Source organism: Talpa occidentalis, unplaced genomic scaffold (assembly GCF_014898055.3).
Source record: "Talpa occidentalis isolate TD23 unplaced genomic scaffold, MPIMG_talOcc4v2.1, whole genome shotgun sequence".
Classification (NCBI taxonomy): domain Eukaryota; kingdom Metazoa; phylum Chordata; class Mammalia; order Eulipotyphla; family Talpidae; genus Talpa; species Talpa occidentalis.
In genome coordinates, this window is record NW_026555331.1 from 14,553,604 (window position 1) to 14,622,288 (window position 68,685).

A 68,685-nucleotide genomic window follows, 5' to 3' on the forward strand; every position below is an offset into this window, starting at 1 on the left:
CCTCCTGGCCTCTCAACCTCGGCCCGCAGGGAGTGGGGACGTGAGAAGTGCTGGCGACAATGGCTTGGCATCTCCTGAGTGGCACGTAAATGATATCAACCCCAGCCAGTCACTCCGGTCCGCAGCATTGCTGAAGACATGATAAATAGAAGTTGAGCGCTGTGGCAACCACAAGGGCAGTGAAAGTGGAGGCTGGGACGAGCCAACTGGTAGGGCCAGCGGAACAGAAGCCAGCTCAGGGTGCCAGCAGCCAGCCCCTAAATAACGCTTGGTCAGAATGACATGCCAGGCTTGGCTGAACTGGCCCACCCCATGGAGCATGTGTGTGTCTCCTTCCAAACAGGTCGTCAAATATAGGCGTGTGCCCAGGAACTCAGCTGGCTGCCCTTCACACCGGCAGGGTGTCGGCGAGGAGGACCAGAGGACAGGCAGCTAAGCATGTCCACAAGACACAACAGGGTACCCAGCAAGGAGGTTCCCACACCTTGACTCACAGAATGCTGACACCTGGGTGCCGGCCCTGGAGATGGGGATTTTATGTGACTGAGGCCAGGTACAGCCGGGGGACTGGTGCAGTAGGGTGAGATCAGCTGCCCAAACAGTGTCTGGTGGGGAGGAGGGTCCAGCTGTCACCCAAGGGCATGCCCAGGAACTCCTACCAACTGTGGCACATTGTGAGCAAAGAGCAGAGAGAAGGAGCACTTGGACCCTGGTCACAAAAAGTCCTTCCGGGAACATGCAGTTGACCTCTGTATGGGTTTTCCTAAAGCCCTCATCATTTTCCATAAAATCCCCAGTCTCTAGGTAGCCCTCGGCGCCTCTGTCTCCCTCCAACAGACGCATGTGGAGCCCCTGCAGAGGATCCAGTGTCGTTGTGAGGCTCTCATTCTATTCAAAAAGACAGAATGAACAACGAAACATTACAAATAGAATAATCCATAAAAGAATAATCCATAAAATAAAAGTGTAATAAAAACTAAAAGAGCGTGATGTAGCCTAGAGGGACGGGGCGGGGGGGCGGGGTGCGTGATCTACCTTAGGTGGTGAAGAAACGCAGGATGGGTGAAGTAATATTTGAGCTGAGTCCTGACACTGAGGAGCCAGCGTATGGACATCTGAAGGAAAAGCTTTGCAGCCGAGGAAACAGCAAGTGCAAATGTTGAAGGTTCAGTGCCCTTGGAGCCCCACTTCTGCCCTCTGCTGTCCCAGTGGGACCCAGATCTCCCCTGCCTTTGCACTTTGGATTTGTCCCAACACAAGCACCATCTTTTCATCCAAATCTATTGCTTCTCCAAGAACCTCCTAGTTGGAACTGACTAGTTGGAACTGCCCATGGCCAGCCCCTCCTGATTCTGACCCCTGTTCATCTCAAGTGTCTGTGAATAGCCTTGGTAAGCTGCAAAGGGGGTAGCAGCATAAGGGTTGATTGTGACTCTTCAAACCTCCCCAGCACCGTGACTGAACTTGCATTAAATTGTCACACCCAGGCCTCCCTGGTGGCACAAGGGGTTAAGCACCGCACTATGAAGCTCTCCCCAGCCACTGCAGCACGAGTTTGATCCCTGGCCAAGGAGCAACCCACATGGCCAGCAGACCTCTCCTGTCTCGCCCGCTGCTCCCCTCAGCAGTATATTTCGTTAGTCTGCCTGTTCTGTTCCCCACTCTGTCTCTGGTGAATCCTCTCACCCTTCCTCCACACCTCTGGCCTGTACCCCAGTTCTTGTATGCATAAATAAATAAATCTTTTTAAAAAATGGTCACACTCTTGCTTCTGTTGCCTTGTGTGTCACCTGTGTACAACCCATCTCCACCTATGAATCATGGTCCTTCAGGGCACAGGTGAGGTTTTCTTCTTCTTTGGTATCACTAGCTGCTTCTAGAACAGAGGCGACATTCATTCACATCCCTGACCAGAGCTGTTTATAGGGGGAACGGATGAGGCTATCAGCCAAGTGCTTGTTTGAATAAAAGAGTTCACTAGTAACTCTTGCCTCCAAACACACTGCCTTCATTCTATTCTGCACTAACATCTTCTCCATTTTACAGATGAGGAAACCAAGGTGCTGAGAGATTATGTAACTTGCCCCAGGTCACACAGCTGGTCAGTGACAGAATGGGGATTTGAACCAAGGTCTGTGTGGTACGAGAAGCTGTGCCACAGCGCAGGCCACGGCCCGGGGAAGGATGAGCATCACTAACCCCATTCTAAATTTTCCGATAAAGAAACTAAAGATCCCAGAGAATTAATAGAGGAGACCTAGTTCAGAGATTGAGTCGGTGCCAAAGCGGGGGTGGGTATTTGTGGCTATAGATGCCAAGCCCTCTGGCCTCTCTGCTTTGCCATGTCCCTTCCAGAAAGGTCAAAATTCTAGTTGGGATTCAGTTAAAGTATCAAATCATCCCTGTGCCCTCTACTGAATTTAAGTGTTGCCAGGGAGCTCCAGACAGTAGATTAAAAATGTCTAAAGAAATGGCGAATGGGCAGAAGGCCAGAGCGTACTATAACGTCTCCTTCCTTTGATTTTTCCTTCTCTCTCTTTCTTTTCCACCTTCTACTCTTCCTCCTCCTGCATCTCTCTCTCTCCTCTCTCTCTCTCTCTCTCTCTCTCTCTCTCTCTCTCTCTCTCTCTCTCTCTCTCTCTCTCTCTCCTCCCACTACCCCCCTTCATCTTTCTCCACCATGAGACTGGTGGAGATGGGAGAGGACAGGAGGGGAGCTAACTCATCTTAACCACTCTGAGCAAGCCACAGTACCCATCTGTAGTATGCGTTTCATGGAGAGTTGCCAGATGGAGCACCTGAGAATACAGAGTGCATGCTGACATTTGAATTTCAGATGATGTGACAATATTTTAGCATGAGTCTGTCCTGTGCAATACTTGGGACATGCTTACACAGAAAATCCAAGCACGGGATTATCATGTGCAATAGGCAGCACAGGAATGTAAAGTGGCCACAAGTACCTGATTGGTCAGTGGCAGCGCTGCGTCTGCTCAAAGACTGCTTTTCTTCCATTATATAAATGGCTGGGAATGGGCAACCATGGAACCAGTGGAACCAATGGAAAAGTCTGCTTGTGTAGATCTTAAAAAAAAAAAAAAAAAAAAAACTGGCCATTGTGGTTATAGATTCATGGTTTAATGAAAACATTTGCCTGGAGAAAACAAGGCTCCCCTCAGTCTGTGAGGCTCTCTTGGCCCCCAAGGAGAGAAGGGAGAAAGGATGGAGTCTAGTGACCAACACAGTCAAGTCAGGAAAGTTCCTCATGAGGAATAAGAGATCACAGGATAGTGGTTGGGAAAACAGAAACAATTTGGCTGAGCGAGAGGAGAAAATAAGATGGAGAGATAGTGGTGGGGGTGGGGAATGTAGGAGGGAATGGGGCCTACAGAGAGATCCCAGGAAGAACGCTGTAGGAAAACATCCAGTGGAAAGATCTGTCCACCCAAGTCAGGGCATCTGGGCACCTGACTCAGCCGTGGGGAAGGGGAGGGGGTTGGGGGAGAGATGTTTTCCAAAGGTTCATGGACGACCTCAGGCACAGCTGGGAAGCAAACAACATGTTTTTCTTTGACACCTTTTCCTCTGTCCCTGCAGGGGTAACTCCACGCAGTCCTGCCTACCTAGCAATCCCCCAATGTCTCAAAGCCATTGTTGTAAAAAAAAAAAAAACAAAGACCTCACCACCTACCAGGAAGGTGCTACTCTGTTTACCTGTCCAGTGTGCCTTCAGACAAACTCATCATAGGACTGTTTGCCTCAGACAAACTCATCATAGGACTGGAACATTCTTTTTAAGGATAATTCACATGTGGTTAACACCTTCTGGAACAAACTTTTTTCCCTTCTCCCCTGAACTTTCTTCCTCAGGTTGTCTGACTAGTTGGATGTTCTCACTGGGGAAGGGTGCTTTTCAGGTACAAGAGAGGGAAGAGTAAAGAGGAGATTTTGTGTGTCTCTCCACATCCATTCTGTGAGCAGGGCCTATAGCAAGTGTGTAGTCGATATTCTGGCATTTGTGTCAGAGTGAAATAATCATCATTCTGCTGTGCTCTTCCTATTTCAGACAAGGTCATCCTTATTACTGCTGCTACACAATTGTTTAGAAGAAACACCCACTGACATCTGAAATGGATGTCTCCAGAGAGCAAAACCCACAGGGAAGCTCAGACGCACTGCCACTTACCCCTCCCCCCAGCACCTCCATTGTATTGATATAATGTTCTGCTTTGGAGGGTGTCACAAACAGGACAGGTACCCCTCAGGCACTGTGTTAAAAAAAATCTGGAGCAGACAATAGGAATAATGTGTGTATCTCCCAGATGGAATGACAGATTTCTGGTTGCTATTATTCCTACCAAAATTGAGCAATGCCTTCAGGCAACTGACAATGCCCTGTGTGATAAGGAGTTTAAATAGCAGACTCCCCGACCTCAGTTCAGTCTGAAACTCGATGGCTTGCCCTGGCCTGTCCATTGGAATGGAAAACATAAGAAGATACTTCCTACTTCCTTACCCAAAGCCCTGGGGACCTGGGCAAGCTTTCTTAGCAATGAGGGTTACCAAATCTACCCTGTTTGTCTTTGCCCACTCTTTTTTCTACCTTTGCTTATTCAGGTGTAGGAGAAAGTAAAGAGGTGACAAGGGAAGCCTTTATCCAAGGGACTCCTGAATCCCTGGCAGGTTCTGAAGACTGAATCTCAAAAATAATGTGGAAAGCTTGTACCAAATAGTGTCTCTCTAACAGTATCTTTGTCCTACCAAAAGATGGTTGATGAGGAATGGTGAACTCTTACCACACCTCAGAAAAGTAGAATTAATTACCATCCAATATCAGAATCAATCTGTTATCAGAAACAGATGCAGTTGGCTTGAGAGAAATAGTGAGTAAACTATTCATATTTTGTCTCCTGGAAGAGGAGAGATCCAATTCTCTGAAAGGGAGTAAGAAGAGAGTTTATTTTTCCACACACTTGCTCCTTGACTGAGAGACCCAGAGAATAGGCCAATTTTCAAGCTGGCCAGCTAGCCTCTACTACACTGTGAGATACTTAGAGGCAGCAAGAGTACAGTTTGATACACAAACACACACACACACACACACACACACACACACCCCACAAAATCTCTCCATTTCCTTTCAGAGACCATGACTAGAAGCAAGCAATGGAACAAGACGTGGAAGATTATGGGGTGGGTACCTGCAAGGGACTCTTTGCATCCTGAAGGTGGAATGGGGCATAAATAAAAATTTCAAAGTTGTGGGGAGATGGGAAGAGCCTATTAGGGGTATTTGTTGAATAGTTGGGGGTAATAATTTCGCATGTGTTGGAGGTAGAAGAAAATCACTTCAATCCAGCAGGTGCAAACTACATGGGGGTCACTAAATCCCTGGGAACAGAGCTAGAAAGTGGGAGAACAATCAGCCATTCCTCCACCCGCAGATGTGAGAAGGAAATTCAACTAACGCCCAAGGGGACAGTTAGCGGTTCCAAGGGCAAGTGATATAGTCTGCTGGCTGGCCACCCTGGGAAAGAGAACAGCATTCTGAAGACTCAAGAGGATGTCCAGAAGACATTTTTTCCCAAAAACTTCAACATCATCCCTTCTGTAAAGTAGGCATAAATCCACAGAGATCAAGCTAAGCCAGAAAGTGAACTAGATGAACGACAGGGTTATTTCAGAAGAATAAAGATGGAATAACATATTTCAATCTACATTAGAAAAAAGCAGAGACAAATTAACTGTATGAAAAAGAACACCAGTATAGTCAAAGGTGAATTAAAGGTTAAAGTATATAAATCAGCAACCATGCTTTTAAGGCAAAGATTATAGATTTATTTATAAAAAAATACCCCTGAACACATTCTGCAAAGTTTCTGATTAAAAGAAGAAGTTTAATGCAAAATCGGTCAATTCCTAAACTTCTACTCTATAGTACTGCAACTTCAAGAATAAAATAAGCAGTTTCCAGAAACTTTTGATGAAAAATGATTTATTCATTTTTCATTAACATAAAATGTTATGTTACTTTCAGATATATAACATAATGACTCAATATTTGTGTATCTTGCTAAATAATCCCCACAGTCTAGATAATATCCATTCCCATACTTAGTTACATAATTTTTTTTGCCATGAGAATTTTTAAGATTTACTTTCTTAAAAGCTACGCATTATTATTGACTATAGTGCCAAGCTGTGTGTCACATTCCTATGACTTATTTATTTTCTAACTGGAAGTTTAAATGAAGAAAAAAAAAAACCTTAAATCACTATACCTAGTCAAGTTGTTTGGCAATGGTAGGGAATAAAATGGGAATCTTAGATAAGGAAAGATTTGGAAAAATCCACTTCTCCGATATTCTCCATAAAAAGTATTACAAGTTAATGTACTTCAATTACTCCAAAGATGAGAAAGAATTAAGCAATTTAGAATGAAAAATTTGTGGCATAAAAGAACTGATGGTGAGAACATACATCAAACACAGAGCAAATTATTACAATTATGATTCAAAAGCAGGTAGCCAAGTCATTCTTTAAAAGACAAGGAAGAGTATATAGAATGATTTGATGACAATAATCTGGCCCTTAAACGCCAGGTTACCTTTACAAAAAACAGAATATGGGGAGAAAGAAGAGAGTACTTTAGAATCTTTTTCTTACCTAGCAGCGAGTCAAAAAAAAAAAATCCTTTACTTTTATTTTTGATTATTAGAAAAACAAAACAAAATGTTTTGGAAAAACTTAAAAGAAAATCACTAGTAAAAATATAAACAGCCTGGAAAGGCAAAAATAAGAAGTCTTCAGTGTCAGTCTCCTTCAATAATTTCATTATACTTCCTCTCTGCCTTTCCTTATAAGGAGCTAGAGACTCAGATTTGTTCCTGCCCTCAAGGAAATACATGGTTAAAACTCAGCCCAATGTGAGAACTCTCAAAGATATGTGTATAAAATTCTCCTTTTATGGAGACCCTGAACTCATGGTAGGAGGAGGTTGGGAAAGACTTACCTTCAGAACACTTAAGACAATTATTTATTAGTCCCTCTTTCTTATCAGACTATAAGCAACACTTTGTCTATCTCCCTAGTATCTTACTGGATGGTTGGATGGATGGATACATGATGATGATGCATGGATTGATGATGGATTGATGATGGATGGATGGATGGATGGATGATGGATGGTGGATAGATGATGGATGGGTGGGTGGAGGATGAATGATGGACAGATAGATGATGAATGGGTGTGTGGGTGGATGGATGATGGGTGGAAGGATGATGAATGGGTTTGTGGGTGAATGGATGATGGGTAGGTGAATGGATGGATGGATGGATGAATGGACAGATGAATAGACTTTTAGTTAATTAGACCTCATTGCTTGATCTACACTTCCCAGTAGAGTACAGTTTGCCCTCCCAATCAGACCTCCCTCTACAGGTCACTCAGCTTCTATATGACAGCAGCAAATTGCCAAACCATTCCTGCGTGTTCTGCCACATGCATATCTCACCATCAGGGAGTGTGTGGCCCTGGAGAGCAGAGGCCACAACAGTGTGTTATTCTTTGTGACTCACAGTGCTAAAACAGGAGAGCAAGAATGCATCCTTGATCATATTATTTCTTTCTTCCCAGTTTGACTTAGAGCCCAGAAAGCTGATCTGTGGCATAAATGATGTATGAGGTCAGACTTTAGTTTGCAAAGAGAAGAGGGGGCAGACAACTGGGTTCCATACCAACAATCCACTAACAGTCCTGATGTCATCCCTGTCAGACTTTTTCTTTTTTTTCCTTGCCCTCCCAAAGGAGGAAAAATATGTAGATGTTTTCTGGTGGGAGGGTAGTGTGGAGAAAGAGTTGGGAATGCAGCCATTTGCACTACCGGTCTGGTAAAAGTAGCAGTAGGGTTTTAGCTTTCAGAGGATAGTAGCCATGGCAACTGAGAATCCAGGGGCAGGCTGCCTTTTGGCCATTGTGTGCAGTACAAAGTCCTTTTGCAGCTTTCCACAAGCTGGTTAAAAAACACACCCAGCCAGACAGCTGCAGACGCCACTGGACAGATACATAGAGAAGTTTGAGGATCACACAGAAGAGGTGGCTTGCTTCCTACAGTTTTGCATGATGCAGTTCACTGAAACCTTCTTTCTCTCATTTTTCTCTTCCACCTGCTCACTGTGGGAACAGGAGACATTCTGATGTCAGCAGAGAAGACGTGCTGTTATTGAAGAATTGCCACCAGCCTTTAAGTGCATGTTTGTCTATCTTAAGACACAGTTCCTCAAAACCGCCACAGCCATCATTCGCTGGCCAGCTGGAGAGTGACGCCTGGCCCCGGAGAGTGTTAAGAGTACTCGAGGTGTGACTGGTATGTTTGAGGCCTTCCTTGCCTGTAGTTGTCAGGCCAGCTGCAGGCACGAAACAGGGGATCCAAGGCCGCACACCGGCAAACAGGCAACCCAAGTCAAAGTGTTCAGTAGTATCAATGCAAAACTCCAGGAGGTAATGGGGGGCTTTCTGAGCTACCTAAACAGACAAACTAATAAAAAGTACTGGCTAGCAGCTCTACTGCCATCAAGAGCCTCTGGCTTCAAGCCAGGGATGTACCAAAGCTCTGAGCAGGCTCAGCTTCCAGCAGTCCCTTCTCTGCCACTTTAGGGCCCGAACCACACGGTGAGCTGGAAGGTGCATGGGTCAGAGGTCACGTGGCCCACATTTTCATGGCCAGGGAGAAAGGACAAAGAGGTTAAGGGACTTGTCCAAAGACACATAACCAATCTAGGGTAGAGTCTGGACCGAAAACCAAAACTTTTGTTGTCTGAGTAGATGAAGAATGCGGCACTGCTCACAATACAGGAATATCAGGAGGCCAATGCTGAAAATTGGGCACCAAGTTCGAAGGGAGTCTAATGAGATTACTTTTGGAATAATAATATAATACTAACCCAAATTTACCGTGAACCTATCCAGTGCGGGTACCTCGCTGACTGCTTCCCAGCCCTCTCTGGGATGAGGGTGGCCGCATGACTGTCTCTATTTAACAAACGGAGAAACTGAGATTTGAAAAAATAAGTAAACCTGTCCAAAACCATGTGGTCATTCAAAGGAAAAAGATTCTCCTGAGTTTTTCTGCCCCCAAATCCTGGATCTTAACTGGTTGCAATGCCAACTTTCATTGAAAGGGGAGTCAACACTCTCTAGCACCATACACAAAAATCAATTCAAAATCTTGATTGAAGGGCCTCCCTAGTGGCGCAGCTGTTGAGCGCTGGGTTGCTAAGCTGCCCGCAGCCTCTGCAGTGCTGGTTCGATCCCCGGCTGCTCCCCGGCCACCGGAGGAGGGTCCCACATGGTGCACAGACCTCTCCTGCCCCTCCACTGCTCCCCTCAGCAGTGTACTTCGGTCCTTCTGCCTGTTCTGCTCCCCGCTCTGGCTCTGGTGAATCCTCTCACCCTCCTGCGCTTCTGACTGTACCCAGTGCTTGCATAAATAAATAAATAAATAAATCTTAAAAAAAAAAAAAAAGTACTAAAAAAAAAAAAAATCTTGATAGAAGACGAATGTAAAACCTGAAACCATAAAGTCCATAGAAAAAAACAGGTGACACTCTTCTTGACAGCAGCAAGGGGAACAAAAGCAAAAATGAACAAATAAGATTATATCCAACTAAAAAACTTCTGCACATGAAAGAAATCTGCACCAAAATGAAATGACACCAAATCAAATGGGAAAAAATATTTGCACATCATACATCCAACAAGACATAATATCCAAAACATACAAAGAACGTGTAAAATTCAACAATACAAGGGAAAAAAAAAAAAAACTAGTCTGATTGAAAAGCAGGCAGAGGATCTAAATAGATACTTCTGCAATGAAGACAGACATAGACGGCCAAGCAGCACATGAAAAGATGGTCATCATTTTTTATTAGAAGGGAAATGCAAATCAAAACAACACTAAGATAGGGCCTCCCTGGTGGCACAGAGGTTGAGCTCTGGGTTGTGAAACTGCCCGCAGCCTCCGCAGCACCGGTTCGATCCCCGGCTGCCGGGCGAGGGTCCTACATGGCGCGCAGACTCCCCTACTGCCCGCTGCTCCCCTCAGCAGTGTATTTCGTCAGTCTGCCTGCTCTGCTCCCCGCTCTGGCTCTGGTGAATTCTCTCACCCTCCCACACTTCTGACTGTACCCAGTGCTTGTATAAATAAAAAATAAAAAATTTTAAAAAACACTAAGATAGTGTCACAGACATGTGAGAATGGCTATTATCCAAAGACAGGAAACAACACATTGGAGAGGATGTGGAGAGAAGGGCATCCTCGCACAGTGAGAATGTAAATTGGTACAGCCATTAGTGAAAAGCAATATGGGGATCTGTCAAAAAAGTAAAAATAGAAATTCCATAAAATCAAAGTATCCCTCTTCTGGGTATTTACCCAAAAAAATACCAAAACACTTATTTGAAGAAATATATGCACCTCCTGTTTATTGCAGCACTATTTACAATAGCCAAGAACTGGAAGCAACCTAAGTGTCCACCAACAAATGAAGGAATAAATAAGATGTGGTACATATCTATAATGGAATATCATTCGGCTATGAAAAAGATGAAATTTGCAGTAACATGGATGACACTAGAGGGAGTTTATGCGTAGCTAAATAAGCCAGACAGAGAAAGAAAAAAAAAAATCTGATTTCACACATCTGTGGTACATAGAAAAAAACAAAGAAACAGATTAACTAATGAAAACAAAAATAAACTTTTGGACTATGAGAACAATTAGTGATTATCAGAAGAGAAGGGGGGGAATTGTTAAATTGGGACAAAGGTAACAATGGCGCCATAAAGAACAGCATTGGTCTTTTAGTGGTATACTTAATGCAGTATAGACAACTTTTAGTGATATACTTAATGCAATGTGGACACATGTTGATTTTCAAAGGTGCACACCTGAAACTTATGTAATGGTATAATGCAGTGTTACTTCAATTTTTAAAAACTGTAAGACAGACCAATAAACTTTATCTAGCACAGAAGTTCACTAGTATGTTTCCAATTCCACATCATAAGAAACTCCATTTGTCACATTTCATATGGGGTTAAAGATCCACAGTTGTCTAAAAAATTTGGTAAAACCTTCTTCCCTTTTCCAACTATATATCCAGATTTTTGTCATATTCTTTAAACAAAACAGCATATCAAAACTGACTAAATGCAGAAGCAGATGTGGAAGTCCAGCTGTCTTCTATTAAGCCAGATATTATAGAGATTTGAAAAATGTAAAACAATACATTTTTCTAAATTTGGAAAAACAGTTATTATCATTAAACTATGTTACTTATGCTAAAATGTAATAGACATCACTGCTATTTTTAATGAGTTTATAAATACATGAGTTTATTTATTTTTAAAGGAGAGTCAAGGAGGTGAAGGTCTACCCTATCTTCAGACCCTAAACTAAGATATCTTCCTATGAAAGTTAGGCTATAGAGTTAAGGCAAAGTATAAAACTCTCTGAGAGGAACAGATTCATGAATTGATTGTAGGCTGTTTGGGGTTCCATGGAAGTAGGAGAGGTATTCTTTGGGCTGACCTTGGTGGTAGATGGGTGTGTTTGCTAAGAGGTAAATACCAAGAGCTCTGCCTCTTTTCCTGAATTGCATGGTGCCAGAGTCTTCCCAGTAGGCCAGGTCAATGGAATAACTTATTTTTTTTTTAAGAGGCACGTATTTTTATTTGTTTGTTTGTTTGTTTATTTGTTTATACATGCACTGGATACAGTCAGAAGTGCGGGAGGGTGAGAGAATTCACCAGAGCCAGAGCAGGGAGCAGAGCAGGCAGAAGGACCGAAGTACACTGCTGAGGGGAGCAGCGGGCGGCAGGAGAGGTCTGCGCGCCTTGTGGGACCCTCCTCCGGTGGCCGGGGAGCAGCTGGGGATCGAACTGGTGCCGCAGACGCCGCGGGGAGCTTCACAACCCAGCGCTCAACCACTGCGCCACTGGGGAGGCCCTGGAATAACTTATTTTTTCCCCAAAATTTAGAGTCCAAAGGATTTACTAACATTAGTCAGACATTGACACTGCAAACCAGGGCTCATTTGAACACTTGACAGGCTGGGTTCCAGAAGGTCTAATTAGTAATGTGGGGGAAGCGCCAGGTTTCCTATCAGTAGATGGCGCCATGTTGGTTCACGCCCAGAAATCCCTACTAGTTGCTTTTACAACAAACCCTTGGCTCACTCCCACATGAGCTGGAAGAGAAATAATACAAGTGTGTCAGAGCAATAAGGAAGTTATTTTTCCTTCTGCTGACTTCAATGCCAAGCATTAACACACTAATTATGACATCGGGGGGACCTCAGTTCAGTTCCCCATCTTGAATTTAATTCTATGGCATCAAAGAATTGTCTTACTATCCACGGCATTGTGTTATTGGATTTGGTTAAAATGGGAGACATCCAGGGTAGCACTTACATTGCCAGCTAATGGTGTGTACTGAGCTGTGTGCTGGAGCCTTGCTAAATCTACACAGCAGGCAGGGGAGCAAGGTCCCCCCAACAGAACTCCCACTCTCTGCGTCTCTCCACTCTGACAGTACAGTTCAGGAACAATACACAACTCACCCGTATGTGCCAGGTGCTCTGCTAAGCACTGAGATAGACACTAGTGAAAATGAGAGTCTCGCTGTGCAGACACTGCCTTTCTAACAGACACAGGTAAACATTCTTGCACTGAGGTACGAGTTGTACAATATCAAAAGTATGTGGAAGGAAGAGCAACAGCCCAGAGGTGTGAGAAACTGTCTGAGGGGGTCCAGGAAGACTTTCAGAGAAGCTGACATAGAAGCCAGGCTTTGCAGGATGAAGGGGCGTTCCAAAGGAAGCATGAAAGAGCCCTCCAAGAGACAAGCACCAGCCGAGGCACAGAAGCACAGAGCAAAGGGGCCCCGGGCCCTTGAAGGAGTGTGGCCACAAGCCTGTTGTATCCCCGAGGGACTCAGAGCATGGCAATGGCCACTAGCTCTGCCATCTGTGCAGCTTCCTGCATCTCTGGGCTCTCTGGTTTCGCCTTCTGACCCTAGTTCTGCCTCCAGACCCCTCATCTTGGCGACAGAGGGATAGACTTGCCTGATGTTGATCCTCTGGATTCCTGGGCCCAATCAGCTCTGTGACCTACAACTATGAATGAAAGACACTCCCTCTTCCCCCTGCTTGGTGGTACCCTAGAGGCCAGGCCTGCCCAGCCTTCCCCACAGGGACTAGACACCAGCAAGGATCTTCAAGTTGTCTGATGGGGCTAGAATCAAACTAGAAGTGGGAGAAGGGAAGTGGCAGGAGACCAGTCTCCCTCCTCTAGAGTCTGAGTTCTGTCCTGCAGACAAGCGGAGCCACGGAGGGGCCAAGCAGGGGACAGGAGCGTCTGGTTTGCCTTCCTGGAGTCATTCTCCTGGTGACAGGGGGGTGTACTGCACAGGATAAAATCAGCATGGGAGGTAGATGAGACAGTCCAAGAGGGACTTGAGAAGGAGAGAAAGCCAGGCTTTCACGCCACTTGCGGCTGGTACCCTTCATCAGGACCTCTGTGGAGGGAGGGGCAGGACAGAACTGGGGTCCCTTTTGCTCATCCCTGTGGTTTTATAGCCCCTTCATCAAGGCTTGGATTCTGACATTTCAAGGTTTCCTCCCACTCTGTCATCATCATCATTGTTCCTCTTCCCTCCCCCCACCCTCTTCTCCCGTTCCCCTTTGGCCCTCTCTGGGATACCCCAGAACATTATGCTTTGCCTCCTAATTCCAACTCAAACCTCCCTGATGGGAGAAAATGGAAAGGGAAAACAGGTCTAAACTATAAAAAAAAAGAACTGAAGAATAACCAGCACATGTCTGTAGGAAGGAGGCACAGCCCTGCAGGAAACTATCTGGGGGGACCAGCCAGCCAGAAGAGGACAGGCCTTGCCCCTTAAAACAGAACCCCTGGGGTAAGGAGACCCACCAAAGGATTGGTCTTTCCCCAGTCTGGAAATTCTGGGGTGCTCTACAAATATGAAAAACAGCTTTGTCAAGGATTCCTTCACCTCGGAGCCTGAAGCAGGAAACCACAGCCCTCCCCAAAGACCTGGCCAGATTTCCCCTGGGAAATTGAGACCCACCCCATGGTATAGCACCCCTGCACCCACATTCTGGCTTTCTTTGTGATCACCGGCCACCTTCCACTTGCCAGGATCTATCTGCAGTGACTCTTCCAGGTCACAGCGGCCTGTTTACAGACATCTAGAATTCCCAGGCACTTTTAGGACAAGGGACTCAGGATGTTTCCAAGTGGCAGCAAAGTCTCTCTAAGAGAAGCCATTCCCCAGATCTATTTATGTCAATGTAAACACTTGCCAGGGCAACAAGGCGTGTGCGCATGTGCCAGCCCTGCTGGGCCTCGGGTTGCTGCAAAAGGCAACTGGAAAGTCACATGTCATAACAGTGGAAAGTACATACGCAACTATTCTTAGCCCTGGAATGTATACACTGTCTCCCTGCCCAGCAGTTCTTTCACAAAGCTCTAGAAAACTGTGAAAGTGCCTTCAGCATAAACAAATCCAGAACTCTCCTAGGACAAATCTTTTGCCAACTGAAGGAAAGGACTGGGTTTATGGTTTCACTCAGAGCTAGAGGTGGAAACTCTCTGGGGGCACCAGCCGGACAGGCATCGGGGGATGTCACGGCAGCAAAACAAGGTAAATATCCCTAATGTTTCATTCCTCTGCAGGGAGACTGCCGGCTGTCCTCCAGTTAGCCATGTCCAGAGTATTGTTTGGTCTCTGCTTTCTATTTATCCCATTTTTAAAACAAAATCCAAAGGCTCCATGAAGTCATGTTAAAAAAGAAAACATTGCAAAGGTCCTTTTTCATCCCTTCTTTCTGTCTAGCTACCAGAGGGTCACGCCCCCAGAATGACATCTTTGGGGAGTGACAAACACCCAGAAAGATGCTTAGATGAGTTTTCTAAATAACACATAAGCCAAGAATCTGGAGAAAAATTTCACAGACTGGGGTTAATTAATGCATAGACTGTATTCTTGATTCAGGCTACGATGCCAGCCCTTGATAATCAATGAATTTCCAGCAACCTTGGCTTTTGTTTGTTTGTTTCTCAGTGTATGTGAAGATGCTATTTGTGTGTTACCTTTGAGAATAATCAAAGCCAAAAGTGACGTGTCAGCTTTGGTATCTGGGACCTAGGTGGCCACCCTTCCCTACCTTCACTAAGCCATATTCTTGGTGACACCCATCAGCATCTTGGTGAGTGGATAGTGAGACTCTTCGGTCTAGGGCCGCCATAGCTAAGCCCGGGGCCTCCCTCTGGCTAGTCCTCCCCCTTTTCATAGGATGGATGAGGACGCACCAGATGGGCTACTCTTCAAAGACCATGACTTCTCCTCTGACTTGCTGAAGCAGCTCAATGGTTTAAGACTAAATGGGGTCCTGACAGATGTGAGCATCTGTGTGGGAGCTTGGGAGATCCCCTGCCACCGAAATGTGCTGGCCTCCAGCAGCCCCTACTTCAGGGCCATGTTCTGCAGCAACTTCCGGGAGAGCAGTGAGGCCAAAGTGCAGTTGAAAGGCATCGACCCTGAGAGCCTGGACCAGGTGGTCCTATATGTGTACACTGGGGAGGCGCACATCACAGCCCAGAACGTTCTGCCCCTGATGGAGGCAGCCTCCATGCTCCAGTATCCCAAGCTTTTTGAGGCCTGCTCCTCATACCTCCAGGGACAACTGGCCCCCAGCAACTGCCTGGGCATGATCCGACTCTCTGAAATCTTAAGTTGTGAGACCCTCAAGAAAAAAGCCAGGCACATGGCCCTGACATACTTTCCAGAGGTGGCCGCGTCGGCCGACCTGAAGGAACTCTGCGCCTTGGAGTTGAGAGACTACCTCGGTGATGACGGGCTGTGTGGGGAGGAGGAGAAGGTGTTTGAGGCCCTCATGGTGTGGATCAAGCATGACCTCCAGGCCCGGAGACGACACGTGCAGGAACTGTTCAAGCAGGTTCGTCTTCAGTACATCCACCCGGCCTTCTTCCACCACTTCATTGCCAACGATGCCCTCCTCCAGTCCTCGCCCTCATGCCAGACCATCCTGGAGACAGCCAAGAGGCAGATGTTTTCCTTGTATGGCTCCACCAGTGCCCCAGACCTCCAGCCTCCATTGCACGCCCCCCCAAGGAATTCTTACCAAGATTTCCTCATCCTCTTGGGGGGCAGGAAGGACAACCAGCAGACCACCAGGGATGTTCTGATCTACAGTGGACAGACTGGGCGATGGCAGAGTCTCACCAAACTCCCCATGCGGCTGTACAAGGCCACAGCTGTGGCCCTGCACCGCAGCGTCTATGTGCTGGGGGGCATGGTTGTGGGCACGGGGAAGAGCATGCCAAGTCGCAATGTCTACATCTTCTCCCTGAAACTCAATCAGTGGAGTCCGGTGCAGCCCATGCTGGTGGCCCGCTACTCCCACAGAAGCATTGCCCATAAGAACTACATCTTCTCCATCGGGGGCATTGGAGAAGGGCAGGAGGTCATGGACTCCATGGAGAGGTACGACAGCGTCTGCAACGTCTGGGAGAGTATGGCCAGCATGCCAGTGGGCGTGCTCCACCCTGCAGTGGCTGTGAAAGACCAAAGACTCTACCTCTTTGGGGGAGAGGACATCATGCAGAACCCTGTACGCCTTATTCAGGTAAACAGCTGGTCTTCCCCATCATGTAACTCTATGCACACGCACACACATATGCAGGTATATGCCCACAGGTGCACATTTGCATATGTACACGTACATGCACATATGCACACAGACACATTATGCACATGTGTGTACACAGGTAAACACACATATATGCAGATACAGGTGAGCCCATGTGCCTACATACAGACACATCCTTGTAATGCATGTACACATACTTAGACATACACACATATACAGATGCAAATATGCCTACACAGATATACACAATATATAATATATGCACATGATAGCACATTTGTGTGCATATGCATGTGAAATATATACACATATACATGCATACACATGTATGCATTTGTGCACATAGGTGCACATGTGTGTATATAAACATTCAAACACATACCTGTAAGCATGCACTGCATTACACATGCACACATACAAACATGAATTGTGCCTATACACAAAAACCCATACATGTATGTATTCACACTCCCATACACATTCCCACACACATGTGTTTATGTGTGTGCACATGTACACATGGGCACATATGTGTAAACACATACATGCATGGATACATACATATAATATACATACATATTTTTAGTTTGCAGGAGAAAAAGGAGAGAAGGAAGAAAAAAACAAAGGAGAGAGGGAGGGATCTTTTTAGCTAGACATTTTATCCATTTATGAGTACTTTTTTGAGTAATTCTAATACATACAAAGGTACATGAGATACAATCCTGTCCACAAAGACTTTCTCTTTCTTTAAGGAAAAAAAATAGTAGATCTAAAAGTTTAAGCCAATACACATGGAATGTCAGACAGTGACATACTGTAGGAATTTGGCAGATGCTTCTATCTACTTCACTAAGGCCTTAAAAGAGGATTGTCCAACATTGGTCCACAGTCTCACCAAAACCCCTGGAATCCACCTTCAAAGCTATTGAATCAAATCTCTTTGTATGGGGTCCTGACATCACAATTCACAAAGTCACCCAGTAATTCTAAGGCACAGCCAAGCTGGGGAACCCCTGCCTTAAAAGATAAATATATGCCAATTTTGCTAAGAAGCGCTCTGATAAATGTAATTAATAAAGACCAAAATTTCAGACTGTTAAGTGTTTTCCAACCTTACTCGAGTTCTAATCTCTACAGTTTACCTAATGACACAAAAACTTGACAACAAGCCTATCTTTAAAATAACCTAGGAAACCCCTGAGGTGTTCTTTGTTCAGCAATTGGCTTATAAGCTCCCTCAAGGAGCTTACAAAACCATTGCAATTCAGATAATGAAGAGAAGGGTGTTTGGATAGCATGGGGTGCTCAAAAACCTGCCTAGGGAACTTTGGAAGGAACTAGGTGAAGTTGATTGGAACTGACTTGAGCAGAGAGGCAGGAGAAGAGCAGGCTGGTGATGACGGAGACCAAAAGGGGAGGGAGAGTCATTGGGTGGACAGAAAGGTCTGACGTGGTCAGAGAAGGACAGAGATGGATGAGAAGCTTCTCTGAGTCTGCAGGTCTGCCGCCTGAAGCAGGAGCCAGAGTCATCAGTGAGGAAGGAGTTATGTTCCTGGTTAAGGTACCAGTAGCACAAAGGCCCTGCAAGCAGAAAGGGGCCCAGGCCGCGGCCTGGAGGAAATGAAAGCATGAAAGCGCATGTATTTGCAACACAGAGCAAGCAGGGAGCAGGGGCGGAGGTGGGGGAGGAACATGCCAAGGAAATGCCAAGGAAGCTCAGGCATAGGGGAGGGCTAGTCCCCACGTAATCACCATCAGTCCCTTTTCAAGCTACCCCGAGCAACCCCCTCCACCTGCACTGCTGCCCCTGAGCCCCTGCTATAGAAATTCTGGAACATGCATGTGAGATGGGTGTTTTTAGAGATGAGGCTGATCTGGCAGTGCTTTGGGGGCTTTATAAAGGAATTAGCCTAAAAGTAACAGGATGTCATTAAAAGTTTTTGATCAGGATGGCTGAAGTATTCAAATGAGCATTTTTAGGAGTTCCATCCAGGCACCTTGTAGAGAAGGGACAGGAGAAGGCCTTTATGAAGGAAGATGGAGGCTGAGGGTGGGTGGTAGTGGGGGCTAAGTTGGTGCCAGTGGATGTGGGGAGAGGGATGAACTCTGATGTAATGCTTTTCTTATGTTTTTCTACTTGCCGTCACTTCTCCAGCCCATATTTTCAGCTCTTCCCTGGCCTTCCAGACAGATTCTGAGTCTGTTCCAAATCCCACTCATTCACCTGGGTCCATAAAGGCCTGTTCGGCTCCCCTCCAAGCTCTGGCCATACAGTACAGATGTGAGGTAGCACTTCCATGGGAAGCTGGAGCCCCTCCCTCTTTTTAAACTAATTTTCAAAATCAACAGACGTGCAGATGATTTCACAGTGCAAAATGGTTAGTGTCATCTTAAGAATAAATAAAAAGCTCAAGACAGCTTTTCAGCTACGCTATCAAGAAATGCACAGTACAATCCAACAAGACCCTGACAAAACCAAAAAATACATAAATAGTAACATGTGAGTGAGTCTTTTCCACTGCAGTGGTGAGAAGGAGAAAATACTCGCTTGGAAGCTTTTCTTGCCCACCTAGCATAAGCTTCAAAATGCAGATTTTACTCCCTCAGATACAGTTTATGAGGAACACTTGGGGTCACTGGAGGGGGTAGTTTGGATTTTCAGACCTAGGCTCAGATTTTCTTCATCTTCCTGCGTGCGTTGTTTCAAGAACTGTATTGCAATGGGATTACGGTACAAAGTGTGTATGTCACAGTCTGATTGTTTCTGGAAGGCATTGAGCAAAGGTTTACCATCACAGAGAAACACTTCCTCCACTGGTCAGGGACCATCCCTCGTTATCTTTGCTTCAGCCTCTCTGTGGGGGTGTCAGGGATGTTGAGGAATGATGAATCTGTTTGTGAATCCAAAGCCAAAGCTGATAGAAAACAGAAGGCAGGAGGCAGTTACTCACTCAGGGGAAATGCAGCCAGTGTTTGCTTTTCCTCCAAAGATCCCACTTTCCCCACTGGGTGCTTTCAGGTGGAGTCAGGAAGCTTGAAGGCCATGTGAGTGTCCCCATCTCCAGAACTTGGCCGCCTCTGTGCTTCAGTGTTAGAGGACTAAGACCTCAAGAGGCCTCCAGTCTCAAAGCCTCCACAAGAAAAACTAGAGTCAGGCCTCCCGTGGTGGCGCAGAAGTTGAGCGCTGAGCTGTGAAGCTGCCCGCAGCCTCTGCAGCGCAGGTTCAATCCCTGGCCCCCCGGAGAGGGTCCCACATGGTGTGACAGACCTCTCCTGCCGCCCGCTGCTCCCCTCATCAGTGTACCTCGGTCCTTCTGCCTGCTCTACTCCCCGCTCTGGCTCTGGTGAATTCTCTCACCCTCCCACGCTTCTGACTGTACCCAGTGATTGAATAAATAAATAATCTTTAAAAAGAAAGGAAAAAAAGAAAAACCAGGGTCCCAGCAGAACCTGATCATGATGGTTAAGAGCAGGACTCTGTGCTTGATCAGCTCAGCTCTTCCACTCACTCTAGCTGTGTGACTTTGGGCTTGTCCCTTAACTTCTCTGAACCTCAGTCATCTAATCTGAAAAATGGGAGGAAGTAATAGTACCCATTTTATGGATGGCTCTAAAGAGCAAATCTGGCTAAATGATAAAAATTAAGTTGCTGGTAATGCTGGCAAGTATAATTACATGGAATTTCCAGCAAAGAATGCTACACCCCTTTCTCTCTAACGAATGCTCTTGTTCCTGCTCGTCTTGTGGGAGGGCCATCCTATAGCTCTTGTGCTAACTTTTTTTTTCCAGCAATAAACTAACCTACATTTGCGATGCCAGGCTTCAGCTGAGGAGGCGACCATGTCTGGGCGTTACAACTTGCTTCTCTGTTCTGAGCCTGGCAAAGGGCTCTACTAACATTACTTCTTCCACATTTTTTCTTTTTCTCAAGCTTCCTTTTTTCTAGGATTTAAGGACTTTCAGGCTTCACTATTCCAATGTCATCCTCACTTAGCCCCCCAAATTTGTTTTTGGCTCTAGGACTCTTTTAGATGCACTGAAACATTCAGACTTTTAAACATGACCCACAAATAGAAATGATGGAAAAAATCATAGGTTTTATGTGGCTCCATTTCTCATGACAAAAAAAATAGGTCCCAAATCAGGAAGCCCACTCCAAAGCATAACTTCTTGGTCCTTCTATGGAAACAGTTAGTGATCTCGTGGGGTCACAGAAAGATTGATTTCTAGTAAAAGTCTTCTTTCTAGCATTTAATTTTGTTTATTGATAGTAATATATCAACATTTTTAAAACTGGTTAAAAAAAATCATTGCTATTTTACCCTCTCAATTACTATTTCTAGCTTTTGAAAAAAATACATCACTTTAAAAGGTGGTGCCATGATTATATTTCTCTGCCAGGTTTATCACATTTCCAGAAACATGTGGTTCAAAATGGAGACGAGAATGATCAAGAACGTGTGTGCCCCCGCAGTGGTGCTGGGGGAGCGGATTGTCATCGTGGGAGGTGAGTTGGAACAGGGATCGCTGGGCTGGACACAAACTTGGCATCTCCCATGGAAAAAGGGTCACTCACAGTCAGATGTTGTTCTACAAGACGGTCTTTTTAAAAAGCACACCCATCCATGCACAGGAGTGTGGATGACTTGACAATTTCTGTTCTCATCCAGAAGTTTCTCCTTGTCTATCTCTTCGTCGAGAATGAAATAACGCCTAGCTCACAGAACTGTGGTAATGAAATGTGCTCCTTATCTAAAGCACTTAGCCCCATCCCAAGCACATGGCAAATACCCAAAAGCTTTCTGCTGTTATTCATAATATTAGCGAGTAGTGGATCATTTCTCTGTCAGGGCAGTAAAGTGTCATGTTTAAGGGGGCTGGTTTTGAGGTCAGGTAGATGTGGGTTCAAACTCTGACCATGCCACTAGCTGGCTGCATACCCCGGGCAAGTCATTACTCTCTCGGGGCCTCAACTGGGTCGTCTGTAAAATGGAGATCCTAAAAGTACCCACCAGGTCTGGCTGTTGCCAGGAGCCATGTTCCCAGTCCCTCCCACCCTGGATTTGTCACAGATGAAAAAGCCGGTGGATCTGAGAAAGCCCCCGGGAGCAGTAGGCTTCTCCCAATGCAAGAACAGACAGGGTGTGACCGTGACCTGGGGTTCAGGATGCAGCGCCCAGAATCAGTCCACAGTTGATGTCCTCACCCTAACTCTGCCACCGGCTGGGCCTGGGGCACCCAACTGCTGACCTCCCGGCCCATGTGAGCGCCTGACCTTGCCGACATGCCCTTGGTTTCCAGGCTACACCCGGCGGATTCTTGCTTATGACCCTCAGTCCAACAAGTTTGTCAAGTGCGCAGACATGAAAGACCGCAGGATGCACCACGGGGCCGCGGTCATGGGCAACAAGCTGTATGTGACCGGCGGCCGGCGGCTGACGACCAACTGCACCATCGAGGACTCGGCGGCCTTTGACTGCTACGACCCCCAGACGGACACCTGGACCTCCCAGGGGCAGCTGCCCCACCGGCTCTTTGACCACGCCTGCCTCAGTCTCCAGTGCATACCCCACGCGCGCGCCTGCCCCTGAGGCGCGGACACCGCTGCCTCCTCAAGATGCCTCAGAGGACAAGATGCTGCAGAGGACAGCACCCCAGCTCCCAAGAGCTGAGCAGAGAAGGATGCAGGGAGCCTCGCAGGACTGAGAGTCCCTGAGTGGGAGGCCAGGGGACCGAGAAACAGACCTATTATTGGCAGAACAGTGTGTGTGCGCGCGTGTGTGTGCGTGTGTGCGTGTGTGTGTGTGTGTGTGTGTGTGTGTCCCGTCTCTCCCGCCCTCCCCCTCCCTGTGTATGTCTCCTGAGTCTTCTGTCTTTCTCTGTTTTCCCCTCTCCCCCACCTCTCCTCCGGCTCTCTCTTCCCAGTCTCCCCGCGCCCCGCTCCTCTCACTACTCCATCCCTCCCTGCTCCCTCCTCCCCATCCCTCCTCCCCATCCCTCCTCCTCATCCCTCCTCTCCCTCCTCCATCCCCTCACTTCTCCCCTCCCCTCCACTCTCTCTCCCTGCTCCACCCCCCCTTCTCTACCTTGTCTCTATTAGGTTCATTCTACCAAAGAGCTGCTTTATCCGCACCGTGTGAGGTCAGTGACACTCCATAAACCCAGACTCACCTTCCCCAGCTTTGCCCTGCAGGAGAGAGCTCTACCATCGTCCTGTGAACCCTAAGTAATGGTGCTCATTGGCCCTTGAGAAAGCCATGCCTGCCTCCCAGGTCAATCACTGTTTCCGGGGATTGTGCTACTGGATAGTCCTGCATCATGTCCCTCCAGGCAGAGGGGGGTTAACTATGGTTATTGACAGCCCCCCACCCAAATGCACATTATGGGATAGAAGCATCGTCCAAAGGAAAAAGTCCTGGGCTGACAAAACCACACCTTCCCAGAACACCAGGGGAATCTGGAATGAGGGACAAAAAGGGTCCCCAGAAGCTCGGGGTCAAGGGAGCAAGGTGAGGAACTGGCCGTGACTGCGCTCCCTGCATCTGTGCATGGAGAGCCCTGGAATCCCAGAAATGTACGAGCATTTCAGTATCTCGTGTGTGCACATTTGTCTGCATTGCCAGAATAAAGCTTGTTTTTGGTGCCAAGTGTTGTTTTTCTCCAGCCTCTGGGGAGCTATAAACCTGCAGAATTAAACAGGATTTCATTTTGGTAAGTGCTATGAGAATTGCTCTTCTGAGGAAAGCCAGCAAATTCCTTCAGAGATTGCAGCAATTAGTGCCCTCATAGTCCTCTTTATCCCCCGAGCCTCCCACAATGGCTCGTTCAGAGCTCAGGAATAAGCGGAAGCAGGTGCACATTACAATCACCTGGGAAGATTTTTGGAAATGGGGCTGAACCCCATTGGAGACAGATGGATGCAGGCCCCCAGAACACTATTTCTGCAAAGCACCCCAAAGCCACTGCAAAGCACAGTCAAAGTCAGAACCACTGTCCTGCTCTACTGTGAGCCCTGACGACCCTAGGTGCCCATCCAGTTCCCTCCCCACCTGGCCAGTCCTGTCCAGTCCAGCAGTAAGAGCCAAGTCCTCTCCCTATCATGGAAGCATCTGGAATGAGTCTTGATCACCAGAGTGCCCCCAGACTGAAACCTTCCTCCCCATCCAGGCATCTAGCTCCATGCTCTTCCTAGTTTGTATTTTTGTTGTGCTTCAGTCCCTGCTACTGGGGTCTGACCACAGCCAATGGGGAGCAGAGTTTCAGACCCCAGTAGCAGGGACTGAAGCACAAAAAAAAATACAAACCAGGAATAGGTTGGAGTCAGAGAACACCTGACATCATCTGGGCCAAGGATCTGGGGATGCCCTCAATGCTGTCACCATAGCTGTTAGGTCTTCTCTGATGCAACCTATTCCCTCTGAGGCTGTCTATTCAGCCTCTCAATCCCTCCTCTCCCTGAGATGGTAACCAATGGCACCGATAGCACCAAAACTGGTGGTCAATCTTCACTTCCTATTGTGTGTGGCTGGGCAGCCACAGACCCACAGCTGACCCTCCTGCCATCTTGAAATGGCTTTCATACCCCACTTCTGGGACACCCCTCTCCCCTGCTTCCCTTCCTAATTCCTGAAGTTCATTATTATTGTTATTTTTTTATGCAATTCATTCCTGGCTCCTCTTGTTCCTATTAAATGGTGGCCCTATTAAATTAGTCCTTTGAGATGTACTTGCTTACCCTCTAGGTGAGTGAGCTCATCCAGCGCAAGATTTTAATGTGCCTGGACACGGACGACTTTCAGTTTTTTCTAATTCCAGACTCCAGCTTGTTCTGTATCACCACTTCCATGTTAAGAGGTAACTCCAACTAGACATGTTTGAGAAAGACCACTCTTCCCTCATCAAACCCCTGCCTCTCACAGACCACCCCACCCCCCAGAAAAAGGACAATAGCTGTCTCCCAGTTTCTTAGACCCAAAGCCTCCAACGCTATTCTTCACTCTCCTTTTTCTTTGTCTCAAACCCCCCCCCACCTATTCCCAACATCCCCAGTGCCCAGCAATGTCTTTTTACCCAGAGATCTAACACCAGTCCAAGCCACCATCTTACTTACCTGAACTATTACAACTGTTTCTTTTCTGATCTCTCTGCTTCTACCCTTGGCTCCTAAATTGCTTCTTTTTTTTAATTTTATTTTATATATTTTTTACAGCATTTTTCATTTCTGCACATTGTATGCATTTTCATCTTGGTTATAGTCCCCATACAACTGTGCCCCCCTTATTTTGACCCTAATCCCTCTTCCCCACCCCCCACCATAGTGTGTCTCTGGTTTACAGTTGCTTGTTGATTTTGATTTTTACTTTATTATAATTAGTCTTTCTCATAGCAGGAATTTAGAAAACCTAAATAAGGGACCAGGAAAAAGACTGAATTGCTTCTTAACACAGCAGCCTGTGTCATCTTTAACAGACATAAAGGCAAGTCAAACAGGTCATTCTCCCATTTAAAACCCTCCATTTTGAACCTTTCTGACGACGTCTGCAGTATCAAAAAAAGATACCAAGGTCACCCCTCCACACTGCCCTGCTCCCTGCGCCCCAGCTGAAGCCTTCCTATCCGTTCAGCTCTCTAGGTCCATGTTCTGGACTTTTCCTTTTTCCTCTGTCCTTCTCTGTGGCTCCCCCACACCCCTGTCTCCTCACTCTCAGTGTTAACCACACTGGCTTCCAGCCTCACAAGTTCCAAGCAAGTCTCCATTTTCTGATTTCACATGCACCGTGTCCCCCACCTGAAAACACCCCTGCATATCACACCTACAGGGTTCACCCCTCAGGCCTCTGCTAAGAGACGCCTTCCCTGACGGCTGCCCTCTTCTCATCCATCAACAGGTCCCGTCAGCAACACCCCTGAAATAGACCACAAGCCCCTCCAGTTCGTCTTCACTGCTGACTCCCCAGGGACAAGACATCCCTGCTCCCCCGCCAGTCTCCCGGACCCACTGCCCCCTCTCTTGCCGGGGTCCTCCGCCGCCCCACCGGGGAAGGCCTCCGAAAACACACACCTGGTCTTGTGACGCTCCTGTTTAAAATGATATCAGGGTTTCCGAGATATCCTTTTACATAAAGGGCCGGGTCCCTTGGTCTCGAGGCCCTTCACCATCTGGGCCTGGCCTATCCGGCCTCCTCTCTTGCCATGTCCCCACCCCCAGGGCTGCCTGCTCCAGGCATCCTCTGTGTTCCCCAGAGGGCCCTCAGGGCCTTCGCCTGGTGGCTCTCTCACCTCTTCACCTGCCAAGCACCCTTCTCTCTCGTCTCCCCCAACTTCACTGGCGTATCTGGAGGGCAGCCACCCAACACGCCAGACACACGTGCCACACCTGCCCACTCACGGACAGCTGGCTCGAGAGGATGGGGTCTCGCCAGCTGTCGAATACTACCCGGCCGAAAGGAAAGGCGAAATGCTGCCATTTACAGCAAAATGAAGGGGCTTGGGGAAAAGATGTGTAGTGAAGCAAGTCAGAGGGACAAAGGCATGCCCTGGACATTTGCATAGGGGACACTTTGATAAAACAAAATACAAAAACCAGCAGACACCAATAAATGAAGTTTCTGCAGTGAGAGGGGGGAAGAAAAGGACAAGAGGATACAGTGGGGGGTTGGGAAATACTTAAATGCATACAAAAAAAGCAAGAAACACATGACACACAGAGAGAGAGAGAGAGAGAGAGATCACTGCATCAAGGAGGACTTCCAGACACCCCTCGCCCCAGTCGAGTAGGCTGGCCTGTTTAATTGTCCCCTGTAAGTCTCCTTAGAGACCTTCATTTCATGTGTAATTAGCTGGTGACTGTCTGGGCTCCTCTGTCCTGTTCTCTGCAGGCCCCGACCAGGCACTGTGTCGCCACCTGTATTGTTGAACTGCTACAAATATGTGGTGAGTAGATTAAAGCAGCGGCGAATGAGCGCAGAGGCTGAATCTTCAAAGACTCTGGGGTGTCCTCAAACTCAGAGGCCCTAGTTTCAGCTCCCTGACCCCTGCCAAGGGGGCACCTGCCCGCCCCTCTTTCCTTTCCCTCTCCCACTGAGTCTGGATGGAGCAGGTCGCAGCCTGGCCTGCCTGGGTGAAGGGCTGTGTCTACAAGGCCCAACACGCCTGGAATGAGAAGCAGGAGTCTTGCCACTTAGAAGCTCCATCTGTGACCTCCAGCAGCCCTTCTGTTAGAGCCTGGCGAATGCCTTGGCTTTCTTTTCCCTTTGCCTCAGTCCAATATTTAATAAGCTGCCAGAGTTTGTGGCTACTAGAGCTTTCCCGAGTCCCCCTGGGGTGCAGGAGAACCATGTAAATTGCTCCCTGGGGTTTATAAAGAAAGATGGAGCTGGGTCCAAGCTCATGTGGACACACAAGGAAGGATGCCCGGAGCAGGCACCTCACACACCTGCCCAAGCCTCAAGACTACATGGGGTTGCCGAATGACCCCCAGGACGTGAGGGCCTGGAGGGGTTCATCTCAGTCCCAAATGGCAGAGAGGGAAGGCTTTGGCAAGAGACCTCCTTGTTCTCACTGACTGAGAATCAGAGTCCAGGGCTGAGGTCAAAATATATTTAGCGAGCACCAGTAAAACTGAAACATTTGAAGTAAAAATATGTCAAACAGCCCAGACAAATCGTCTCAATAGGCAACAAGGAAAGGGGGAAAGAAACAGAGAGAGAGAGAGAGAGAGAGAGAGAGAGAGAGAGAGAGAGAGCCAAGCAAGAAAAAACTAACAAAAATATCAAACCCTGCCCCAACATCCACCACCAGGGAGCAGGAGCAGAGGAGGAAGAAACTGTAGTGGGGGAGGGGAGAGGCAGAAAGGCTGCTAGAAGACTCCTTAGCACCAGCCCACTGGCTAGCAGCCACCTTGGAAAAAGGCCTGCTATGCTCAGGCCACCGTCAGGTTATTCACTTGCCAGGACAAGGTCACCAGCCACTGCAAGGACAGTGACACAGGTCACCAGCCAGAGAGAATTGCTGGCATCCTGGACCCAACTCGCCCCAAAAGCAGTGATGGCTCCTCCACTCTCCCCTCTGCGTGGCCCCTCCCTACCTACAATCCTGCCCTCATCTCCATCCACTTTCTCTCTGGTCAACAACAGAATCCACATCTTAAAACCAAAGTCCCCAGCAGACTGAATTCAGCTTCACCATCTATCCCACCAAACAGTGATATTCCAGAAGGAAGAGCTATGACTGGTTGTATGTCAGCACTTCTCAGCTTTGTCCCACTCCAACATACCATGCATGCCATGCCTCTGTGCCTTTGCACATGCTGTTCCCTCTGCTGTGATGCTTTTCCTCTTCCTGCCTGGTAAACTCATGCTCGCCTTCACTCCTAATCATTCTGAACACCTCTTCCCCTCTCTACCTTTACCCCAGCTCCTTTCGCGTTGTAACACCATGACACTGGTGGTATGGAACAGAAGGGGAGCTCTTCGTGGGGGCAAAGACAGAGTCTTGGTCCCTGTGAATCCCAAGGTCAAGTCCGGTCAGTACTGGGCACACCGATGATGCTCACTGGCGTGTAGAATGAAGGAGAGGATGCACCTGTGAGTGGGTCCTCAAACCCCACTGTCTGTCCAGGCTGCTCTGGGTGGAAACAAGGGCATCACTTTCAAATAACCTGGGGTTAAATCAGGCAGGAACCCAACTGGCGTCTAAGTTTGGAAGAGGATTATCCCAGATCTACCTGAGAACAATGAAATATGTAGAGCAGAGGAGGATAAAAGGTGACTGCGGAGGACGGACACTGTGCTCCGCCCTGGAGCCTGCTCAACAGGAGGTGAGGCACACAGGGCGTGGCCTTCCCACAGCCCCAGAGCTCAGCCCATCCTCTCCCTTCTCAGAGCATCTTTCGGAGAATCCCTCTCCAGTCACCCGGACGTGGAAGGCATTAAATCCTTTTTCTAGCCTCAGGGACCCCAACTACCCACCCTTCCCAACAAGCGCCTATCAGGGGTTGTATCAATAGTAGGAAGAACATAGCTTGGGTGCAGAAGACACTGGGGCCTGAATTTTGGTTCTGCTGCATCCTGGCCGTACAACTTCTGACAAGTCACCTCACCTCTCTGAGCCTCAGTTTCCACATCTGGGAAACAGGAGGATTTTTACCTGCCTGAAGGATTATTTTGAGAACAAGAGAGAAGATGGGTATTAACGGGCAGAGGACAGTACCTGACAGTGAGTGGGCCGTGGACACAGCAAAGTCCTTCTCCCCGCTGCCCCGTCCCGTCACTGGCTTGTATCATGTCCCCAATGCAGAATGATCTAAAATGCCCACTTTTTTTTTTTTTTTTTATAGAGGCATGTTTTTATTTATTTATTTGTTTGTTTGTTTGTTTATACAAGCACTGGGTACAGTCAGAAGCGCGGGAGGGTGAGAGAATTCACCAGAGCCAGAGCAGGGAGCAGAGCAGGCAGAAGGACCAAAGGACACTGCTGAGGGGAGCAGCGGGCGGCAGGAGAGGTCTGCGCGCCATGTGGGACCCTCCTCTGGTGGCCGGGGAGCAGCCGGGGATCGAACCGGCGCTGCAGAGGCTGCGGGCAGCTTCGCAACCCAGCGCTCAACCGCTGCGCCACCGGGGAGGCCCTAAAATGCCCACTTTTATCAGAGAACAGCAACTGACCGGGAAGACCCTCCTTCAGTCCAGCTGCCCTCACTTTTCCCCCTGGCCACTGTGCCCTGCAGTTTACTAACAGACCCATATCTGAGCACCGCCTCCTCTCCGTGATGCCTTGTTCCCACGCTCTGGCAGTCATGTGTTCAGCAAATACTCAGCAGCAGACCTACGTGCCAGGCAAGGCAGGAAGTGTGAGGGTCACAGAGTGGGCAGCCACAGCTCTTGCAGTCAGTGGAGAGCTCCCGTCGTGACTTGCTTATAGGGGAGTGTGTGGCAAGATTCTGCTCCCTGGACCCAAAATTCAGGATGCTGCTCAGGTTCTTAGATATTAGAGTGAATAATTGGCTGCAAGAAATGACCATAAATCTGGTGCTTAAGACAACAGAAATGTGTTCTCTCATAATTTTGGAGGCAGCAAGCCAAAAATCCAGGTGTCAGCAGGACTGGGCTCCCTTTGAGTCTCTCAGGAAGGATGTTTCCTAATCTCCAGTTTCTAGTGACTTCTAGAAAACTCCTGTGGTTTGTGGCTACGTTGCTCCAACCTCTGCCTCTATCCCCATATAGACTTTGTGTCTGTGTGTCCTTTTCTGTCTGTTCCCGGATGTAGACTCCACCCCACTCCAGTATGAACTCATCTCAACCCTTACTTTAATTATATCTGCAAAGACCCTATATCCAAAGAAGTTCATTTTCTGAGGGCGCAAGGGGACATGAATTTGAGGGAAGCTACTGGTCAGCAGACACCACTGCACTCACTATCTCCCCAGAAAGGCATCCTTAATGAGCCCTCACCCCACTCTGCTAGGGGTGGGCCCCCTTGGCACCCACTCACCCTCACCTCCCCCACATCAGCAGAGTAGCCTGTGGCCAGGGACATAGCTTTCCTCTCCGTAAGCACGAGGCTGGCACGGTGAAGATTTGCAACAAATGTGTAGTTAATCCAACGAAATCCTTTCACAGGGACTAGCAAATTTTTATTGGACTCCATGTCCAATGTATACAAGACAGCTTCTGAGAAGCTTCCCGAAAGGCCCCAGTAGCAAGATCTGCAAACAGCCAATCCAAAAGGAATCGGGGTCTGCATGGGGAGACTATCACAAAGAACTAATCTGTTAGCAAACTGTCAAAATGTCAACCGTGATGTTGTCTTCTAAGGGTTGCCAACATAAACCTTTGGGATGACGTCATGCGAGGTTGATCATAAAGCAGGAATCAACACAGAGGGTGCCAGTGGGAGGGATCTGGTTTGGAAATGTCAGCTCTCACGCAGTCTTACAGGAATTCTAGGCCCCATTCAAATGCCATGTCATTCTCTTCATGCGGGGTATTTGGTTTTTGTTTTCCCTAAAGACATCCACAGTCTCTCTTCCCCTTCATTTCACTTGTTTGGTTGAATTCGAATTCCAGAGCCTGCCACCCAACCTTCCCCAGTAATCTCCCATAATGAGCCAGTGGTCCAGAAAATGATGCCTTGAGGACACAGTCAAGAATTCAAGGCGTTTGTAAGTTAAGGAGAAGCAGACCTGAAAGTCTGTTTTATTCAAAATCAGGGATTGTTTTTGCCATTTTCCCCAAAGGCCCATCAGCCCTATCTGCATCCAGAGACAAGAGGGCCACTTCGGGCCAACAGCAAAATCCAAAGCTTCTGAAAGGGGCTACAAAGGAAGTAATATGGAGACATCTATGCTCAAGATAAGACCAAGGAGAAAAATAGCAGCATTCATTAGCAGAGCCTCTGAGACTTTTCTCCTTTGTGCAGTGTTTGAGAAAAAAACAGAACTAATCCCTACTTTGGGTAGAGATTTATTTGGCTTGCTTATCTGTAGGACAGAACTAAGAATGCTAATGGATTTGGGGAAACCCAGATAATTCTGAGATCACCAATGTCTGCACTCTTGCGCCTAATAATTAGTCTTCAAGAAGTGTTTGCTCAATGAATGAACCAGGGCGTGACAACCGTGTCTGCAGTCCCTGCCTCAGTTATCACAGAACCTGCCAGCACCTCCTCGTACACTCCCCTAGCTCCCAGCCCCTGTGACCCAAACGAGCCCCTTCCCTTCGCTTATTCTTTTCATATCTTTTACCATAATTATTTGCTGCTCTGCTGAGTTTATTTAGTTGATGCCCCACCCAGGTGGAAGAAGAACTTGGCAGCCTTGTTCACATCTGTTTCCCTACAAGTTTGTTCTGCTCTTCATGGGCTCTGTGGTCGTGGGAAAATGAACAACTTCTCTGTTCCTCAGTTTTCTCATCTCTAAATTAAAGATTATGATAATACCTGCCTCCTCTTAGAGTTTTTGAGAGAATTAATTGAAATACTAAGTGAATTACTAAGTGCTGTCTATGGGTCAGCTGTCACTAACATTATTGTTATTAAATGAGATGCACTGTGAAGAGCCATCTGCAGGTTGTATGACCTTTGAAGGCCTCTAAGTGTTTCTGAGCATCAGTGCCCTCATTGGTCAAATGAAGATGATGATGATACCACCCGGAAGTGAGTCAAACCTTGATCTCTCAAAAGATAACCATGTTTGGGGAAAAAAGACCTTTGCAAATGCAGTTACATAAAGAAATTCAAGACTTACCCTGCATTATCTAGGCAGACCCTAAACCTGGTGACCAGCATCCTTGCAAGAGAAAGGCCTTGGGAAAGTGGAGATATGGAAGGAAGGCTAGGGGAAGACCAAGGCAGAGATTGCAATTAGGCAACTCACAAGCTAAAGACCACCTGCAGCCATCAGAAGCAGGAGAGGCAAGGATGATGCTCACCTTCAGAGGGGGAAGCTCTGCCAACACCTGGACTTTAACAGCTCACCTCTGTAGCTCCGAGACAATAAATCTCACAAGCATGTGGTAATTTGTTATAACACCGAGGATGCTAATAGACTCCCTCGCAAGATTGCACAGGATTGAGGTCCTGTGCACAGAGAGGATGCATCCAAAAAGTAGGCAGCACTTAAGCACTCTTAACAGGTCCTTCTCTGGACCTTCATTTCCCAATACAATGAGAATGCTAGGTGGAGTAAAGGCATCCACTACCTTTTTTTTTTACTACCTTGTGCCAACTCCTCTCAACCCCTTCACAAGGTAGGTTGGGGCTGTATTAATTCCTCACCTCCTCCTCTTCCCTGTTCCCCCACTCCAGGGATCCCCAATTTGCAGAACTTCACATCTCTGTGTCCATCAGAGAGGACAGCAGGAACTTGTCCTTATCCCTTTGGAGGGATGATGAGAATCCTGACACATCACCCTCCAGATCTTGCACCATGAAAGCAGAAACTCAGCCAGTCCCTCCATCCCGCTAGGACACAGTGCCAAATTATATTTTAGGAATTATATTCTCCTCCTTCTCAAGGCGTAATGAGGAAGAGGCACTTACAATGACCAAATAAATGTCTAAAGCAAACATTGTAATGACGGATGGTGAGGGTACTTACAGAAGTAGAGGTAAAATGGACAATGACATTTTAAATGTCAATGACACTTGAAAGTTAAAGCTATGACATAATTGCAAGAGACACTAATAGCAGCAAGGATGGGGTGGGGGAGATGGTGATGCTTCATGGGTGTATCGGATGGGGATGCAATGATCTCTCACCCCAACTATACAAGGAGACCCCCTAACTTCCCTGCTTGTCTCCATTCTCCCCTCTTTCATCTAACTCAGGGTCTGCCTGCCACAGGGAGTCAGGGCAGGAGAGGCAACCTAAAGGGAGTGTGGCATCATAGACGCATTCAGCAATCAAAGATAAATCCATTCATTTCTCTGCTTTGCTTAATCCCCTTCGATGGTTCCCCACCTGAAAGAATTCAAGCTTTTCTTCCAAACCCATAAGGTCCTTTATGTGTGCAAGAATAATAGCCTTCACTTAATTAGGTAACAAATAAAATGGTTGCAGAGGGCCCACACAATAGGCCCTGGGTGAACACTAAATTCCTTGTTGCCCCCACACCCCCCATTATTTTCAACTGGTCAAAAGAAAACTCCCTTACTTGCCTATCAAGCTGTGCTCAGTTATTAGCTATCACTGTAATTGCAGAAACAGAGACTAAATAGATCTCAGATAAGCAGCCACCAGTTCGTCATCCCCTGGGGACACAGTGACCTGCTTTTCTATGCCAAAGGCACAGGACACTTATCCTAGGAGGGTTCAGTCCCAGTAAGTGTGGTCAAGGCCTTAGTTTCTCAAGAAGTTTTCAGGGAAATACTTTTGCCCTCAAAACTGTCTCCTTCTCATCTGGAATGAAGATTTATTTTGTTATTCAGTGACTGAAAATTCATGAAATTTTGTGGTTAGAGCAAAAATGTGTCACACATGATTCCATATGTCCGTGCAGTGGGGCTGGGAAAATGACAGTGAAAACTACCTCCTTCCCCCAGAGTTTAATGGGTGCCCAAGGACACAGAGCACCCATTTTTTGTGTGTTTTTGCAGTTACAACATGCTATTTACCTTCCTCTAAAGCAGTCTCTTGTTATTTTTCAAGTCATTAGATACATACTCTATAAGTAAATAAAGATAATGGTCAAAGCACTGTGCTTTCTTGGAATCCTTTCAAGACTCAAATTCTCAAATGCAAATGTAATATTTCTGAGTCATGGAGTCAGAAGGAAACTTGGGCAACCAGTTTGTCCAGTCCAGATAAGCAGCATGGAGAAATGGAAACAGCTGTGGGCCTCATGAAAATCACCAGCATCCAGGAACCCGGATTTGGGGTTGGGCCCTCTGTGAACTAGGCAAGGACCTTGGGCAGGTCACCAAGCTACGATGTCCATGCCCATAAAATGGGTCCATCTCATCAGACCAACACTCTTGAGAAAAACTTGATAGCAAATGGGAAAGTGGACCAGTGATAATTATTCTCCCACCTTCTTCACTCGATCTCTCTGGACTCAAGTTCCATTTGGCCTGAGGATGATTAGGTAAACCACTGAATAGACTCATGTAATCAGCACTCAGATCAAAAAAAAACAGGACATAATAGCACCGAGAGTGCCCCTTCACTCCACCTTTTCATCATTCACTCTGCAAAGGGAACCACTATCCTGACTTCCAACCACTCAAATTAGTTGTACTTGCTTGTGAACTTCACATACATGGAATTGGATAGTTTGAATTCTTCGGGATGGTTTCTTTTGCTCAAATTCAGTTTATGAAATTCATCCATGTTTTCATGTGAGCTTATAATTGGTTCACTCTTATCGCTTAGAGTATCCAACTACATGACTATAATGTAATTTATGTAAGTTTTATGGAGCATTTGTGTTGTTTCCCAATGTTCATATTACAAACATTCTAGTGCATATCTTTTGGTGAACATATATATGTATATATATATATGTATATGTTGCACATATAACTAAGGATGGAATTGCAGGGCCAAGGGCTATGCTTATGTCCAGGTGTATAGACAAGTCCAATTAGTTTCCCAAACTTGTACCAATCTCCACTCCCACCATGGTATGCAAGAGTTCCGGGTGTTCCACATCCTCAACAACACTTGATGTTGTCTGTCTTCTTCATTTTAGTCATCTGGGGGGTGGGGAATGGTATCCTATTGCAGAATGATATTTTTAAACTGTAAATCAGATTGTGTTACTCTGCCAATGGTTTCATTTTGCACTCAGGATAAAACTGAGCCCTTTAACCCTACCTACAAGTCGTGGTCACCACCTCTTTCTCTCTGACCACTCACGCTACTCACTATGTTTCAACTGCATCACCTTCATTTTAGTCTTCAAATGTGCCACGGTCATTCCCAACTCTGGATCTTTACTTTTGCTGTTTGTATATCTGTTGCATATCTGTTCTTCCTCCAGATCTTCCAATGACTACTATTTTCTTGTTCATTCACACATTCAACAAATATTCCTGAGTGGTTATCAAGTTTCTTCTTAAATGTCTCCTCCCTTCCTGACCACCACCTACTATAGTCTTGGTTACTCCACCATGTGAATTTTCCATCTAGCCCCCTATCTTACTTTTATTTTTCTAGTAACACTTTCCACTACCTCCCATTTCCTCTTCCAAGATTTATTTGCTTTCTGCCTTATTACATTAGAATATAAACTAAGAGCAGAAACAGTGTATTCTCAGTACGTAGAACAATGCACACAGTAAGCAATACATATTTGTTGAATGAATGGTTAAAGGGAAGGAATTTATAATCTTCTCAAAGATAATTGTAGAATATTAGAGCTAATGAACTACCTTTCCTTTCCTTACATTTCCCTAATTGATGGATAAAACGACTCCCAGAAAGAGAAAATGACTTGCCTAAGTGATTTGGGCAGCAGCAAAGATAGGGCTTGAATCCAAGTCCATGATTTCTAGCTCTAGTATACTATTTTGCCTATGAGAACAGGGGAAAAAGTCTTATTGCACTTGAAAGAGTCCCTATTTATGACATGGACATTAAGAATTAATTCAGCCTGGATAAGTTCTCCCTTATACCATGAAGTTGTAGACAACACATCAAGAAGATATAACATGGGAATTGTTTCTGGTTCTCCCAAATTATCCTTGACCTTGGTTCCGAGGAAGAGGATAATATCAAAATGGTAAATGCAGACAGGGATGGCTCTTTGTCCACACACCATCCTCTAAAAAGAGGAAATAGAGTCATCTTGGCAGGAACCATTTCCCTGGGCTCTGAGGACCTGAGATCCCCCAGGAGGTCATGCTCTACCAGGTGAGACCACCATCTCACATGCTGATTTTGGGTGAGAATCAGGTTAAGCCACAATGCGAGCTTCAGGGCCAGTTGCATAATTGGATGTGTAATCAGTACCTTAGAGAACTTCAGCCAAAAAAACTCCTGACACCACTTCGATCTTGCTGAATCATCTCCAAACCCCATGACTGGATGATTCACTGGTCTCCTCTGGGGTCATGACTATCAGGTGCCAGTCCAGAAATGAGAACTAAATTCATGCAGGGAGAGAGACTCTACTTGGAGTTATAGGTTTTCTAGTGCTTCAACCTACCATTCTTTGGGTTCCAAAGGAACAAAGGAAGCCATGCTGGACTCTTGCACATCAATCTGAATCAATGGGAAAAGATAACAAGGCCAAATAGCCAGGCTATGGTGCTAGTGTTTAGGAAGAAATCAAGCTGCTATGATAAAAACCATATAAATCCACAATCCCCCATCACAATCCCAAAATCCAAGATGCTCTGAAAACCAAGGTCTTTGCCTATTTGTTTCTCTTTACCTATTTGCAGCAAATTCATTTGGCAGAAAATCTTGATAGCCAAAACTGACAAAGGACTATTTCTGGTCCTTATGTATCCTATTTTGGGTGATACTCATACATTTCAGTGTAGGAATATTACTATTTGGTTAAAAGTGCTGAGTCAGACTATGCTAGAAATAGTATGTTAAATACCTTCCAAACTGGATGGCTTCTAGTTTACATGTTTGGTTATTTCTTAAAAGATTTTGTATAGGTTTTGGCTCATCTCAAATTATTAGTCAACTATCAAATGCTGGAAAGCAATGCCACTTTCATGGGTATAAAGGTTATAAAACAGACCACCTAATTCCTGTACTTATCTACTGAAGTAGAGAATATGAAATTGTCAAGAGTCAAAGAAAAAGTTTTTTTTTTTAAGTGCTGAATCAGACCCCAATGGGGAGTTTCAGAATATACAATATATTGTGTGTCTTATTACTTTAATAAAAACTGAAAATTCTTAATAACAAAATACAACTTATCCCTAAGATTTCGGATAAGGATTTTAAGTCTATAAATCTTCATTTATCTAACCTTTGCAAAAACCTAAAACAGGCATTCAACAAATGAATAAACAGGTATTCAACAAATGAATTAACAGACTCAGAGAAGTTAAATGATTTTTTAAGTTCACCCAGGTCACTAGTGTCAAAAGTGGAACCAGAACCCAGGTGGGTGGACACCCAGTGTTCGACAGAGGGGGAGGGTCTGTTAACCGCCTGTGGCCTAAGGCTGACATGCACTCATTCTGCATCCAGCGCTAAGGAATCAGTGACAGCTATTTTTGATCATTATGACTTGTGAACAATTTTGCCTTTTGCTGTCTGCCTTGTACAGTCAAACCTGTTCTCATGGAAAATGAAGACCCTCAGAGTATATAGTTTTCCTAAAACATTCTCATATTTTGCCTCTTGAAAGCAAAAAACCTGGATCTATATGGTAAAATGTTTTTATGTTTTGTTTTTCTTTGTAGAGGGTAAGCACCAGCCACATGAAGTTTCTAATGTATCAAGACTGGTTGTCTGATCCAAATGAGACGAAGTCATTGATATTTTTATGAAATAGGCATTCTCTCCCATGGACAGCCATTCTTCTTCCCTCCTGGCCATCCTGTCCTTACCTTTCTGTGACAGCACCTCAGTTTTGCTTTAGGAGACTACCCATCAACCACCTGCTCGTGCACTTGGTGGGTCCCACTCTCCCCTAGACAGGGGGTGTAATAGGCCACCAGCTAAACCACTTTCCCTTGAGACTGGACCCAGAAAGGAATGACCCAGCGGCCGAGAACAATCAGAACAAAATGGGACTATGGGGGTCCCTGCAGAAGCTCTTGGAGCTGAGAGCTGCCGAGGCTTCCTGAGCTACAAGCTTGCTCTTAGAGCCAAGGCTCTCTTTGTGTGAAAATCAGTCAGAGGCGGCTTCTTTCCGGGCAAAGAATGCTGACTGAGATACCAGCCTCTACTCTTTCTTCCAACCAGGGGATAAAGGATTATTTTATATAATTTTTATGTAAATATAATTTTATAGGTATTTAATATGTATACATAATCAGGTATTTTACAGGTATTTAATATGTATACATATTAAATATAAGTGGGCATATTTAATACATATTAAAACAACAAATATCTTTTACATCTATTTTAAGTGTAAAATAAACACTTATAAAGTGCTTGCAACAGGATATATCACCTAAAGAAACTTACATTTCAGAATTGCTGCGACCATTACAGATAAATTATGCACAATGCTTAGCTCCTGTAGTTCAAATTCCTATGTGATAGTCTCTTATCTCCCTCTCTCTATACTATTCTCCCCCTCCCAACTTCTGCCCATAACGCCATACTTCAAATTATTTCCTTTCTTTTCCCAATTGCCTTTTTACAACCTAGTTGACCTTCCACTTCACTTACCCTCATATCCATATGCAGTTGTGCATGAGCACTTCTTAGCTCTCTAAACAATACTGAGGTATCAAGAGGTGATGGCCATGCATTTTAACACCCCAAGCTGACATCTACATCAACGTCAGGGGCCTATATTTGTGGGACATCCCAAAGTTTTTGCATATCTCTCTAACATAACCTGAAAGTTAGGTTATAGACTCTTTCCACCTAGTTTACTAAACCCAGTCAAGATATAAACTATGCTTGGAGAAGCTGTGATGTTTCTGAAAATATTTTGAGGGTATTTCTAACTATAAATAAATGTGAAGTCAAACAGTTACTGTAGAGAACTCAGCAAATATACAACAGTGCAACAAAGAAAATTCCTCTAATCCTACCCTAGAGATAACTGCTCTTAACATGTTGGTTTATTTCTTTCTACTTTATTGCCCCATAACATTTCATCATATGGATGTATGAAATCACATTAATAATAACTAAAACATAAAATACAAATTAAGAAAAATTTGCAAAGCATTTTGAAAATATTATATTTTCATTTAACTCTTATAACAACCCTACTAAGTTGTAGTTATCCATTGCTGCCTAACAAATTGCTCTAAAACATAGCGGTTTAAAACAACAATAAACATTTATTATTTGACCCAGTTTCTGTGGGCCAGGGATTTGAGGATCATTCTGAGTGGGGATCTCTCATAAGGTTGACAGTTACCCAGCATGCTCTACCTGAAGGTTTGACTGGAGCTGCAGGATCCTCTTCTAAAATGTTTCACTCACATGGCCGTCGGCAGGATGTCTCAGGCCCCTATCATAATGACCTTTCCTTGGGACTGTTTGAGTGATCTCCCAACATGGCAGCTGGAGTCCCTCCTAGGAAGAGCAAGATGGAAGTCATAATGTCTTTTATAAGTCAGACTCCAAAGTCAAATTCCTTCAATTCACAATAGCCCATGCAGTTACGCAGGGCAGCCCCTCTAATGTGGAAGAGGACCACACAAAGACACGAATACCAGAAAACAGGTATGGAGGGGGCCTCCTGAGAAGACAGGCTAACACAAGTGGATACATTTTGTTTACATTTTACAGATGAAAATCTGAGCACCTGGTCCAAGGTTGCACAGCTAGTCAGATGCAGAGTAGCACTTGAAGCTGACCAACGCCAGAGTCCACTTTTTTGACTATGACATGATGCCATCTTCACTTACCTGACCATCCTCCTAATATAATGGATTGTAGGGTAAGGAAAAATGTCAGGCTTTTCTGCTCTCCCACCATCAGGATAGATGATGGATCCTTGCGGTCCTGAATGCATGCCTGATGGTGGCACCTGGAGTAGGATGTGGGCATAGGTAGATGGGATTCACCTGGGCTGAGACTGTGCTTTTTAAGGGCTGCATCACGGGGATGCCAGTAGAAGCCAAAAATGAATGGAAGCCGAGAGAAGAAGAGAAGCAGAGAGAATGCCAGAGAGCCCAGAGAGAGTGAGGATTTGCTGGGGGCTGGGAGGACTGCCAGGCTCCCGGGCCCCCAGCACCCCTGCCTGCCATATGCCTGGCAAATCTAAATAAAAGACCTGCAAAAGCCACTGAGGACTCGACTCCTCCTTTACCCGGTCTGCTGGTCAGAAAACCTGCACTGTGTCCAGTCCTGGACCCTACATGGATAGTTAAGCAAATCCCAATTTCATGTCATTATAAATAACACTGAACACTTTCTACATCAGTCTATATCTCCATCCCATTTTTTCCTCAGGACAAATGCCTCGAGGCAGAATTGCTAGATCAAAAGGTCTGAAATTTTTTGATATTCTTGAAACAAGAATCTCAGTGAAAGTTCAAGTGAAAATACCTATCTCACCACACTGTTGACACAATATCACCATAGTTTAAATCTGTCCATTTTATTGACCATAAATACTTGTTTTGATTTGCATTTCTTGGAATATTTCTTCATATACTTATTATTTATTGGCATCATTTAGGGTCTTAGGTTGTAAGCAATTGGGTGACTAATTTTAATTGAGAAGGGAAATATTGAAAGAATAAAGATAGTTGCTAGAATTAAAAAATAGTTTGGAAAATCCAGTTTGAAAAGGAGCAGGAACCAGAGGACCCCCAGGGTTCTAACAGGTAATAGGAAGGATTGGTGGATGGTCTCACAGACCACAATCACAGGAAAAGTCTGTTTAAACATTCTATCAATCCTTGATTCAAAGAGTCACATGTCTAACCATAGGTAGGGAAAGGCAAGGTGCCTGAATTCAACCAAGACAGCAGTGGGGGAGAGGTAATTACACAATAAGTAAACTGCTATTACAAAAGCAAAAAGGAACGGATTCTAGACAGCAGAAGAACAATATCTAGTACAGGACTTAATTTGATGGCTCCATGTAGGGTAAGGCAAAAAAGTATCAGGCTTTTCTGCCCTCCTGCCATGAGGATTGATGACGGAACCCTGTGGTCCTGAATGCATGCCTGATGGCGGCCACCTGGAGTGGGGTGTGGGCATGTGTAGATGGGATTCACCTGGGCTGAGACTGGGCATATAAGGGCGGCGTCATGGGGAGGCCAGAAGAAGCCTTGAAGAAGCTGAACCACGAGAGCAGAAGAGAAGCAGAGACCACCAGAGAAGGCCAGAGAGCCCAGAAAGAGTGAAGACTTGCTGGGGGCTGGGAGGTCTGCCAGCACCCCAGCCCCCCTGCCTGCCATGTACCTGGTTAATCCCAATAAAAGCCTGAAAAGCCACTGAGGGCTCCAAGACTCCTCCTTTACCTGGTCTGCTGAAATCATAGAAAACCTGCACTGTGCCCATTCCTGCCGCTACACTCCACAACCCATGAACTTAAGTTCCTCTGCTTCTTATGCTGATCCATGGTCTAGTCTTATTTAGTTGATCAAGTAAAGGACCTTTACTTTGAAGGTAAGAAGTGCTAAGAAGTGTCTCTCCCATGGATAAGCTGGGGAAGTACTTTTTGCTTGGAAGTAAAATTCTAGAAATGTAGAAATTTGGAGATAAGATTCTTTCCACTTTGCCAAGGAAAATATCAAGAGCAAAAGGATCACAAGTACCCCTGCAAGGGTCTGAATGTTTGTGTCCCCCCCCCACACACACCTCCAATACATAATTTGGAATCTTAATGTCCAATGTAATGGTTTCGGAGATGGAGCTTTTGAGAGGTGATTAGGTGCTGAGCGTGGAGACCACCAGCGTGGAATTAATGCTCTTATAAAAGAGACCCCACTTTGCTCCCCAGCCCAATTTCCATCACAGGTAGACACAATAAGAAGTCTGCAACCTGGAGGAGAGCCCCCACCGGAGCATGCTGCACCTGATCTCAGACTTCCAGTCCCCCAGAACTGTGAGAAATAAATTTCTGTGGTTTATGAACCACCCATGTTATGGTATTTTGTTATAATGCCAAACAGACTAAGGTAAGCCAGGGGTTGGAAAATGTTTTTGGTAAAGGACCAGATGGTAAATATTTAAGACTTTGCAGAGATGCACAACTCTGTTGTAGCACAAATGGCCCCACAAGCAATCAGGAAAATGGACATGGCTATAGTTCAATAAAAATTTGTTTATAAAAGCAGATGGCAGGCAGCATTTGTCCTGGGGGCTGGGGGTCAGCATTTATAGACCATGCTTTAAGCCAAACAACAAAACTCATAATGTTTCTCTTTATGACTCCAAAATGGTAATGTTTCTCCTGTGGTTTTTAAAGAATTTACCTTCAGTGGCAATATTTAAGATAGTGTTCACTTGAGTTATCACCTGTATTTTAACCACAAATTACTTCAAGTGATTTTGGCTTGAGAAAATGGGACATTGTTATGGACTATTTGATAGGGACGCCATATCAAAGTCAACTTTGCTATCCATGTTGATGAGATAAAATTGATGTGTTTATTCACTCATGAAGATTCAACACACGTTAACTCAGCACCTATTATGTGCTAAGGACTGTCGGAAAATGGAGCAGGATGTCTCATGCCAGATCAGAAGAACTCCCACTCTTTTGGATGACCAATTTCAAAGATAGTTCCTCATTTGAGTGAAAGCTCAGACTAGATGATCCATAAGATCCTATAATCATCAGTTACCCTTCTGGGTACCTCTAAGATATATAGCAATTCACTCTTCAATGAGTAAGTACCCTCTTCAATATGCTAGGTTGAGGTCCTGATAGCTAAATTTCTACTTTATTTCATCCCATGCTCATAACTGATTGATCCAGAGGTTGAAAACTGACCCACAAAGGGTACACTAGAAAGTCTTCAAAGATGGTCATCATCTACTCTTCTCCTCCCTCTACACACATGCTACTCCTCACATCAAGCACTGAAGTCTGTTTGCCTGTGCTGGAGTCTGGGTTGGCTGTAGTGAGTTTCTTGACCAATAGAATCTGGAAGAAGTGATGCTGGCTGACTTTTGAAGCTAAGTCAAAAGAAGTTTCCACGTTAGCCCCTGGGAACAATTGTTCTTAGAATCCAGCTGCTGTGCTGTAGGGAAGTCAAATAGCCCCGTGGAGGGGTTCATACAGGGATGAAATGAGGTCTCCCTATTGTCAGTCCGGCTGAGTCCACTGCTGATACCAGCACCAATCTGCTAGTCACGTGAATGTGGATTGTGAAAGTGGGCCTTTCAGCCTCAATGCAACAGCTCCAGCTGACGGTGCATAGAGCAGAGATGGGCTACCCAGCCAAGGTCTGATGAAATTCTTGACCAAAATCATGAGGTAAAGTGAAATCATTAAGTCACTGTGTTTTGAGGAAATTTGTTATTCAGCAATAGATACCTGGGAACTTGCCCTTCACAATCTTTCTCCCAAGAATTTGAAATTTAGATGGGATATAAACAGATATTAGAAATTTTAGCATTAAAAATAACCCTTGGTGTGCATCAAAATCCACATGGGGAAATTGTTTAAGATGAAGTTCTAGGTCACCACCCCCCCCCCCAAGTTTCTGATCCAGTAAGATTAGAGTGGAGCTGAAGAATAGGTCAAACAATTATCCCAGGTGATTTTGATAGCAGGGACAAAAACTGTGATTTGGATACACAACTTGATGAACCAGCACACACATACATTCAGACGTTTCCACACAACACCCACTGCCCCCAAACTAGCCTTGACTTTAGTCCCTGGCAATTCAGTGTTCTCTATTTGTAGCCTAAAATCTGGTTGGATCTCAATGTGAAAAAAAAATCCCTATCAACTTTTAAAAATTCAGTAGAGATGGTGAGGCCTGAATCCACATTAACCCACATTCACTCTAAATTGAACTTGAAGACTTAATCATCTTCCCAATTTTAGAATCCTGAAATATCTAGGGTCACAAGATTAAAGACCTCTTTAAACAACAATGTGAAATGTGTTATAATCCCTCTGATAGTATTTCCTCCGAAAGGCAAATCTCACCAACCACCTTGGGGATTCTTCTGGTTTAGATCACAGACGACAAGATTCTCTTAACAGACAGGCTGGCTGGGACTGCCATTATCTGCAGACAGAATTTCAAAGGCTGGTCAGTGTGTGTAAACTCTGGTGGAGGCAATTCCTTGGGGGATGGTTTTCTTTGAGGAGTTCAGATAGGAAAACTGATTTACAGGCTCTGGACTCCCACAGTCCTGCTTGGTTAGAAGTGAATCGTGTCAAGGTCTGTGTGTTGTCTCCTGCTTGAAGGTTTATTTGGGAACAAGGAAAAGAGTCAAAAAAAAAAAAAAGTTCTCTGTAAATTAAGTGGATGGGCTATTCAACTTTCCCCAAAGCCAATCCAAAGAGGCAAATACTAGGTACATGGACATTTGATTGTTTCAAATTGATGGGCCTGGAGTTTTCAAATACGGAGTCTATACTAGCAGATTTATAAAGTAGGTGAAATTTGTCTTAACAACCTTCTCCCAGCTGATTTTAGTAAACCCACTCATCTTACTTTTCCTCTCTACCTTCATATTGCCCTCTGTCCCTCAGTGGTTCCCCAAACTAAGAACCCCCACCACCGGGGAAGGGGTGTGGTGACATATGCAGCTGAAGAGTGTGGCTCTGTACCTCTGAATCATACACAGTGTTATAAACCATTGTTACCTTAATAAAAAATAATACAAAAACAAAGAACAACTCCATCTCAAAGTGATTCATTCAGGAAGTATCTTAAACTCCAGAAATGTTTTCTCCTCTCTTCCATCTTTCTTTAATGAACACTTTCCTCATCAAAATACGCCATTTCCGGGCCTCCCTGGTGGCACAAGGGGTAAGACGTAACCTATGAAGCTATCTGCAGTCACTGTAGCACGAGTTCGATCCCTAGCCAGGGAGCTACCCACATGGCATAGCAGACCTCTCCTGTCTCACCTGCTGCTCCCCTCAGCAGTGTATTTCAGTAGATCTGCCTGTTCTGCTCCCCACTCTGTCTCTGGTGAATCCTCTCACCTTCTGCACCTCTGGCCTGTACCCCAGCTCTTGTATGCATAAGTAAATAAATCTTTAAAACAAAACAAAACAACAAAGAAAACATGCCCTTTCCAATTCCCATTCCCTCTGGACACTTCCCTAGTTCCACCCATTTGATGATTCATTCTTTCCAACAGCACTAATAGGTGATAATTTTATTATTATCTTTTATGTTCAAATGTAGCAGTTTATAGGAATCTCAAAGAAGCAACCCCTCAGGGTAACTAAAAGATGAAGCTTCAGGTATGGGGGCAGAGAGGGGGAGGGTTCAAAGCGCCTTCTTTCTGTCAGGCCCACCCTGAGGCCCAAGGGAGCTGCAGGCATGTTCTTGGGTTTCCTAGAACACAAGTCCCCAGGGCAGGAGAGTTCCTTCTGGGTGCAGGTGTAACTGAACATGTCTAAATTTGGGAATCCAAATGACCTTTCCTGTAACTTAGACTCTGTTTCTTTTTCCCTGTGCAAATTAACAAGACTTTTTTTTTAAATCTGAAAAAGAAAACCACTTCAAAAATGTCATTAAGATATTGAAATCTGAAACTCCCTCTGCCTGGCTAATTCTGTGGCACATTGAGGTGGGTGGTTTGCGTCGGAGGCCACGTCACACTGTCAGCCCTGACTCATGGTGAAAAAGAAAAAGGCCCTGGATTGTGATCTGGCCAAAGACCTGAGAACCCACAGCCCCCTCATCACTCATTATTTTTACAGAAAGAAATCTGGGATGGAAATCAGAAAACCCGACTCTTAACCAAGTTTCTGCTGCTAAGTGGGGGAGGGGGATCTTAACCTTAACAGGAAAATGAGGAGTACAAACCTTGGAAACTGTCTTCACCTTAAAATATCTAGGGTTCTGAGATTGAAGACCTGTTTCCAACACAAATTAGTTCCCTGATGCTTTTCATCAACTATTACCCACTACCATTTAGTTCAAAAGAGCCTTCCAGTTCACCTTGCCCATTTTCTGCCACAAAAGATAAGTATTTCAGGGCCTCCCCGGTGGTGCAGCGGTTGAGCACTGGGTTGCGAAGCTGCCCGCAGCCTCTGCAGCGCCTGTTCGAGCCCCGGCTGCTCCCCGGCCACTGGAGGAGGGTCCCACATGGCGCGCAGACCTCTCCTGCCGCCCGCTGCTCCCCTCAGCAGTGTACTTCGGTCCTTCTGCCTGCTCTGCTCCCCGCTCTGGCTCTGGTGGATTCTCTCACCCTCCCGTGCTTCTGACTATACCCAGTGCATGTATAAACAAAACAAACAAACAAATAAAATAAATAAATAAATAAATAAATACATGCCTCTATTAAAAAAAAAAATAAGTATTTCAAAAAGGAAGCTTAGAGGGAAAGATCTAGGAGAGCCAGAGATGGCAGAAGCCCCATCTTGGAGGCACAGAAAAGAAAGACTTGAGCCAGGCACCAAAAAATGAATTGTCCCATTTTCCACTTTTCCCTCACTGGGCTAGAGGAGAATTCCAAGGAGTCTGTCTTGGTGAGAGCTTTTTAGACCCATGGGGATGCTCTTTAAGTGTGAATAAAACACCTGGAATCAGGATCCTAAAAAGTCTGGTCCCATCACTGTCTTGACATAAGGCAAAATAGCTGCTCCTTTTCCTGTTAGAGATATGACTCAGCTGTGCTGGGGCCAGCGGGGGTTGTGAATAAGAAAAGCAGCAGCAATTGCCTCATGTAGCATCTGTGCACGCTGCACCATGCTGGCTTCTTCCTCTGGACGTGATGAAATGAGAGATGGTCATTCCCATTCCACAGAGGAGGGGCACAGAGGCTCGGAGAAGTGTCAATTGTCCCACCTCACCCAGTAGGTGACAGGCGGTCTGATTTACACCCACACCCGGGGGACACCCAAACTCAGACTCTTGAGTTTTAGCAAGTGAGTTTTAACGTTCTACTTCAGTGATGAGCAAAGTAATGATTAACATTCAATGAGGGCTGTTATTTCCCAGCCACTGTGTTAATGCCATTATTTAGCATGACATGTCACCCTCATTCCAACCCTATAAAACAGCTAAAATTGCCCCATCTCACTGCCAAAGAAGCTGAGGTTAAACAATTTGCCCAGATAGTAAAGATGGGCTTTAAGCCAGACACCCAGACACCAAAGACCATAACCTTTTTTTTTAAGATTTATTTATTTATGCATACAAGAACTGGGGTACAGGCCAGAGGTGTGGGGGGTGAGAAGATTCACCAGAGACAGAGTTGGGAGCAGAACAGGCAGATTGACAGAAGTACACTGCTGAGGGGAGCAGCGGGCAAGTCAGGAGAGGTCTGCTGCGCCACGTGGGTAGCTCCCTGGCCGGCTGGGGATTGAACTTGTGCCGCAGAGGCCGCGGAGTGCTTCATACGTTGCGTCTTAACCCCTTGCACCACCAGGGAGGCCCCTCAAGTACTGCTTTTGCACCACAATCTCCAGAGGTTCTGGAATGTACATTATGACAAATTCCTGGGTGATTATTATGCACAGCTACAGTTTGAGGATCACTGAATTAAAAGATACTCACTTTGCACTGCAAAGACCATAATCTTAACTGCTGCACCTAGCAAGCTTATTTTAGTCCAACCCCCCCAACTAAGTAAAATCTTGTTACCGCTCAGTGTATTAAGAGGGATGAAGATAGAGGGGATTTTAGCTACAATCCAGGCTGTTGACAGATCCAGAAATCACCCTTTGAGTGACTGAGGGGAGAATGTTTTCAGAGCAACAGGCCAGCCCCCAGAGCCCCTGGGCACTGGTGCTCTCAGAGTGCACAGGGCAATTTTAACCATCCAGGAAGAAGAGCTGCCCCCCGACCCCCTCCTGCCAGAACGGCGCCCTGACCCTCTCCACACAGGGCCTGGAAAATGTTTCTGGCATCTTGCAGAGATGGGCAACTGGAGAGACAAGCAGGCAGGAAGGAGAGGAGAGAGGGCGAACCGGCGTCTGAGTGTGTGAAATGCAGAGGGAGGCCGGGCGAATGAAAGAACATATTTCCACAAATGGAACCAAGACACATTTCACAACCTCTCTTGGCCTTGGGGAGGATTAACTGTTCAAGGACGTGACCGTGGGTACCACGCTCTGCCTATGAGCGCTCCTCAGGCGACAGGCAGATGTGCCTTGCAGATGTGCCAGGCAGTGTCCTCACTGAAGGGCTGGTTATCTGGTCACCTGAGTGGCAACCACCCAGTTCCCAGAGTCCCAGGGCAGGATGCAGCAGCGGCAGCAGCGCCTGGAGGGGCACGGGTTGGACACATTTTCTTAGTCACGTGGGATATATGTGCCTCTTCAAGCAACTGGCCTGTGTGCTTCCACAAATGTCAATATGGGGAAAGAAAAGGGGGGGAAGCTGTGAAACTCTTGCAGATGAGAGGAGATTAAGAGACAGGACTGGGGTGGGGGCGGGGACAGCAACGCAAGCTCCTCCATTGCATTTGGCACTCGGAGCAAATTGCCACAAAAGACATGATTGTGGCAGCGGGTGGAACTTGACCATGGAGAGCAGGCCGGACAACAATGTTTTATACCAAAGTTAAATTTGAACTTGATCATTATACTGCAAGCCTGAATACACAAGGGGACAATAGTCAGATCCCCATCCACCTATAAAAATAGAACTTTGCCCAAAACCTACAGCAACCTGCCCAGGAAACCAGCTCCTGACCCACAGCAAGCCGCCCAGGAAGGCAGCCACGCAGAAATCAGATTTCTAGGAAGTCCACTTGCTGTCTCTAGTGAGAAGGTAGGAAGCTAAGCAATAACTTCCGTAACAATTGACCCCAAATAGCCAGGGCTGGATTAATAAGGGTTTGCTTCTCTAATTTTTGTTTTCGTGGGTTTTTTTAAAAGATTTATTTATTTATTTATTTATACATGCACTGGGTACAGTCAGAAGCATGGGAGGGTGAGAGAATTCACCAGAGCCAGAGCGGGGAGCAGAGCAGGCAGATGGACCGAGGACACTGCTGAGGGGAGCAGCGGGCGGCAGGAGAGGTCTGCTGCACCATTGGGTATCTCCCTGGCCGGTGGGGAAACGAACCAGCACTGCAGAGGCTGCGGACAGCTTCGCAGCATGGCACTCAACTGCCGCGCCACCCACCGGGGAGGCCCTTCTCTAATTTTTGTTTCTGCTTGCAACTTAGGACCAACCCAAGAAAGTCAAACATGCACCCATCCTAAGCAAACGGGATCATCCCCTCTTCTAGTTCACTGGCCTCCCCAGGCCCACAGTCTCCAGCCAGGACACACCTAAAGCCCTTGTCCCTTCCACTATAAAGCTCTCCTGCTCCTCTGCCTGTCTTCACACCTCTGCTAAAATGCACGTGCCCATGGCTGAGTCCCGTGCTGCAGCAAGCTCAGAATAAATAACCTTTGCTTTGCTCATTGGATAGGGTTTTGCTTACTTCCATCGTTCTATGGTTATGCGAGAAAATGTCCTTGTTCATAGGAGATAGATACGGAAATGTTTAGAAAAACAGATTCATGTACATCTAGAGGGAGGGAGGGAGGGATTAACCATGAACTTGTCAAGAACCATTAACTTGAGGGGATGATCCTAATTGCTGAGGGATGGGGTACATAATTGACTTTCTTGGGTTGGTCCTAAGTTGCAAGCAAGAACAAAAATTAGACCTGGTTTAATAGTAGGACTTTTTTTTTTTTAGTATTCTTGCAAGTCTTTTGTAAGTTTTCAAACTTTTGTCAGTTTGAAATTATTTCAAAATAAAGCGATGTCATCCCAGCTGACTGCTTACACCTTGATGAAGCTGACACACCTGTTCACCTAAGAATTCGGGTGAAGGACTCATGTCTTGTGGGTGTCACTGTATCTATCTGTTCCTTATAGAGAACCACAAATGCAAAAGTTGGGGGGCTCTCTCAGTCTGACCCTCCAAAAAGGATCACTCAGTTTCTACCTCCAGCACTTTCCTAACCCTGCATAGAGAATCAGGGTGATCTTCAACTCCCTTCTGCCCTGGGCGAAGGGGCACAGAAGAAACAGGGTGCTGCTCTCATTATCAGCCCTTACATGTGCGCTGGGCCTCGTGATGCAAATGGGATTGTGAGGATGTTTGGAGAGCAGCCATCAGTTTCTTAAGGCTAAGCTGAGTTCTTGGAACTGGCTGCGCTTAACTATTGCATTCCAAAGCTGCTGTATATGACTATCCCCTAACCTTGCCTTCTTACACTTCCCTCTTCCTTGCAACTTATTGGGGCACCTGCTTATTTTTTAAGCCTCCCTTATCCCTTCACAAAGTGGTTCTTAACCTTGACTGCACACTGGAATGAATCATCTGAGGAGCTTTAAAAAAACACTGATGCCAGGTCCTGCATCCAGAGACTCCTATTAAATTGTTCCAAGGTGCAGCTGCAACTTGGGGTTTGGGTTTTCTGTTTTTGATTTTTTAAGCTCCCTGGAAGATTCTAATTTGCAGCCATGACTGAGAACCACTGCATTCATGCACTGTCAAATACATTTACAAAGCTCTTATCTCCCAGATTTTTTTATCTTTTGAATTACTCTGGGGAGACTTCTGACCGTTTCCTCAGACTTCACTAAAGCTCCCACATAAAGGGAATTTCCCTGAGACATAGTTAGCATTCACTCGGCCTTTACAAAAGTGACTTATTTGATGAGCTGTTCCCAACAACAAAGAAAGGAAAGAGGAGACCTGTAAAAGCCAGCTCTGGTCAGTAACATTCAAAAGTAATCAGCAGAACTGCCCGTGAATAAACTCATCCAGCTTCTATTTACAATGGCATTCCTTGTGACTCCTCAGGCTGCTACCTAGCAGAAGACAACAAATCGTCCATCCAGATGTAGTTATAAGATGCTCAAAATACACTGGGCAGGGAGATGATGAAATGACACCAGATTTACAGCAACAGGTGCAGCCTCTCCGAGCCGGCAGATACGTGGTCATCTGACCTCTCGGTCACACACAAAAAAGAACAAGGAGGCCCAGCACCAAGAAGTCTGGTGAAAGATTTGTGGCTTGGATTCAAGATGGAGAACAGGGAGGGGTGGGGGGGGTGGCCCAGGAGATGCTGGAAAAACATGCACTCAATGCAGACAGTCATTAGAATCACGAAGGAGACTTCTAAAACCTTCTTGTCTGTTTCCAGTCCTCAGCTTGGTCAATGAAATGCATATCTTCAGGCCGGTCCCAGGTATTGGTCTTTTTAAAAACTTACCCAAATTGGCTAATGTGCTGCCAGCTGGACTTGGAATATCAGCCCCACATGGAGTCCTCCCATCCTACCAGCCCCGCAGGACGCTGAGGTCCCCACATCCTCTGAACCAGGTTAAGGAGCCACATCACTTCCCTGAAGTCCATCTTCTTAACACTGCCTCCTTCTTTCCCTCATTACACACACACACACACACACACACACTCTCACACATTCACGCATACTCTCACACACAGACCCACAGAGCAAAGGTCCCAGCTAGCCTATCTGAGTTATTAGTTTCTTGCATATGAGTTCTCTTCCTAGTCACGCTGTTTCTGGGCAGAAGTACCTCTTCTTGAACTGTGGAGGCCACACAAGATCTAGCAGACTCAGTTCAATAAGATGTCAGTGTTGAATGGCTGAAGGCGTGGTTGATCCATTCAGCCAAAACTATCAGCAGACACTTAAGCTCGCTGATCTCAAGACTTGCTATCCTGAAACAGTCAAAGAGCCACTGAATATTATTTGCCATGGCCTGGGTTTGCATCCAGGTTCCAACACTTAAACGAGTTATGGGACCTTAAGCAAGGGCATCAAACTTTTCTCTAAATCTTACTTTCTGTATCAAGCAAACGACAGGAATATTAACACCGACCTCACAGGGTTGTCAGAGAACACAAAGCTGAGCATGCATAACATCTTTGTAAATAGTGACAGTGGTCAGCAAACATGGCCTCCAGATGGCTCAGGGCCCATCACCCACTTGACCAGAGTCCTGTCTGGACCCTGAAGTTCCATTTTTCTGACTATTATCACTTGAAGTGACCCCCCCATGAAGTGGTGATCCAAGGCTAGTCTGTTTCATTTTTCCCTTACAACGGGATAGGGAGCAGTTGGCAAAAATGTTGAGACCAAGTCTAGCAATCAGAGATGCCCGTCAGCCACAGAAGTCTTGAGCATGAGCGATGTCAGAATCACCTGTAGGACTTGCTGAAAAGACAAGGGGTGGGATCCAGCCCCACCAACTGACTCCAGGGGTCTAGACTCCATCCGTGATTCTTCCTAACAACAGCCCAGGAGATGCTGACACAGGTCTTAGGGGTGTGTTTCCTGGAGAAGGGATCTCACAGGATGATCCAGACTGAGAGCTCTAAGTAGCAGCATGGAGGTGGAGGAAGGACGTGGCTTCTGCCATCAGACATACTATCTTTAAGGTTGAACCAGCTGCTTCACCTGTTAGTATTAGTTTCATCCTTTGTAAAACAAGACTAACATTACCCATCTCACCAGATTATTATGAAAAGTAAATGCAAAAATACCTGTGCCGTGCAAGCATCCCGGGCCAGGCAGGGTCACGGTTGATCAGGGCAAACAGAGAATCTTGGAACTCTTGGTAGATTTGACAGGTCTTTATGCTGAAGTGGGGAACCAGATACAGGCCGACTACAAGGCAGGCAGGCAAGCAGGCGAGCAGGGAGGCTGGGAGGCAGGGAGGCAGGCAGGGAGGGAGGCAGGCAGGGAGGGAGGCTGGGAGGCAGAAAGCAACCGAATTTCCCAGCCCCTGTGATCTCTGCATGCCCTCTCTCGCTTCTCTCCTCTTTTCTCCTCTCTCATGATGATCTCCTGGCCCAGATGTCCTTATTTATATATATGGTCACACCCCATGTTCTCCAACTTCTCAGCCCGGGTGTTCCCAGGCATGCCCCGCACTCACGCTCCCAAGCGCTTTTTGTAGTAACACATCATCACACGTGGGCAATGAAACCTAAGCGCAAAACAGGCTGCAGGTGGAGGCTGCAGAGGCTCGTGGTAGGAAGGTCAAAAAGAGCCCAAGCCACTCCATTGTCCTTACAACCTGTAAAGCTCTCTACTCCTCTGCTCTCGCGCAGGGCCAGTGCATCCTCAAGCACCATGGTAAAAGGTTGGAATAAATGGATTTGGCTAGATTGGGTGCCTGGTCACCAGAGCTGCCTTTAACTCTGTCAAAGTGGATCCTGTGGCCATTAATGACCAATCAATGACCCATTCATTTATCTCAACTACATAGTCTACATGTCCCAGTGTGAGTCCACCCATGGCAAGTTCAATGGCACAGTCAAGGTGGAGAACAAGAAGCTTGTCATTAACAGGAAGGTCATCTTCATGCCCCAGGAGTGAGATCCCACCACATCAAATGGGATGATGTTGGTGCTGAATATGTTGTAGAGTCCACTGGCATCTTCACTCCCTTGGAGAAGACGTGGGCTCACCTGCAGGGTGGGCCAAGAGGGTCATCATCTCCACTCCTTCTACTGGCGCCTCGTTGTTTGTGATGGGCATAAACCATGAGAAGTATAACAACTCCTTCAAGCAATGCCTCCTGTACCACCAACTGTGTGACCCCCCTCCAGCCAAGGTCATCCATGACAACTTTAGCATCATGGAGGAACTCATGACCACAGTCCATGCCATCACTGCCACCCAGAAAACTGTGGGCAGCCCTCGGGGAAGCTGTGGCGTGATGGCCAAGGGGCTGCCCAGAACATCATCCCCACTTCTACTGGTGCCACCAAGGCTGTGGGCAAAGTCATCCCCGAGCTGAAAGGGAAGCTGCCTGGCATGGCCTTCCATGTCCCCACCCTCAACATGTAGGCTGTGGATCTAACCTGCTGCCTAGAAAAAGCTGCCAAATACAATGACATCAAGAAAGTGCTGGAGCAGGCATCACAGGATGCCCTCAAGGGAATCCTGGGCTACACTGAGAGCCAGGTGGTCTCCTGCTATATTAACAGTGACACTCACTCCTCCATCTTTGATGTTGAGCTGGCAGTGCCCTAATGACCGCTTTGTCAAGCTCACTTCCTGGTGTGACAAAGAATTTGGCTGCAGCAACAGGGTGGTGGACCTCACGGTCCACATGGTCTCCAAGGAGTAAACACCTCCTGGATCACCAGCCCCAGCAAGAGCACAAGGGGGAGAGAGGTGCCCTCAGCTGCTGAGGAGTCCTTCCCCCACTTATGTACACTGAGAATCTCCAGACCTGTTCCATCCCAGAGCCCCTGGAGAAGGCGGTGGGCTTAGGGAGCCCTTATCATGTGCCAAGCCCTTGATGGCCTTATCATATGCCATCAATAAAGTTCCATGTACCCAGTCAAAAAACAAAAAGACAAACTGTAAAGCACCCAGTATGGTCCGCAGCCCACTAGCCTCTGTGCTTGTTTACTCATCATGGACTGAAGGGCACATCACAAAAGCAACTCAGTTTTCTGGCCCGGGATAGCAGGAGATGATGACGTCCTTGGCCAAGATGGCATAATTTATTGGAATGAATAGACTGGGAACCTATGTAGGGGTCACAGCCCTAACTGAGTTACAACAGAGCAACCAAACCCTTCTGCAAAGAAGGAGAAGCCTGGAGGCTGGTCTGTGCCTGACCCAGTGTTCCCGAGCAAGGCCCAGAGACTTCCTTGACTTCGTGTGCTGCTCACCACCAGCCCTACGGGAACTCCTCCTCCAGAGAAAGGCTTTGTGTCCCAACCCCTTGTTGCCTCCCTAAGCAACGATAACACAGATGATCTTCCAAAACATACAGAATTCCACAATGTTCTTAGGGTCCTGGTCCTGTCTCTTCTCTGGGTTAGTCCCTGGAAGCACCTGGCAGCTCCAGGTCTCTGCTTTCATTCCTGAGTGACTCTTTTGGGTGGGGCATGGCGTCCCCCTCTGCACACCAGCCCCTCTCTCAGTCAGGAAGCCTTCGAGTCAGACTACTGGCCCTTCCGGTGCCAATTGTCTCAAGTGGGTGACTTGCACCTTTCGGAGCCCAGGCCAAGGCAACACTCAGCTTCTTGGGTCATGAACTCTAGGGACTTTCCCACACTCAAAAGGATGTGGACAATGAGTCAGCCATATTTACCAAGTCTCCACAACCCAACACACGAGTGTCACTCATATTTGCCCAACCATACCTGTGTGGAGAGCAGTTCAGGGTCCCAATGACAGCATCAACAGCGGGGGAGGGGAAATTGTGACCCCTGTAATGCTACCACCTCCACCCAGCTCTTTTGCAGGCTCTCCCCAAGAAGATGGCCACGTGGGCTGAAGATGTCATTTTCTGGGTCCTGCTATGCCACCTGTCTCCTGCCTTAGCAATGGCCTGGGAACTCCTGCTCCATCTGGACGCAGGCTGGCCTGGCCCAGTGCTGGGCCCTCACGTGTCGCCCCTCAGGTCCATCATGTCTTCTCACCATCTCCTCCATTCTGAGTTCTGGCCACAGAATGCTACAGCCTCCATGCTCAACAACCTTCACAGAAACAGATTCTGCTCTGTCATAGGACCGCCTCCCGCCCCCCCAGGCCAGAGAGCCAAGAGAGCGATATGGCTCTTGAGCCACACTTCCTGCTGAGCCCAAAATTCTCCTTTGTTCCAACACAGACTTTTGGCCGCTGGGCCTATGGCTGGGATACCTCAAGCTCCACTCTCTCTCATTCCCACAGGATCCATGTCTGCTGCAGCACTGCTTAGTACTGGAGACTTTTTAAACTTCCTACCTAGACAGGAAGTGACCCCAGAGGGCAGGTGGTCTGGGGCTCAGAGGGCAGGTCGTCCAGGGTCCATAGGCTAAATTTAAGAACTGTTGCCACCCAAGAAGAATATCAAAGATAGAGACCAAAGTATTGCTTCTAGGGCTCAGTTCTGAATCTAAAGATGCTAAGAATGAGCTGAAATGGCAGGCTGGCTCTGTCAGTGGCAGAGAAATTAATTAAGTTTCAAAACTGTGGGGAAATACCTGGTATCCATCCATCCCTTTGAAATTAAGTGTTTTCTTTCTTGTAAGCTAGGATTCAGAGACTGGATCTTCCAAAACAATTGTCCTTAACATTTCATTTCCCTTTGTGAGCTTGGAAAGGAACAAATATATCTTACTTGGCTGGATTTGACCTTCTCTGCGGTAGACATGCTCCCCCGACTCCACCAGCAGGGATGAGTCACTAAGAACATTTTAATCAGACCACCACCATTCACAGACAATTCAAGGAGATAAAACACATGTGAGTGTAGACTTGTAAAGCCAGTTCTTAAATAAAATAAAATGGGCCATTTGCTTACTCAAGGACTCCCAGAATTAGCCTAATGAAAAGGTGGGGGTCACCCCACAACAGCCAATGGTGTGATTTGAGGGAAGCAAAAGGGTCCTCCTGACTTTAGCTCAAAATAGCTCCAACCCAAGTTTAGCAATTGCTATGAAAATGACTATCTTGGAATATGGCATGTTTCCAGAAGGTTCTATCAGGCCCTGGGGAAGACCTATCTGCAATCACCACGTTCCCTTTCTCTACTCGCGCTACCCTGAGTTGCAGGTAACTGCTTCCAGATGTAGGGGAGGCAGCCCAAATCCCTCCCCAAAAAGGTGAATCAGGATTGACCCAAGCAGCCAGGAGTTCCCAAGATTGGTTGAGCGACATGGCACCATTCTGACCAATCAGATACAAGGAGAAGTCTGTGGGGAGAGGGGTGGCTTATGGAAAATGTCCCTTTGTTCTTAAAAAAATACACACACAAAGAAGAGATGTCAGCATCTCTGCCTCTGCTGGTGTATATGGATGCATTTTCTGAAAGTTGTGGCCATCTCATGATCTGCATGCTAGTTTGATCGAGTGACGTGCACTTAGAGTGGCAAAGTTAAAAAACAGAAGAAATCTGGGTACATGAAAGCACTATGGAATTATAGAATTAACCAATCCAGAAGTGGCCCTTCTTTAGGACTTTCGCTATATGAGTTAATGAGTACCCTTAATTTTTAAGGGCATCTTAAATTGGAGTTTCTAGCATTTGTAGCCAAAAACATCTTAACTGATACAGAAGTCTGCAATCTGGATTATGCAATGGTCCAACTGCCTTCTCTTCATCCCCAGGGACCTCATAAAAGAGCTTATTCAATGTCTAATTTTTGACTTTTGTTCACAGCCTCCTTCTAGAAATTCTACTCGACTTTCACAACACTAAAATCTCCACGTTCTCCTCCCTAGATGACCAAATCTTCTCTGTTTCCTTCCCCAAGCTATTTGCAAAAAAATTCTGTACCTGTCCAGCAGATGTATCGTATTTTACCTACATGGTGTTTGTATTTTTTTATTTTTTAATTTATTCCCAATATTTAATATTGAGAAATTTCACACATACATAAAGTTTTTGTCTTCCTTAAGAAGACTGGACAACCCTGGTCTGGCATTCCCACATTGCCAGTCCAGCAAATAGACAAAAGAATGAGCCAGAAACCAGGTGAGAAATGTGGTTTTGATGAGGAATGAATTGTGTCAAAGGCTATAATAGGTCAAGATGAAGTGACCTTGAAGAGTATTCTAAGATCAAAGACATTCAAAAATATTGGAGCAGTTCCAAGACAAGACAAGTGGGGGAAACTTCGCCTTACTAGCAAAGTTGTAGATTCACATAACATAACCCAACAATTCCATTTCTAATATCTATCAGAGAGAAAGTCTAGCACATATATCATAAAACAAGAACATTCATAGTAGCCTCAAATTAAAAACAACTCAATGTCCATCCACAACAGAATAATGAAGTGGGATATATTGATACAATGCAAACATGCAGCAATGCAAATTAATAACATAACAAGAAAATTAATAAGAGATAACAAGTGGATAATACCACAAACATAATGTTGAGCTTTCAAAAGAAATCAGACACAAAAGAATACATACACTATTATTCAACTCAAAAAATTTAAAAACAGAAAAAAATTAAGTATTACTTAAAGGATGCATGATGAAGAGATAAAACTCAGGCAGAAAATAATCAGCTCATGAATAATAATCATACTAGGACTATTCTTGTTGTGAATGCAAAGGGTGGCTCTGGGATGCTGGCAATGTTGCATCTCTTGACCTCGACCTTGATTACATGGAGGTCTGTTTTATAATTATTATTTAAATTATACACAGATGACGACTGACAGATTTTTTAAGAATTAGTTATATTATCTATACCTTACATTTAAAAAAGAACTGAGAAAAAGCTATTAAAAACTTTCTTAAATGTGTTACAATTAACCACATCCTAAGGCATCGTTGAATGGTCCACTCTCGGAAGTCACTTTCTTATAAGGCGTCTGGAACAAGTCAAGCTAAACTAACCCAGCCTCATCCCTTCATTTCTTCATAGCACTCCTCACTCCATCACGTTCATTCATGTTTTAGTTGTAATACTCTACCTTCCCCATAGAAGAAAAAGGAGAATAAGAGCTAAAAAAGAGAAGTCAGCAAAGACAAACAACTATTTCCATGATTTTTGTCCTATATCAGGAGGCAGACAAGGAGTCAAAAGAGCTGCTTTTCTTCTCTTTTTTTAAAATTTTTTATTTTTTAAAGATGTATTTATTTATGCATACAAGAACTGGGGTACAGGCCAGAGGTACAGGGGGTGAGAAGATTCACCAGAGTCAGAATGGGGAACAGAACAGGCAGATTGACTGAAATACACTGCTGAGGGGAGCAGCAGGCGAGACAGGAGAGGTCTGCCTCGCCATGTGGGTTGCTCCCTGGGCGGCCAGGGATCAAACTCGTGCTGCAGAGGCTGTGGATTGCTTCATAGTATGGTGCTTAACCCCTTGCACCACCAGGGAGACCCCCCTCTTCTCCTTTTTAAAGAAAACCTATGACTTAGTAAACCTATATGATGGCAGGAATCTTTCAGAAGGCAGGGCAAGCATGATGATGCAGAGGGACGAGAGAAGAGTTGGAAAGGCTGAGTGCTGGAGAAGGTGATGGGAAAGGATTCAGCAGGGAGTTCAAGGCCGAGAAGCAAGGACCACAGAGGAAGAAAGGCAGAGCAGATGGGAACACCTGCTGGGAGGTTCATAGGTTTGACAGTGCAAAGACCAAGAAGTTCTCTTCTAGTTGTTTCTATTTTCTTAATGTGAGTGAGGGTGAAGGAGGGAGTGTTAGTGACTGGAGAAGAGAAAGCAATAAACCTGTGGGACAATGGGAGGCAAATTGACCAGAGAAATTTGGTGGAATAACTACAAAGGACTGAAAACCCTTTTAACAGTCAGGGTTTCCAATTTAAAGAAAGGTTGGTCACCCTCCCTGAGTGCCTTCCCTAGCCTTGTTTGGTTACTTGGTACAGATAAAGAAGTGTTGAAATTTTTTCAGCTAAATATAACAGAGAGAAAAGGGATTCGGGGGTGCCTGACTCAGCAGACCGTGGGTCGTAGCTGGGCAAGGAAGGAAGCACAAACAGCCAAGTTCACACTGGTTATAATCACCTTTTGCAACTAGCAATGAAAATATTGCTCTCGTTTGTGTTTTAAAATTATCACAACAGAATCTACCCCAATAAGACATAGTATTTTAGATGCTTTTAAAGTTTATTCTTCCAATGTCTATAAAGATATGAAACTTAGGGAACTGGATTTTTTTATGTCATGATAGGCTCCTGGGTTATTGACAGAATAAATCATCAGAAAGCCTGAGAACCTGGCAAGTGCCCAAATTATACTAAAAAAATTCCCCTAGAAAACAAGGGAGACTCTGGGATACACACACACACACACACACATATTTATACACACATTTATATGTATATATTACGAGGACTATGGCTTGGTTAAAGGCTCTCATTCTAGGAAAATATCCTCAAGTTTCAACTATTCATTTTCCCAGAATTCTTGCTGAGGAACCAAAATGTCAGATCCCAAAAGACACACACCACACTTCCCAGTAAAACTCCTCCCCAACGTTCACTGCCACTCTGTGAACAAGCCAATCCAACACAACTGAATAATGCTGAGGTGGGACTCCCCTTGATCTGGTGTCAAAGCAATGAGCAATCTCCCCCATGTACTGGGTTTCTGCTCAGCCCCAGTGGGGAGATACCCCGTTGAGTGTTACAGAGCACAGAGGACAGGATGACACCCCGGAGACCTGAAAGTGCACCTGCCCCTCCACCCACAGAAAGACTACACACTCCCAGGCAGATCTCTGGGCCTCCCTGGACCCCGAACTCCCATCTGTCAAGTGAAGGGACCAAATTCAATGACTCCTGCGATGCTTAATTTTATGTGGTGATTTGACGGGTCCACTCTGCCCAGGTTTGTGGTCAAAGATTAGTCTGGTTGTTTCTATGAGGGTGTTTCAGGATGAGATGAACATTTGACCTGTGGATTTTGAGTAAAACAGACCCTCCATAACATGGGTGGGCCTCATCTAATTAAGTTGAAGACATAAATAGACCAAAGACTAATCTCCACTGAACAAGAAGGAATTCTGCCAGCAGGCCTTTGGACTCAAACTGAATCTCTTCCTGGGCCTCCAGATCCCGCCCTGTCCTGCAGATTTATTTTAGACTCAGAAAATGTCCACAATCACAGAAGCCTATTCCTTTTTTAAAAAGTGGTAGTGGTGTTGTGTGCACGTGTGTGGTATGCATGGGGTATAGACACACACTCACACTGGCTCTGCTTCTCTGGAGAACCCTGACTAATACAACACCAATTCCTTCAGTTCTAAGATGCTGAGCATTGGGTTGGCAGCAGAGAGGAAGGTTAGGCCCATTTCTCAGCCTGCAGTTCCCCAGGGTAGGGATGTCAAAGTGATCAGGACAATGTCCTCTTTCAGGAGCGCTTGTGCAATGGGCCTCCTCGGCAGGGCCATAAATACCAGTAGTTCCAGAACTGGTACACCAAGTACTAGGAGGGAGAGGAGAGAGATAAACTGATGAGTGTGGCCAACAGGAAGTCCAAAATGGGAAGTAAGGAGGACAGCTTCACATTCCACCAGTGTGGCCATCTTCTGTCAGGACCTCCCCAGCTACTTGCCACAAGACAATGCCTTTTCCCCGAGGCAAGAATGAAGCAGGTTTTTTTACTTGTGATTGATGAGGTGTTCTACAGAGAGGAGCCTTTGCTGCCGAGGAGAAAGGAGAGGATCTCTGAAATACACAAATGGGAGGAGCAGTGGAGGGAGGGAGGGCCAGAGCAGGTTGATATTCAAATCCATCTGGGGACCACAGCTACTTAGAGGCGTTTCACCCACACTGGTTGTTGCCGGGAAGCCCCAGGTCCCATCATGTCTCTCTTTTAACACACTCAGAGAAGTTCTCAGTCACAGCTTTCAGAACTAGAGAGGCCACGCGTGGGAAATGACAGTTCATTGGCATCCTCCTTTGATGAGGAGAATGAAGATGAGAACATGAGGACCTTGTCCTCATCTTCTTCCACAAGCCCTGTGAGTCCCATGTTCCATCCAAGGTCTTTCATTCTACATCCTTCCAGGCTGTTCCACCCATGCCCACGGCGCCAGCCACCACCCCATGTGAATGACAGACATCTAGACCTTCTGCTCTCCTGGGCTCCTATCCTGAGCTCCCCTGAATGGAAGCTTCGTGAGAGCGGGGCGGCGTGGGGAGGAAGGGTCACCTCTTGTTCTCTGATGCATCTCCAGCATTTAGAAGAATCCCTGGAACATAACTGGTGATTGGTAATTATAGGTTGAGTCAGTGAATGAACCTGCATCCAGCAACCTTTAGACAACTCCTCTTGAGCTCTCTCGGTCTCAAATCCTCTCAAAACCTATTCCTCCTCCAACATCCTCTATTTCGGTGATTCATTCAATCATCCATTTCCTTACTCAGTCCCAAAATCTGAGTTTCTTCTCTATCTTCTTTGCTCTCCATTACCTCCCACTTTCTTTTTTTTTAAAGATTTATTTATTTATGCATACAAAAGCTGGGGTACAGGTCAGGGATGTGAGGGTGATCCACCAGAGACAGAGTGGGGAGCAGAACAGGCAGAATGAATGAAGTACACTGCTGAGGGGAGCAGCGGGCAAGTCAGGAGAGGTCTGCTGCACCATGTGGGTTGCTCCCTGGCCGGGGATCGAATTTGTGCTGCAGAGGCTGCAGATTTCTTCATAGTGCAGTGCTTAACCCCTTGCGCCACCAGGGAGGCCCTACCTCCCACTTTCAATGAGTCTCCTAGTTATAACTTCCTAATGTCTCTATCCTATTCAGTTTTCTCTTTCCCTATCTGGAAGGAGCACAAACAACCCAAATGCTGGTCGATGAAGAAACAGTGGAATCAACGGGGACCATGCGGGGTAGCTTTCAGGCCCCTCTCTCAGTCTGTCATGGCTGTAACAGCAAGTGAAGAATCCAGTTGCCACAATAGCAGGGATCTTGTTTTTGCTTGTAAATCCTAGATGTGAGTGTGTGTATGCAAATTACAGATGACCAATCTTTTTTATCGACAATTGTAGGATATTTCACCTACTGACTTTTTTTGTATTCTTCTTTTTACTTACAAGGAATAATTATACACACCATAAAATTGCCTTCATTTCTACCCTCCTCTACACATTTTCTTGTACAAATAGGCCACAATTTATACATTTTTCGTAGTATTTTTAATTATTTGGCATTTTTCAATATTCAAAATGATTCAAAAATTATTCAGCTTTTTCTAAGTGAAGGAAAAATAAGCATATTTTTAAATATTCTATTATCAAAGTGAATGAATTTTGAAGAGTGACAGACTGGCTGCCCAGAGCTCTCCCCAGTGAATTCAACGCAGCCCAGGGGTTAGTCTCAGCCTGACAAGACTCAGAGATGCTCTTCGGAAGTGGTGTAGTCTCTCCGTGCAAACTCCAACTGATGGAGAAATACGAGCACGTTGTTTGCAGCAGGATTTCTCAAACCTCAGTACTATTGGCATTTGGGGAGGATTAATTTTTGGGGTGGAGAGGACACATTGGGAGGTGCTGGGCTGCACCTCTGGCCTCTGCTCACCAGATGCAGCGTGACACCCCTCCTCCAACTGTGACAACGGAAAGTGTCTCCAGATATTACAGAGATCCCTGTAGGGGCATTGCCAAAATCATCCAGAGCTGAGAGTCAGTGAGAAACTTCCCAGAGAGAAAGCTACAAGCCGCAGACAGGCATGACAAGGGCGGCCAGCTCGGCACAGAAGGTCTCTGGAAGAGCTGCTTCAATAGCTAGTGGCTACACTCCCCACGCCAGGGAAATCCCTGCCCCCGCAGCTCCCTCTCCTCCAGCCCACGCTGATTAATGGTTCCCCTGGTCAACACTTTTTCCCCAGAAACACCAGTACTGTCCATTGCGTCACACTTGTTTTGCTTTTTTTTTAACATTTATTTATTTATGCATTCAAGAACTGGGGTACAGGCCAGAGGTGTGTGTGTTGGGGGTGGGAGGAAATGAGAGGATTCACCAGAGACAGAGTGGGGAGCAGAACAGGCGGATCAACTGAAATACACTGCTGAGGGGAGCAGCGGGTGAGTCAGGAGAGGTCTGCCGCGCCATGTGGGTCACCTCCCTGGCCAGGGATCAAACTCATGCTGCAGTGGCTTCGGATAGCTTCATAGGTTGCATCTTAACCCCTTGCGCCACCAGGGAGGCTCTCAGACAGGCAACGGGCTCGAGGAGCAGAGGATCATACACCTGCCCTGGCAGGTGACCTCGAGGGGGGCAGAGCCCCAAAGGCCTCCACCACAGCACCTCCCTTCTGAAAGTCCACACGATGTTGTCTTCAGCTCAGCGTTCCACGACATCCTTATTCTAACCAAAACACAAATTTCCCAACTCCTAAATAGTAAACTTTAAGAAAGTACATGAGTTTATCCAGTGTCTGCAGGCACATTCCCAGACATGAAAAATAGCCCACTTCCTGCTCTCCCTTCCTCTCGTGTGAAGAGATCATTTTGGGGAACTTGAAAAGTCTCCAAGAAGCGCCTCAAAATATCTTCTTTCTCTAGGGCCCGGGCTGCAGCTACCTGGTCTCCTCAAGGGCACCCTTTCCACTCCCGAGTAGCCGGGAAACCCTCTCACGGCCCCTGGACCGACTGGCTCTCAGCCTCTCCCCAGCGGAGCCCCACCAGCAAGAGGGTCAGGGGAGTGACGTGCTGGGTCGTCACTGTCTCTGGCAGAGTTCCCATGAAGACGACAGTTGCTGGTTTCAGTTTCATGCAATATGGCCACGGCCTCCTGAGATTTTTTTAAAGAAATTTCCCTTAGCAAGAAAAAAAATCGGAAAGAAAAAAAGCGTGGGAGGCTCTATTTCTGAATCAGACTTCCCGAGTATTTTATCTTCTGTTATTTTAAGGGATTTCGTGCTTCAGTATGGTGGCCGGGTGGTTGTCTTAAATCTACAAGAGTTCCAATAATGGCTCATCTACAGTAGGCCACAAGACTGACTGTGGCAGGGGACAGAGGATGCCTGGAAGTATAGGAGAAAACATGCCCGTGTCCCATCCCAGCTCTGGGATGAATGTGGGGAGTGCTCAGGAAATGCTGAGCTTTCCTTGTCCTTCCTAAAGCCACATCAGGAGACCCTTCAGGGATGGGATTGGCCTAGAATATTCTGAGACACTCACACTTCTGAGATCAGGATTTCATGATCTCATCTCAGTGTCTTTGGAGAACCTAAATTCTTTTCTTGTTCCCATCTCTCCTTTTTCAACCTCTTCTTTACTGACATGCCATAAATCCAAAATCTGAGGAAAGGCACAAGCAGACCCAAGGCCCATCCCTCCAATTCACCCAGAACTGGGATGGACCATTGGCATGTTTCGCTCTTGCATTCCCGGCCCAGCTCTACAGGTCACTCTGTTGTGTTTTTGTCCTTAAATAGTTTGGTAGTAGAACAAGATTTTCTCTTTTTACATTTTCCTTTAAACACGGACTCGGGCGCTTGCCATTTTCGTCCCTCCAGAGTTACTTTCAAAGACTCGAACCTCAATCCTCTTATTCATCCTCATGTCATGAGCTCTAGGTAAGGAGACTCAAGCCGTCGTACATTGGAAGCCTCTTGAACGTTGTATTTGTAGGGAGATAGGCTCGGCGTTGGTTGCTGAGCTTCCATGCCTGTGGAAAAAACACTCCGTCTCCTGGGGCACTGTTAATGCAGAGGGAGAGCCGAGAGGCATGATTCTGGACACCGTGCTCATTCCATGTTAAGAATAGGAAGGCCTAATACCAATTAGGTGACGTGCCAGGAGAGAGTGATCCAGGCCACTTCAGCTCAGTAAGAGAAATGAGGCAGGAAATGGTCACACCCCTGTGAGCCAGTCATCCTCAGGGGGAGGGTGTTTGTTTGGGGGACAGGCAATTTGGATTTGAGCCCCAACTTTGGCATTATCATGAGTGCAAGCTAACTTGCCACTCTCTGCTTCAATGTTCTCATATTTGAAATGGTGATGGTAGGGCCTCCCTGGTGGTGGAAGGGGTTAAGCATAGCACTATGAAGCTGTCCGCAGCCTCTGCAGCACGAGTTTGATCCCCAGGCAGGGGGCTACCCACATGGTGTGGCAGACCTCTCCTGTCTTGCCCGCTGCTCCCCTCAGCAGTGTATTTCAGTAGATCTGCCTGTTCTGCTCCCCACTCTGTCTCTGGTGAATCCTCTTACCCTCACACCTCTGGCCTGTACCCCAGTTCTTGTATGCATAAATAAATAAATCTTTTTAAAAAATGAAATGGTGATGGGAGCATTGCTGTATTCCTCACATGTCTATGGACGCTCGCTGTAGGGCAGGCACCCTTCTAGGAGCTGGGAGGTGGGACAGTTGTGAGTAAAACATTCACAGTCACTGTTGTTGGGGTGTTTGCTTCCTACAGAGGTGTGATAAGCAATAAAGAAATAGGTAGGGTCATTTCCATAGCAAATACTGTAAAGAAAGGAAATAGGCTGGGGTGATAGAAAGTGATGGGGAAGGAAGCAGGGAAAGATGGAAGGAGAAACAACTGAGCTGAAGCAGGAGGGAGGGAAACAAAGGAGCCATGTGGAGATGAGAAGTATGTTTGGGCAGAGCCTACCTCAGAGGCCATTTCATGAGGACTCAAGGATATAAAGTATGGAAAATCTTAGTGCAGTTCCAGACATAACAATGTAAGTTACTCAACAAATATCAGCAGCCATTATGATTCAGAGAGCTGGGAAAATTTCCCTGAGTCAGATCAGGGGGAAGTTGGGAGACAGAAGATCAAGAGTTTCAGGAAGGAAATTAAAGCTGAAGAAGAATTGATGGCATAGACCCGCCACAAGGCCAGGTGACCGTGGGGGGCTGAAGAGCTCATGACACATGGACAGTGAGCAGCTAACATACGCCCCACTTCCCTCAGGAACCCACCCTATGACTTGGGTCTGCCCCTGGCTCACACAGGGCAGGAATTCAGCTCTCCCCTCCCATGTTCTTACTCTTCCTTCACCTGGGCTGCCTCTGCTCAGCCAGTCCTAGACTCTTGGGTAGGAGGTGGGCAAAGAGCCACAGAACATCTGTCTGATGTCCCTGTTTCATAGTTAAAGAAACTGGGGTCCAGAGAGGTGGTGAGATTCTAGTGGGGAACACCACTATCCCCATGACCTTGACTAGCCCGGGTTTCCACGAGACAGGAAGGGTCTTCTTCTACCTTGTCTCCCCCATGTCAGTCGTGCAGCTAAAGAGGCAAAATGTACAGATCACTAGGAAACAGAAGGGGAACTCTAGGATCCCGGGGATCACTGATGCCCCAGCCTGGTGGGAAAACCCTTCACACCCTGAGAAATGAAGCTCTCAGCGATCCTGGGCTTTCAGAACTGTCAGAAGTACCTTTGGAAAAGGCTGTGGGTGGGGATGGAGAGGAGACTATGGAATTAACACCAGCAGGGATAGTGATTGAGCAGGCCATGCACAGAGTAGGATGTCAGATTATAGCTCTAGAAAGCAGATCTGGTCAAATGAACAATTCAAATCATCCAGAGAGTGTTGCTGGTTTAGTCACAAACAGAACATCATGGGAACCCAAGAGAAGCCAAAATCTCTGCTTCCATCTACGAAATCCCTCCACTGCCCTGGCCCCAGACAGCTTACAGAGGAGACAACCGCAGTCCAAGAATGTTGAGTAAGATGCAGCCCCCTTGTGCCCTGCCTTTTCTAGAAGTCAAGGCCGTGATATCCGGGACACCTTCTATTTATGGGCAACACAAGGTTCTCACCTATGAGACAATGAATGACCAGCACAACACACCGACATGACCCAGAAAGATCTGCTGGGCAGTGTGCTAGACTTTGGAGCAACTTGTCATTTCTGGAGGATACCACTTTCTTTTCAGCAGTAAGTTTTCCTCTGCCTAAAAGTCTATTCCTCGTTTTTCTCCCCATCTTGACCCTCGTTCACCTGGCTAAATCCCATTCATCATGTCATCTCCTGCAGGAAGCTTCACTGACACCCATGGGCTGTGCCCCATCCATGTGCCACTTGGCACCTGAGGCCTCTTTGGGGCCACCAACCACATTGTCCTACATGGCTTGAAGGTGTATCTGACTGCTCCGTAGAGTCTGATCCATGTTGGCGCAGGATGTGTCCCACTGTTCGTTCTATCCCCTGGTCTCAATAGACGCTCAATAACTTGTTATTTACAGAGTCATGAACAGGACGAGACCTGGCCTCTCAGAGCTCACGGGGTGCAGGAACACTCACTGCCCAGGCCGTTTATCCCACCGCCGGCTCTCACCCTGGGAGCTCCAAGGCTCCAGTGGAGAGTAGAGAAGATTTTCTACTCTCCCTCACTGTCAACAACTCCATGTTAGTCAGATGAGATCTGGATAATGCCAACCCATTCCAGAGCCAGGCAGCAACTCTCTGCAGACTGGGCACCAATCCATCCAATTTTCTCCCTCCCCTGGCATGAGAGGTCCAAAGGCAGCCAGGAAATAAGTCTTGAGAATGTTTGGCCTTTCCAGGCCCTTGGAATTACAGTCTAAATGGCTGGTCCTGGGAGACAAGCTAACAACTCAGCCATCTATTGATTGGTGAGGAATCCTTGCTTTCCCTTAGCTACCTGAGCCCACCAGTTTCTTCTCACCCATTCCTCCAGTTCCTTATCACCACTTATAGGTTAATTTCTTTTTTGCAGCTGTTCGATGTAGAGGTGATGGTGAACATCTTTGGGGGTATCTTCCCGATTTATGTGACTCTCAGCTGTATCGCCTGCTGGCATCCTCACCCTGTCCCTTTCCAGTGCTGGCTGGAGTCTATCACATTTTCTCACCTAAGAACCAGGACTCAGAGTCTAGTTCCATCTGAATTGGTTTCTTCAATGGAGGTGATGTAAACTAAGTGTTACATGGTGCCTTCTCTGACCTACCAAGTAGACGGGGAAGCATGGAAGTCTGGTCTGCAGAGAAAGGAGAAGGAACTCGAAGTGCCAAATTAAGACCTCTGGATTCATTTTCATTCCTGGTTGCATCCCATTTCAGAGGTCCAGTCAATAGGATTTGTAGGAGAGATTCAGCAAATGCTGAGTTTGGTCCCCAGAGAGTACAGAGTGAGAGAAGGGACTTCCCGAAGAGACAGTCACACTCAGATTCGATGGATATTAACAACAGTAAACACCACCACACTTACTGAGCGCTGACCGTGCACCCAGTCCTGCTCCAGGACTCGATGAATATTAACCATGTCCTCTCACAAGCCTCCAGGTGGTAGGAACTACACAGATTATCAGCAGATTCAAACCCAGACAGGCTGGTC

At 46.3% G+C, this 68,685-nt stretch overlaps 1 protein-coding gene and 1 pseudogene across 2 annotated transcripts; both read left to right on the plus strand.

The window, feature by feature from the left end:
- Positions 1 to 14,524: 14,524 nt before the first annotated feature.
- Positions 14,525 to 22,525, plus strand: KLHL38 (kelch like family member 38). Of its 2 annotated transcripts, none has more exons than XM_037519439.2 (4): positions 14,525 to 14,726; positions 15,147 to 16,731; positions 21,157 to 21,262; positions 22,057 to 22,525. In XM_037519439.2, the coding sequence occupies exons 2-4, from the start codon at positions 15,379 to 15,381 to the stop codon at positions 22,344 to 22,346; spliced, it is 1,749 nt and encodes a 582-aa protein (XP_037375336.1). In that variant the 5' UTR covers positions 14,525 to 14,726; positions 15,147 to 15,378; the 3' UTR covers positions 22,347 to 22,525. The 2 variants fall into 2 exon arrangements, with proteins under 2 accessions (XP_037375336.1, XP_054547964.1); XM_054691989.1 differs by having other exon boundaries at positions 15,378 to 16,731.
- A 29,798-nt stretch (positions 22,526 to 52,323) lies between these two features.
- Positions 52,324 to 54,075, plus strand: LOC119249376 (glyceraldehyde-3-phosphate dehydrogenase-like; annotated as a pseudogene).
- Positions 54,076 to 68,685: the final 14,610 nt, after the last annotated feature.

What these genes read in the sequence shown, in the direction of transcription:
- KLHL38 (XM_037519439.2), top strand. Translation starts at nt 15,379, where the DNA reads ATGGATGAGGACGCACCAGATGGGCTACTCTTCAAAGACCATGACTTC. An exon ending in ACCCTGTACGCCTTATTCAG is followed by an intron (nt 16,732 to 21,156) that starts GTAAACAGCTGG and finishes TTTCTCTGCCAG; the next exon opens with GTTTATCACATTTCCAGAAA. An exon ending in GCGGATTGTCATCGTGGGAG is followed by an intron (nt 21,263 to 22,056) that starts GTGAGTTGGAAC and finishes CTTGGTTTCCAG; the next exon opens with GCTACACCCGGCGGATTCTT.